At 38.7% G+C, this 67,614-nt stretch overlaps 2 protein-coding genes across 2 annotated transcripts in view; one reads left to right on the top strand and one right to left on the bottom strand.

The window, feature by feature from the left end:
* The first annotated feature begins 9,646 nt into the window (after window positions 1–9,646).
* CHMP4C (charged multivesicular body protein 4C) lies at window positions 9,647–34,836 on the top strand. The gene is made up of 5 exons (XM_054595224.1): window positions 9,647–9,926; window positions 26,562–26,739; window positions 28,811–28,925; window positions 31,395–31,560; window positions 32,437–34,836. Exons 1-5 carry the CDS (start codon window positions 9,737–9,739, stop codon window positions 32,499–32,501), a joined length of 714 nt encoding a protein of 237 aa, XP_054451199.1. The 5' UTR covers window positions 9,647–9,736; the 3' UTR covers window positions 32,502–34,836.
* Window positions 34,837–54,446: 19,610 nt separating this feature from the next.
* The window catches only part of SNX16 (sorting nexin 16), a 35,222-nt gene continuing 22,054 nt past the window's right edge, over window positions 54,447–67,614 (bottom strand). Inside the window, exons 6-8 of the mRNA XM_054595725.1 lie at window positions 57,644–57,780; window positions 56,999–57,118; window positions 54,447–56,331 (exon numbers count right to left, since the gene is read on the bottom strand). Of these exons, the coding sequence (XP_054451700.1) occupies window positions 56,235–56,331; window positions 56,999–57,118; window positions 57,644–57,780 (354 nt within the window). The 3' untranslated portion in view covers window positions 54,447–56,234. The remainder of the gene's footprint in view (window positions 56,332–56,998; window positions 57,119–57,643; window positions 57,781–67,614) is intronic.

The raw sequence follows: 67,614 nt of genomic DNA, 5'->3' as shown, positions 1-67,614 counted from the left end.
TCTTTAACCTCTTTTCTTCCCGCATAGTCCTGCATTGTTCCCCGTAGTCCTGCATGGCAGCCGCCCTTTCTTTTTCTTTTAATAAAGATTTATTGCCTCTTGCATGCCCCCTACTGGGGACCTGGTCTGCAACCTAGGCATGTGCCCTGATTGGGCAGCACTCAATCCACGGTGTCACATCAGCCAGGGTGGCCCACCTTTTTTTTAAAATCCCAACCTGGAACCTCCTCTGTAACCCTATTTCCAACTCATCCTTCAGTCGCCTACACCTGCTAGCACTCCTCTATTCTCTGCTTTTCTTGGCTGCCATAGTTGCTCTGGGCAGGCGTGGCCCGTGGCATGGAACGAACCAGCTCCAAGCTTCACTGACGCTGTAACCAGGCAGTGGCAGGGAGGGGGCGGGGCGCGGGGAAGGGAAGCTGCCTCCTGGCTACATCACAGATCAAAGTCTTGCCCATCTTCCTGGCTCCATGCACGCTATGAAGCTAGCCTGCTATTACTAATATGCAAAGTGACTCTCAATCTCCGAGCTGCTGCTTTTCCCAGCCCCCAGCTAGGCTTGAGGGGGGCCGTGGCCTCTCAGCTTGCACCCTGCTCTGAACCTCACTCCACACCCGTTACTTCATTACTTCAGAATTTGCACTTGAATAAATCTATTTAAGAAATCCATCTCAGACTTGCTTGGATCTCTGGAGACAATTTAGATATTAGACCTGGAAGACACCTAAAATACCTAGCTATTTCATCCTCCCTAGCATTCCCCGGTCCAACCATTGCTTTTAAAGAGAGAGGAAGGGAGAAAGAGAAACATCGATTGGTGGCCTTCTATGCAGTCCAATGGGGATTGAACTCACAACTTGGGTATGTGCCTGACTGTGAATCAAACCCGCAACCATTCAGTCTACAGGACATTGCTTCAATCAACTGAGCCACACCAGCCAAAGCAGCTTTGTTTATTTTAAGTTAAGGAAACAGGTTCATAAATATTAAATGATTTGCCCAAATTAGTGAAAGAGTCAGGACTAAAATCCAAGTAGCAAAGACTTCAGGCATTCTTGAATCTAAGAATTAGTGGCTTACTTAGATTCTGTATGTTTATTTTAGCTGATTGTGTCAATCACTTGCAGGTTATCTAGAATGTTACTGTTTTCTAGAACTTACTAAGTAAATTCTAATTTACTAGAATGTTCTAAGTAGGTGGCAAATACATATTTTATCAGTCTAATCATAATGAAATATTTTTATTTGTTCAGCTCACTTAACCTGGGGACACAAGTATCAAATAATTAGAGTAGCCAAGACTGCAGTTGCTAGCTCTTCCCTATTTATTTAGTCTCCTTTGTTTATTTCTCTCTAGGTGCTACTTGAATATGCCTATTTTCCCATAATTTTGTCTTTGGTCCCTTTATCAATTTACATCCTCATACAAGGGAAATTCCTATGGTTCTGTGGTAGGCAGTTAGACAGACATGAGCAAGGACGATATGCCAGGTATGTAACAGGGTGCAGCTAGGTGCTCCCCGCAAGGGAATTTGTAATGGCGTCCAGAAATTGGGGTGTCCAAGAAAAATATAGGATATTCTCACCCCGCTCCAAGGCAGGCTGCCAAGGGGGATGGGAGATAGGGAGCAGGGCCATTGAAAGTTATTTTGCACGTCACAGTAGGCTGAGGGCCATTGTGAGTTACTTTGAATATCTACAATAGGTCAGCTTCACACTGGACTTGGAGCAAGGCCACTGAGAGTTACTCTGAATATAAATACAGAAAGTGACCAGAGGGGAGGGGGAAAGAGGACAATGGTGGTAAGAAGGGGAAGGGACTAGACAAAGAACATGTATGGATGACCCATGGACATGGACAACAGAATGGGAATTGACTGTGGGAGTGGGGAGCGAGGGTGGGATGGGTGGAGGGGTAAAAATTGAGACAACAGTAATAGAATAAACATGATTTATAAACTAAATAAATAAATAAATAAATAAATAAAAATAAATACAGCCAGCTTCATATAGACAGGAAGCAGGGCCATTTGAGGATCATTTTGCATGTCAAGAACAGCAGGGTAGCTTTATACCTCATATGCAAAGATGGTTATTTTGCATAGCAACAAACCGAGGGGGCTGGTATAACTTTAACCCAGCATGTAACTGGGCAGGGAGCTCCACCGGTAGCAGAGTCTGCAGAGGGAGTTGGAGTAGGAGATGGGGTTGCTGGAGAGGATTCCCGCCAGGGTTGGGATGGAGGCATGGCACCCATGGCCATGCTAGAGGCTTTGAACCATGTGGGTTTAGGAGCAAAGTGGAGGCTCCCTTGACCACGCGTCTTAGGAAGCAGGAAAGCAAGATGTAGCAGCCATGCAGGCAGCCCACCCCCCTGCCCTTTTTACAGCAAGTGGTCAAGAGAGCTCAGAGATGGTTTGCTCCATGCCGTGAGGGAACAATGCAAAGACCATGCAGGAAGGAAAGGGGAGAAAGGGCTCTTGATAGTGGGCTATGAGGTCACATGGTTCTAAATTAAGAACTGGAGATCTCAGCAACACAGGATGGTGCTGGGAACAGTGAGAGGCCTGCCTAGCTGAGCTCTAGACTTCTGATCTTTTTCTTCTGAAAAACAGTACCCCTGACTGGGCAAAGAGGGGAAGGTAGGACTGTGTGTGTTGGTGAGTGTTTTAACTGGTGGGTGTTTTAAAGGGATTTTCAGATTTAAGGGAGACATTTAGCCATTAATCAAAGCTTGTATAACTTTTGAATAAATAGTTCCTTTCCTTTTCACAAAACTCTGCCATTAAGAGCCATAATTTCAAGGGTGGTAGGCAAACGAACCTAGAGCAGGGGGGCCCGAGTAAAGGGGGGTGTTGTCCCAATAATAGTATCTGGGGCTCCCCCTCAATGGGTATGCGTTCAGAAACAGGCACAGAGGGTCACCAGGGTAGAAAGCCCCAGGTGCCATCAATGGCAAACTGGGAAAACAAGGACCTCACCCACAGGGTAACATTTCCTCCCCTAGGATATCAGCTCGTCGTGCAGCTCAGACTTTCCCTGATATTTCCTTCCCTAGCATGTTGCTAGCATGTGGGTTAGAGCCCCTAGAGGGAGAATGAACAAGGCGGCCAGAGAACACCCCTGAAGCATTAAGACTCCAGGACAATGAGGTTCTGGCCCACATCAACTCAATCTAGGCTTCAGGTGTGTTTCAGTTTCAAGGTCCCAAAACCAGACAATGGTGCTGTGGCTGACATCAGGCCCAGCTCTATTGACTAATGACGCCTTGCCCTGGTGCTGACAGTCGGTGGAGACCACAACCCTGAAAACACACACCTGGAAAAGCCGAGGAATAGTCTGTTGAGATCATCCTGTGGGAACTTTCCTAAACTCTCCTCACTTAAAAGCTTTTAGGGTGGAGGACCCAGAGTATTTGCCCTCCTGGGAGTATGCCCTGTCTTTTCCTACCCCTTCTTCTTCCCACCAGGCACAATACCATTTTCTTCCTCTCTCCCAAGCTCCAAGGTCCTTCTTTTGTCCCTGCAACTTGTTTCCTGAGCCAATTTCTTCTACCACTCACTTCTTCTACATCTGTGACTTTCTAAATAAACTTTCTGTTATAGTTTGAGTCTAGACTCTGAATTCTTTCCTAGCCAGAACTCAAGTAGCAAGTTTGCTGAACCAAGGTCCAGTCTGACCCCACTGGTCTAACACCAGTGTTGTTCTTGCAGCCAACAAGAGTTTCAGTGACACCCATCCACATCCATATTCTCAGTCACAAGGACTTTCCCAAGCTGGAGGTCTCTATTTCCATCTGTAGATTAGACATACTCACTTGGTGTCATTTGTCATGTAAAACTCCAGTCTAAAATGGAATGCTTTCCTACCATATCATCCCCTCCCTAATGGAGGCAGTCTACCACCTCGCCTTTCTTACTTCTCCCAGGGAAGTAGCCAATAAACTGTCAGTTGTGCCACAGAAATGTCTCTCAAACCTGTACTCTTCAATTTTCCTATTTCCTCCCCCATAACTCACTTCCTTCTGCCATTGGTTCTCCATTATTCATAAGATTCCTTAGCTTAGTGAGGAATAGCTTTATTGGTAATGCTTTTCACAATTCCTATCATTGGACTTTCCACTCTCCAACCATTTCCTGAATATAACTTCTGGTTCTTTCATTTGTCCATACTTTTGCACATGCCTTTTCTTTTCTCTTAGTGTTCTCTTTACAGTTCCCTAAACTTTCTTGAAAATGAGAGTCAGGTGGAGTGTTAGTTAATAAATACATCTGCCTATACCCAACTCTGGGTCTGATTTAGAAGGTGTTGGATGGGTCCTGGCAAGCTATGTTTAAAAATTCAACTTTAAATACATTCTTTTAATCAGATCAGCTTTGAAAACAGGTTTCACTTTTTATCCCTTTATAATGTAATTTCTCTCTTATCCTTTCATAATCATAAAGTGATTTTGTTATCATTTCATCTGGAAAGTCCTGACTGCATTAGTAAAATTCAGTCCTCCAGGACATCATGCACCTACTCTGGCAGCACTTCCTATGTACTTTTCTTACCAGCACTAACCAGACAGTATAATATACCTGTCCAAAAAAATCTTCAGTGGCTTCTATTAGCTATATAATAACATCTGCACTCAAGTTAATTCAGAAAGTGCTTGGGGCATCTATTGAATATCAGATACTATTCTGTATTTGGTACAGATTGAATAAGACTTGATCCCTAACTTCAAGGAGCTTCTATAGTCTACAGAGCAATGCCTCTGCTTGGCTTTTAAAGCTTTTCAAATCTTGGCCCAACCTACTTGTCTCTCACTCATTATCTCTCACATGCCTCTTCAAACTCTGAGCTCCCTATGGCCACAGGACAATTATACCTGCTGTTTCTTCTACTTCGAATGCTCTTCTCCCCATTTGATCTAGTTTGTTTGTGCTTTCCTTTAACTGCCACTTCAAGTATCTTTTCCTTAGGAAATTCTTTGTTCTCTAGTAGTAAGACACATCCTGCTTGTATTACGTTCACTTCATGTCTCCCTCAAAGCATTTATCCCAGATTTGATTTGGTATTTGTTTGTATGATTACTTGATTAAGTTTGCTTCCCCCTCTAAGATGTAAGCTCCATGAAGACAAGAACCATGTCTGTTTTTCCCGTCCATTGTAGTTTAATTGTCCTGAGTCTACTTTTAAATATAAAATAAATTTTTATTGGATAAATGAATGATTTTTCTTAATTCGTCTATGTGTGAACCAAGTTGAATTATTACAAGTTTCTTGTACATGCCCTTGGCTTCCTCATCTCTGGGTCTTGCACTACTTTCTCTGTCATGGAATGTACTTTCCCCCATCTGTACAAATCATATTCTTACCCAAGCTTGAGGGCCAAATTCAAATTTCATCTCCTCTCTAAGGCTTTCCTTTATTCCTCCCACTACTGAGGAGTCACTCCTTCTTTTGGACTCTTATTATGTTCTAGCAATACTTCTCTATTAAACATAGTTATTTCTAAATGTTATTATAATTGTTTTTATGCATATCTTCTCCCTTACAGGCTGTAACCTTACAGGCTATAACCACTTTGATGGCTGGACTGATGTTTCATTCATTATCGTAATTTTTTCAACTTATTACAATGCCATTCGACCTGGTCCCAGAATGAAGATACATGGAATGGACCATAACCCAACCCACAACATGGAGCCAAGCTCAGTCAACCCACAGTGTGAAGAAGAGCTACCCAGACAAGCCTTTCCTGGCCCAGCCAAATTTCCATAGGCCTGCAGGTCTGTGAGCTTCAGTATAAATGCTTATGTTTATAAGTCCTGGAGTTTTGGGATGTTTTATAACACAGCATTCTCAAGGCAATATCTCACTAATATACAGGAAATAAATAAAACAAATAAAAGGTAAGATATTCCATAATTCACATAACAAATAAAACAATTTCTTCTCTCTGTTTTTCAGTTTATCTTGCATACCATGTTCTAAATCAAAACTTTAGCATGAGTGAACAAAATGGGTGTGTGAGTCAGCCATCCAAGCAGAAGAGCAGTAAGAATGTGCCTGGTGAATCTGAGCCAGTGTAGGCAGGCCAGGGTGGCTGAAGCAGAGTGAACTAGTAGGGAGGGGAGATTGGACAGGGAGGTACTGGTGATGTGAGGGTGGGGGTTGGTAGCACTTCATGGAGGGGTTTGAAGACACTTGTGAAGACCTTAGCTTTGAGTCTGGAATGACATGGGAAGTCAGTGGGGGGTCTGACCCTGGCTCACTCTGCAGGGAGACAGCAGGAAGGTCAAGGTCATCCTAGGGAGGTCAGTTGGAAGTCCACCGTGATATCTAGCAGAAGAGCCTAGAGTGAGTTGGAGCAGCATGTTAGTGGGTGTGGTGGTGGTGGAGGTGGTAAGGGGTCAGTTTTGTAGTATTGAGAGACCATGGGGCTTGTTGATGGGTTGGATGTGAGGTGTGAGAGGAAGAGATGGGGCAAGGATGACCCCAAGGTTTTTGGCCTGAACAAAAGGAAAGCTGTAATTATTAACTGAGAGGTAATCTGTGTGTTCCTTGACTAGCTCCAAAATCTCATGGGATCGTATGCAGGTATAACAAAATTCTAGAGGGAAAGGAAAGTGTAAGAATCAACTTTGGGTAGGTTATGCAATATGGATGATATTGAGGTAGAGAGCTATATCTCATTTTATAACCACTAAATGGTTGGTGTAGAAAACATTTTATAGCCAAATCTGATAATCCTTTGATTTTGTCACTTTTTTTCTGGTTAAGGATGGACAGAGAAAGAAACATGAATGAAAAGCTACACAGGCAAAACTCAGTCACAGGCACCATATATCTTCATTACAAATTAGGGCAATACAATTTTATTTTTAAAAAATTATTATTTTTTAAAATGGCTACTTTTGTACTAATTATTGTGATACAATGAATATTTGGTTCTATGAAACAGAACTGCTGATGAATATACATGCTTGTTGAGCTGCTTAATAAATAACTATTTGTTGATGACTCTGCTGTGTGTTTAAAGGGCAATTCTTCTTCTGTTGCTTTAGAGAGTTCATTTGACATTCTAAAAATGGATGTAATTCTAAGGGGTGGCCAAAATGTATCTATTAGCCTGACATCTAGGTCTTTTTAACAGATTTATAAATTTCCAATTTCTTTCGCCATCTTACCAGTGGTAAATCATCCTGAACAAGACTTTTCTTTCGAACAACAGCCGTCTTATTAGCTGAGATCAATTGAGATTAGAAAATGAAAAATATACAAGATACTGAGAACTCTTCATGAAATCATATCTGTAGGACGAGTATTGAATGAAGATTAATGTGTTTTTTTTCAGCTTCTACATCACTGATTTAAAATTTTATTCTCCATATGTTATTGCTGGATTAAGCACTAATATATATTTGGATGATTTGCTTGCTTGTTTGCAAGTATTATCTTTTCTCTACTAAGGTTATGTATTAATGGAAGGGAATGATTTTTAAATCAAATGTTTTTTGCTTTGCACATCACATGTGTTTCTGAAAGTACTACACATTAAATTGGGTAAAACGGATTCCTTTTTCCACTGAATCACAAATTAATGATTAATTTTTTTAAATTTCTGATTGATTCTCATTTGCTCTTCAGATAAAATACAAGATTCTTATTAGCACAGCCTATGGACCCTGGACTCTGCCTACTTTTACAGACAATCTCACTGTACTTTCCTCTTGTTTCCAAGCCCCTTCTATCCTGGTCTTCCTTTGAATCCTAAGATTTTAGACACAAGATTTTGGCACAAGTTGTCTAAAATTCCAATTCTCTAACACTTTTTACCACATAGCTCATATAGGACATTATTTTCTTAATTCATTGTCTGCCTTTCCCCAACTGGAAGGTAGACTCCAAAAAAAAAAAGAAAAAAAATGCATGGGTTTCAGGGTTCTTTTGCTGCTGAATCTCTAGTACCTAGAACCATGTTGGGGTTATAGTATTGTAGTACGCACTTAGGAAAAATGATGTTACTGTTACCACTGAAAGGTAAGGTTTTTTAGGGCAGACTACACTTGTATTCCCAACACCTTACAGATAGATACATTAGGTAAAGTTTGATTAAACTGACCAGCAATAGGAACCTTAGCAGAATACATGCTCTTACCCAATTCTCAAGGGGCTTACAATCTGACCCAGAAATATGTTCCAAAACAGGTTCATAAAATATTCAGACAATAATAAAATATAATACTTATTACAGTTTACAATACAGAGAAGGTTAGGGCAAAATATGTCTTACAGATCTTAAGTGTTTTGGATGACCAGGCAGGAGATGACAAGAAGTGGTTGGCTGTGGTTCTTGGGAAATGATAAGTTCCTATGTTTGTGTGTGTAAGAAATAAACCAATGAACCTCCTATGAAAATGTCCAATTACTTTGGCAAAATTTGATGCTGGCTATTCCAGTCTTGGATAAAATTCGCTGACCTGCTGCTCTGTTTTAGTATGATGACAGACAAACTGGGTTATTGATCTTGGGTATCGGGGTGTATTTATCATAGTAATTGATGATTTTTTTCTCCTTTAACCATCAGTGGTTTGCTAACAATCACAAGTAGGTTCTGATGATGTTGGGTAATGACTCAAATAGGGCTGTACTGTGTGGGGTACATATAGCCCTTGAAGATCAGAACACAGGCTCAAGTCCACATTCCACTTCTTGGTGACATGCTCAGTGTCAGCTGTAGTCATTACATATTGGTGTCCTTTAAGCTTACCAAACTCTGTTTGTGGGTCTCATAGGTAGGACTGAGATAGTGAGCCTGAACAAAAGAATGTTTCTTTACTCTGGGATGTTTGCTCCTTTTGTTATTTAGGTGTCTCAGTAAAAGCATCTGATGTAGAGCCAAACACGACGGCGCCCCATTAAAAGTGTTTGCTACACTAACCATCGTGCTGAATGCTTGTTTCCTAATTACAGAATTGAAAGCAACAACCAAATTCACTCGGAAGTCCAGACATTGGCGAAACATATAACCACCATCTTTCAGTCACTTCAAGCTATGTAAGGATGATGTAGAAATGACCCATGTGATAGCAACCAGGCACACCAGGACCTGCCCAGATTCCTCATCTGCAGACAAGTCCCAGAGACCAGCTGCTAATAGATGAGCCTCCTGCCACATACCTGCATCATAGTAGCAGACCCATGTCTTGGAAGCAGGTGCCTCCACACACTCATGCCCACAGGACATACACCTAGATTAACATATCCGCATCTTCTTATTCACAAGGACAGAGACTTGCGTACAGGAACACTGTGCACACACTCACAACCAAAAACACACAGGACATGCGTGGAATAAAACATTTTGTTTATTTGGGTGTCATTCTCGTGCGCTTTCAGGCGCCGCACAAGACCCCTGGAACGGATGTTTACTCTCCTTAGCTCCAGCGCGCCCCCAGCATGGACAAAGCTACAACTCTGCTGCGGTCCTGCCGGAGTTTTGCGTTTTTTCCCAGCTGTCCCGGAGCTCCCCAGGCCGGTCGCGCCGGCGGCCAAGTCCGACTGCAAGAGCCCTACCCACCCAGCCGAGCCGAGGGCGGGGCGCCGGCGCCAGGAAATGCCCAGGAGTGTGTGTCACCTGCCCAGACCACTTGTTGATTCCCAGGAGCGCTGCCTTTGAGGTCGGAACCCGAGACGGAGTACTGTCTCGTTCCCTAGGCCCCAGGCGGCCCCCAGTTACCCAAACATGAGCAAGTTGGGCAAGTTCTTTAAAGGGGGAGGCTCTTCTAAGAGCCGAGAGGCCCCCAGCCCTCAGGAAGCCTTGGCCCGACTTCGGGAGACTGAAGAGATGCTGGGCAAGAAACAGGAGTACCTGGAAAACCGCATCCAGAGAGAACTCACGCTGGCCAAGAAGCACGGCACGCACAATAAGCGAGGTAGGTTCGGGCTGCCCCAGGAGTGGGCTCCCACGCTCCTACTTCTACCCACAGCACCTGCCCCCCTGGCGGCCAGGTGTACTCCCTCCGCTTTCCTAGGAACTGGCACTAACCGCCCCAGGTCTGGGACTGCAGGGAGCTGAGCCAGGCACACTCCTGGAGGGCACGGTGATCGAGAGGAACAGAACTTGTAGGCAATATTTTAAAAGCTCAAAATGGATGCAAAAAATCCACGATGAATGAAATATCAAAATTTTTAATAAAGGCACTATCGGTATTACTAATTTTCTTTCCCCGTTTTGATTCTGGGTCTTATGTGCAGTGCATGGCACTTCTTTATTTAAAATTCTTTTTTTAAAAAATATGCTGTTTTGTTCAACATGGATTCCCCCCCCATTCATTTATGTTTTAAATATGACATGGAAATATTATTTATCTCAATTACTGAATTTTTTGGCTCCCCCTTAAATATTGTTCCTGCCCGCCCTCACGCCAGTCTAGCCTTGTCTAGCCCTGCCGACCTCAATGCTAAATGTTAGGTTTTCTACTGTGTGTTTGCATGCTGAATCACACGTTTCAATTTGCATGTAAATCTCCAGTGAAGTACATTCTATTATGTCCTGGTTTACCTGGTGCTTCAGTTGTTGAAGACTTTAGTTGGCTGAGTGCAGGTGAGTGAGATATTGTAACAACAGCAACAACAACAACAACAAGTCAGGGAATTAATTATTAAAGTTCTTATCACTGGTTTTTACCACCCTCAAGAGACTTTGAGTCAGTAATGAAACTTACTGTTCTGATTGTACATTGAACTCTTTTTACTTTGCCAGAGTTAATTGTTTCTTCAGTGTATAGCTCTCTGTATAGAGAATAAAACAGCACTGGTGGAACATATAAAACCCAGTGAGAAGTTGAAGGAATTTGCTCTTGTAACTCAAGGTCAATGGTATGCTTAGAAATAAAAGTGGCCATACAGGACTCTTCACTACCAAACCTTGAACTTGCCTCCTTAAGTCATAATGAACCTTGGGATATTGAGCTCCCCTCAAGTGATACCATCATCGTTAAACACAGGAAAGGAATAATGTTTCTTGGAGTTGACCTTGAAACCCTCCTTGAAACCCTGTTTCTTCTATAAAATGCAACAACCAAATTCACTCAGAATTGGTTGTTGATACATTTGTGCCAGCTTTTTACCAGCAATAAGGTTTAGTTTTATTTTTTTCTGCTCCTGTGTATAACTTTTGACCATATTACAGTCAGCTTTTGAGTTAAATGCTGGTTTCTATTTTTACTTTATGTCTGAAAATATTTTGGCAGTTTCTACAGAGAAACTATGCTGTTGTAGCTTGCCAAAAACTCATCAGTCATTCTGTGCCTCCATCTTCTACTCCAGTTTGATGTGCACTCTGACATTTGCTTAGTGTCTATGAAGGGTTTTCTTTTCTTTTTTGTTTTGTTATCCATTTGGATCTGTATAAAGCTTTATTTATCATGGTTGCTCAGTAAATAGTGCTTTAAAAATCTGAAAAATTGAACATCTGCTTCTAGGAAGTGGTAAAAATATAGATTTACTTTGAGAAGACAAAAATGTAAAATGAATATAGAAATGTTTTCCAATTGGCAATGCCCTAAAGTATATATCAATAGCCTTTATAAAGACATCAAAAAATATTAAGGACAAAACGAACTAAGAACATCAGCCTACCTTCCTTAAATCAGAGAAGTTGCATATAAATGTTAGTATCAAGAGTAATTTATCAGTTGGTGTCAGAAAGCCATTTACTTTTTGTCATTCATCCTTGGGAACTTCATTGATGTTAGCCCAGCCCTGGTTCTACAGTGGCTTTGGGATTAGAAAGAGGCTGGTTAGCAACGGGTCATCTGTAATCTGAATTATGAAAAGAAGTCAGTGAGACCATGCTTTGGAAACATTGTTCATAATCATCACCAAATAAACCAGATAACTTCATAAACACATAGTTTTACTGATTCCCGTTAGCCACCGGGAAATATTTTCACACACAGCATAAGGACCAACACACTTGGTACTAAATGGACCTTGTGTTACTCAGTGTTGGTACAAAAATAGCAGTAATTTACATGATAACCAAAGTTGCTTCTAGAGGTGGTTGGCCAGCTAACATGTTGTCAAGAATACTAGTTGAGTGGCCAGCTAGTTTTGTTTAGAAAGGACCACACTCCTGCCCTATACAAATTCTTCAGCGATCTATTTCTCTACAACAACAGAAGTCTTTTTTTAAAAAAAATTATTTATTTTTAGAGAGAGAGAGAGAGAGAGAAAACATCGATGGGTTGCTTCTTGCTTCTTGCATATCCTCAACAAGGGACCTGGCCCGAAACCCAGGCATGTGCCTTGACTGGTAATCAAACCAGTGGCCGTTAGGTTTGTGGGGTAACCCCCAACCCACTGAGCCTCCCCAGCCAGAGGGCAACAACAACAGAAGTCTTGACAGCATTCTGTATGTAAAAAATGGGTTTTACTGGTAAAATGAGTAACTCAAAATTCGCATAATAAATGTGAAGTGGAGTCTCACTGGTGAAGTTGTGGGTATTCTAAACATGTAGGCTGGCTAGAATAGTTTAAAAACCCTTCCCTGCTCCCCATGTAAGAATTGGTTGGTAGAAATGTGCAGGGTGTGTAACTAACTCAACACTATGGTGGTACCTGAGGCTTGGCTTCAGCTCAGTGCCCTATCGAGTCCTTGGTTTAGGTGAGTCTCTGACTGAGCGCACCTCCCATAGGGCACAGCACCCTGCCAGGGAACGTTGCTGTGTTTGCAGTGAACCTTTCATTCATGGTGTATTGAACCTAAGGAGACATAGAGTTGGACTTCACTGAGCTCATCGGACCGGTTGACAAACTGCTTTTTGCCTGCTTGGTTAATGTGTGTTTGTTTAATAAGTATATCTGCAAAACTTAGGGTAAGACATGCCTTCAACCATAACTTGAAGCAAGGTTGTGCAGTGGCAGCTAATTATTCCTGCTTCAAACTTCTTTGGCAGTTACCATAGTCTACCAGACAGGCCCTCACTGTGCACCACCAAACTGGTTCTGCAACAGTCATGATGTTCAAGGCCCTGCTGATCTAAAAGAGTAACATTTGGAGCAAGACATAATTTGGTCAAAAACTTTGGGAGGTCGGACATTCTTCAATGTGGTTTATTTAGAGACCATTTAGATTTCCTGTGTTATAGCTAATAATCTGCCTGTGGAAAAGCATACTTTTTATATATCACTTAAATTTTTTTCTACTCCTGCTGAGCACTGTCATCTACAACAGTTTTCAATCCTTTCTGTATATTAAAGTCCCCTTGATTTTGGGTCCCAGCCCTGCATATTTTGGTATTATTGGCTCAGGTATGGCTTGGGCACAAGGTGATTCTTCCCTGTGTCCTGGGTTAAGGATTAGGACCCTAAGTCCATAGTAACATTAATGAGGCAGAAGTACAAGTCCTCTTAGTCTTACACTGCTTCCTCACCTTTTTCATATCATGGTTCCATGGGCACTGATTATATTTGTGTGCTTCATTGGCTGGTGCCTCAGGGGCTAAAGGCACACTGTTGTCCCTTCTTGCTACAATGGATTGATGGAACACCTTAAGGTTTACTGTTCTAAACATATATACATGATAAAACCAAGAAATGGTCATAGGGATTTTGCTTAAATATAATATCCTGCTCCTATTTTTTCATTTTTGATAGAAAGTGACTTAGTATTGTAGTTAAGAGCCTGAGCATCAAAGCAGACAGTCCTGGGGCCCAGCCATGCCCTGCCATTTAGAAACTGGGTGACTTTAGACCACTTTCTTGGCCTAATTCTCAGTTTTCTCATCTGCATAATGGTGATGATAAGGTTGAGTCCCAGAGTTGTGAGGATTAATGACATTATTGTGTGAAGCCCTTAATTCAGTATTCTATAAATATCAGCTAATGTTGTAGTGATAGCTCTTTTTTTTTTTAAGCTGAAACTGGCTTCCTATTAAGTTCCACTTGACGCAAATTGTGTCTTCTGGAGTAACAGGGAATAAATCTTTTCCATCTGTGTGACATAAAGATTTTTTACATATTTAAGGACGGCAGTCACTTCTCTGAGTCTTGAGCTCACAACCCACCTTAGTGGCTTTCTCAATTTCCCCTTCCTAGACTGAACTTGCCTCACCAGGGTTTAGTCTAGGGCAAGGCCAGGGAGACCCCCTAGGACACACTTGTGTGACCTGAGGGTTAAAGGCACTTAAATTCCCACTTTATAAGCCCTCTTAATCCCTCACCCTAAACAGCCTGGCCCTGTTGCTTACCTTGTCCCAGGCTGAGCAACAAATCCAAATGTTATTTTGTGAAAAAGGTGTGTCCAATCTGGGGGATTGTGACCCTCAGGCTTTGGTCTGTTAGAGAAGAAAGGTTGAGACAGAGAGGAGGCAAATTTGGCCCAAATCCCTGTCATTACAGGTGATTCCAGTGAAAACCTGGTTTTATGGCTACTTCCACCTCTTCATCAGGTGTCTGTTTGGTGAATGAGACCCAAAGGCAGTCTTGAGTAAGAGGCTAAATTTGCAGCCTGAGCATTTTTGGATGAGGGAAAATTTGCTTTCAGAGTCCTGGTTCCAATGTGGTTGTCCTGATAGCTGGTGTGTGCAACAGTTCTGCTGGCTTAGCTCAGTGTTGGAACCTTTATGGGCTCTTGAATTTGCTTTTTATTATCATTGTCACAGAGCTGAATTCTGCAGTTTCAGACACTGGGGACCAGAAGACTTCTGTGTCAAGAGAACCATGTCTGTGTCAGCTAGTTCAGTGCCAGTGTTGTGAGGCCAGAAGCACGGCAGAGGTGTGACAAGACAGACAGACTGCAGGTCCTGGAGGACAGAGTGCCCCTGGGAGAGATCCCTTACTTGGTGACCTCCTTTCTTCAGAGTTTCTCAAAATGTGCTTCTCAGGTAACCTGCATCAGATATCTCAGAGGGTGTGTGTTAAACTGTATAGTCACAAGTACCCCCTTAAAATTCTGATTTAATAGGTTGAGTATAGGTTCCAGAAATCTGAATTTTGAACAAAGACCCCATGGTTCTGAAGTGTGCACACTATAGTATAAGAACCTGATGTGTTTTCTGCCTTTTTCTGCCCTCATCACTCCTATTCCTCCCTCCTCCATCCTTGCTGGGATACCTGGATGAAGAATTTCTATGCTGCCCCTCTGTTTATCAACGAGGGACCATTTCGAGTTTGTGATGGGTCTTCCTTAGTCAGCTGAATTAGTTTTCTTTAGGGAGGTTCACATGTACTGTAATCCCTAGCCCTTATGAAGGGCCTCAGTTTTCTCCAGGGTTCAAATGACAACCAAGCATCATAATCAAGTGTTCTGTGTGCCTTTGGTTATCTGATCATTTTGTACCGTACTCTGTGCTCTGTACCTGGGAGAAGAGCGAGTCGTATTCCCGGGTCAATAATAACAACCAATGTCTGAGTGTTATCTCTTCTGGAAAATACAAATCAGTGGAAATAAGACCCTCCTTCAGTCCCCTTCCCCATTTTCTCCCCGACCGCAGGAGCTCCCCAGGCTCCCACCCCATGGTGAGGGGCTGCAGTACACCTGAACCAGCCCTCGGAGCCCTATCGCTTTCACTGCAGTTTAAAACTTCTCACTTTTCTCCTACCTCCCTCTCCCCTAGGAGCCCTGGAGAGAATCCTAGCACTTACTGTCACTCACATACTTAGGTACCCACCAGTCTGAGGGCCCTGTTATCTCTTTGTTCTGTTAAACAGCCTTGGTTGTTTTTTCAGATGCGATATCACTTGCTTTCCCCATTGGATTTGGAAAGGGTTAAAAATCCCAGCCAGACCAACCCTCTTCCCTTTATTAAATCAATATGTTAAGCTGAAATTAGGGATTTTACATATATTTCTATTAAATATCGTCTTATTTTCAGTTGTCTTAAAATTAAGATTTCTAAAATTTTAATTTTATTATCTTATATATGAACTTTTTTTTTTGGTTGAATCAGACAAAAATTTAATCAGCAGCCTTTTATGTGGCTGTCAAAGTCTTCGTTAATATATATTTAATAAGACAGAACTGAGGGTAGAGCTTCACAGTATGCCACTAGAAACCTCAGTCCAGGACAAGCTCTGCATGATAGCAGTGGTGTTTCATCTAAGATTCGGCAAATGCATGATGACCAGTTTGACAGATCAACATTGAATGAGTTCAGTTATTTATCTAATGATGAATACAACTGACTTGCATTTGTAACTCCAGATCATCTTACTTTTCCTACTTTTTCTCTTTTTTGTAACATTGCCTCAATATACCTTGTGAATTATTTTCCTAAAACCAGATTACACTCACATACCTCTGGTTCACAAATGCTGGTTTATGACCTGATAGTGTGTTCTCATCAGATCACCTGGAGAGCTTCTTAAAATTGTGTTTCAGGAGATCTGGAATAAGGTTCAGAATTGTGGTATTCACAGCTTTCTGAACAATTTTGATGTGAGTAGGTTAAAAGGGCAGTGGTGGGTTATGGTTTTTCCTTAAGTCAGCTTCCAGGAACCTAAAGTGAAGATGGCTATGAGATGAGTTTGGTATTTTTTTTATCTTTGTGATTTCATATTGTCTTCTTTTTTTTCCCCCATTGGAAACTAGAAGATAGAGTATTTGTATTCTAGAAGCATTTTTTCAAGTCTCTGTGGCACCGATTTTGACAGTTTGCTGATGTGTTCTAGCTATTTCTAGAATGGTAATTGGTACTGTTTTTTGGGTTATGTAACCTTCTTGTTTGCTTTTATCCTTCATGAATTTGAAGCATTTATTATAAATATTGGAACATTCATTTATTCTTATTCTTCACGTAAATGCCACAAAGCTGGATAATAGAGCACCACATTTTTGGGAAATAGTTACATTAAGCAAAGAATATAATTTTCCTTGTTTGATGCTACTTTGCTTATGGAAATATTTGGGACTTAGTCCAGAGTTTATATCTCCCTGCTTTAAAGCAGTCCCAGCTCCTAAATCTGGCCAATGGCTGTTTCAGCTCACAGCTGAGCCCTTTACCAAGGTATTTCTAACTTGGGGGTATTTTCAGGGAGCAGATAAGGGGTCGCTAAAAGCCCCCACACCCATCCACCATGGACCATCTCCGTCAACCTTTCCTCAGTCTAGCAATCTAGTGATTCCAATATTAACATGGTCATCGCTATCATCAAAACAAAACAAACTCCCAAAAAGCAAGCGAACAAGAATGGTGTTTTTAAAATTATAGGAAAGGAAAAGTTTATTATTTTCTATTAAAAGTTAGAAAACATTGCATTAGAAGTTAAATTCTTTATTTAAAAATTAAAGTTTAATGTCAACCATCTAATTTAAATAAAGATTACAGTTTTCTATTTGGCTTTCATACAATTTAGAGGAATAAAATGGTGCAACCAAATATTCAACAGGCACTTAGGATATTTTATTTTCTATTTTAACATGAATTTCTAGTGACTCTTGTTTTTTTCACATAGGCCTATATGTGCTCTGGTCATAATGGATGTATCTTACTTGCTGCAGCAGTAACATTGTTCAACAGGCCCTTTTCAGTGGGCAGTGCTTTTTACTTGAGCAATTCCTTCCATATATTTTATGCCTACAAAGTGGAAGTAAATATAGCCTTGGAGCCTGAGCAGAGATAGTATTCTAACTCAAAATTTCTAAAAAACTGCAGCAAGAAAAAAATTATCATTATGTTAAATCAATGTATGCATATTTTAAAGGTCAGTATACAAGAGCCTATGATTTTGTGAGGAGTTTGAAAAATTTTATTTATGTAAACTCTCTTGATTTACTAGGTATTATTCTCCCGGTTATGTTTGAGAAATTCGAGGATATTATAGTTCATCACCAGTTTCAAGGTAAATCTCTTTTTACAGAATTTCAGATAGTAATAGCCATTGTGAGGATAGAGGCTATGTATTTCTTGAGATTTGATACTAATAGGATCGCAAAGGAATAATCATACAATTACAGACAGTGAGAGCCAAAAGGGGCCATAGGGTTGTAGTTTGTTGGTTCTCAGGAATCCTTGCAAGCCACAGGCACAGTGGTAGTGAATATTACTGCATTATCTGAACAGGAAATACTTGTTTACAAGTAGAATATAAAACAGTATTCTAGAACATACACACATATACAAATATACACACATATATACACATATGTATATATATGCACACATGTACATAAGAGACACACAATATAAAATTAAATCAATAGGTACATGTGTTTCTATCCTATAGAATTAAGTAAAATCAACTATGTCTGAATTTTTCTGTTTAATATTGCTAGGTTTATATTCATACTACTTTTTTCCCTATATTCTAGGCATTAGCAGGCCTACAGAGTTACCAATTTGTGAGCTTATAAAAATGTTAGTAGTGAATAAAAAACTCATTCAGATAGTTATTTATTTTGCCTGGTGTCCAACATTAATTGGTTTCTACAAAGAATATCAAGTAGACTTTAATTAATACATCAGTATATTGTTCCAATAACAGGTTAATTCTATTTGCTTGGCAATTGACTGAGGAAGCAAGTGTTTATAAGAAATAAGAATTTCAGTGGTTATTTCAAACATCTTCTATGTGAGCATTTCTTCCTTTTGTGACAACTCACTGCTGACAGCACTTTGAGGCTGTGACCTTCCCCTTTGTGTTCCACCGGTTGGAATCCGCCTGTGTGTGATGTCCCGGCCACAATAACTGCCTCCTCTCCCATGGGAACAAGAGCATTGTTTCTGTTGGAAAATAACCTTAGTTTCCTTTGTCCATTTGTGTCTTTCTGGAGATGGGAGAGGGCATTGACCACTCTCCTTCTAATCTTTTATACTTTATAATATTAATAATCACCATTTTCTTTCTTTTTTTTTCCTTCACAGAATTCAGCCCCATGTTACTGGCTTGCTTACATCAATAGTTGTATTCCAAATGCCCTTTCCTAATAATGCCCCTCATTCACTCTCTGCAATCTCATTCTGTCACCATTCTCCTAGGTACTTGCTCTATCTCTGTCTAATCATACATCATTGCTGTGTCTTCCTTTAGCTTGCAATTTTCCTTTCTGTGACATTTAATATTTGTGAGACGTCTGACAATACAGAGCTGGCAAGCTACAGGGATCAGCTCAATTGTGGTGCTTACAGCCTCTGATTCCTAGTAGATCTCAGCCAGGAACTTGGCATGGTATGGTAGGTAGGGTGCAGAGAGGGTTGAAGTTGGAAAAAATCATCTGTGCAATGCCTTTTGTCACACATGTTCTCTAGTGAGCAGTGTTTGACTAAATGTGTGGACAGGCACTTGCTTCACCATGACCTCTCTGTGGAGTCTCTCCTGCCCCTCTAGAGGGAGCTTACACATTCCTCTGTGTATCCACTGAGACCGTCATGCCTGTCTGCCTCCTCTACTACCTGAGGTGAAGGATGTGACTTAAGCATGTTAGGGTTCCTGGACACAGTTCCTGAAACATACTAGGTGCTTAGTAAATGCTCATTGAATGATGAATGAGGCTGAAAGCCCATTTCCTCCAAGATTGTAGCCTCTGTCCTTGTCCCTGCAGGGGCCCACATGGTGCAGGGCACATTGAGATCCTCAGCGCATCCTCGTCCCGTGACTGAAATGAATGGATAAGGAATAGTTTATAAAAATGATGAAGGCCAGGGGAGTAGCACTGGCCAAATAATGTCAGAATTTTCTAGTATCCTCCCCCACCCCACCTAGCTGTTTCATGACTTTGAACTGAAACCTTTTTTTTTTCCATTCAATTTGTGGAATGCTTATGATGATGCTTATCAGATTGTGTTTTTCATGAACTAAAACAACCTGCCATAAATGGAAAGTATTGTTTAATTAAGTTATTTGTATGTAAGAACAGGGCTTACATTAAAGTTTCTTACATGAAACAACATGATTGTGAGACTTCCCAGTAAGAGCAAAAGACAATATATCCAATTATGTGTGACGTACGTATCTTAAACACTTTCTAGGATTGCTCTTCTAAGCATTACTTCTTAGTCCTCCTGTAGAGAGCATCCCTTTCCAGGAGAAGGGAGAGCTGTCATAACATTTCACAACCATGGTTGTCTGTAGTCATGGGTATGATGTTTCCTAAAAGGTTCTTCCTTTGTGCCAACTAATGGATTAACAATGCACACATGTATACACCTTGAATGTGTGAAGAACAACAGGTTGACCTTCAAAACCAAGGTGCCCTACCCATTATATGAGTAATGAAACTGCCATTCTTTTCTGCTATTTTGTTATTTTTTCATAGGTGAGCCTTCCTTTGGTAAGAAGCCTTCCTCTGGTAAGATAGTAGAGTTGCATAGGGCTGGTTGGATTTTGTCAAAGGGATAATTTGTAGATTTCAGTCCCAGTCCTCAGGGGGCTGGAGTAAGGATTCTTCATGCTCCACACATCCGCTGCCCCGCCCCACCCGCCACAACAGCAGCACACAAGGGACATTGTTCTGTGACTCCATTGCTGAGGGGCGTGTCACTGTTAAGAGAGGAGACAAAATCCCTACCCCTGGCTGTTTCTCCACCACAGAGAAATACAGTAAATTTCTTTGTTTTAGCAAAAATATCATCAAGGTTACAGCAGGTGTTTTAACACACATGCAGGAGTTTGGAAGATTAAATTGTGGCTTCTCCATGAATTAAAAGTGGCACAGCTCTAAACATGTCCTTTTTTGCCAAATCACAAGCAATGCTTGATTTGCAGAATTTTTGCATGTCTTTGAAGAAGTACAGCTGTTATTTTCCCCAATTATATATTAAAAAACAAAGTCAGAGCCTGTCGAACTCATGGTTGGCCCACGGCATCATCATTTCATGTGAGAAGCAGCTCACAGGGAGACCGCTCCCAGACATGTCTTGGCTCTTTGGAACAAAAACCTCTTGTCTCAGTGTTTGTGAGAAATTTACTGTGCCTGGCAGATGTCAAAAGATGGGTCAGGTATCCTGGGGCCAGATTCAGTCATGCAGGAATCTTTGGTTTTGCTCACACAGGTTTTTTTGAAAATTGTAAGTCAGCTTTTAAGTGTGGTGATTTGGTGTGCAAATCCAGATTTTTTGCTTCTTTGACCAGTGGAAGCCACGGTCTGGAGCTGACTGTGTTGCCTCCACAAGCTCAGGCTTATGTTCTCCAGTCTCATTCTTCCTGTGGACTCCCTGGTACAGGGCCTCTGTCACTGCCATTTATCATCACATTGGCAGCATCTTATATTGTTGTAGCAGAGAAATGTTCCTCTATCTCTTCTCTCTCACAGGTGAGCAGACACAGATGGCCATTTCCCTAACCTCTCTCTGCTTCCCTGGCCCTCTGAGTTGAGGACATCGGGGTAGGCCAGTCTATAGTTTGTGGTGTGGTAATTGTACTGTAAGTTGATATCTCAACTCTGGTTGAATGATCTGTAAAACTATATTTCTATTAGGGTGAGTTATGGTGAAATAAATGGGTAAGTTGTTGCTCAGTGGTCTCAGAAATAAGATGCATACTTTCATTAATGAGTATTATATAAATCGCTATTATTAACAGTAATATCTAGTTTCTAAGACCCTACCATGCACAGGGACTATATAAAGTATTTTCCATAAATTATCATTAATTCTTAAAAATCACCCAGCCTAATGGGGATTACATCCCTGTTTCCAGAACAGCAAACTGAAGCTTAAAGAAAGGAAATGGTTTAGCCAAGTACATACACCTACCAAGTTAGGGGAGAAGGATCAACACTCTGTCCCTCAAGGTCATACTTTTTCTATTGAACCATGTTATCATTATAATATGTGTACAAAGTTACCAAATTTATCCATTTAATGTTCATTCATTTCATATTTGAGATGGACTCTTCAGGTCCCTTTTCAGGTGCCAGCTGAGGGAGGGAGCGTGAACTCTGGTCCCGCAGAGTCTGCATCCCGGGGTCATCACAGATGGGGGAAATACAATAAGTCATTCTAGACATTTCTTTGTCTGCCAGGGAAAGGGGTGACTCTTCCTTCTAGTGGAGAAGGCCCCGAGCCCCTGTGTCCAGTGCCCTTTATTGAAAGGGTTATCAATGGGGCCAGGTAGTAGGAATGTACAGGTGATCTCATTACAGCAGTATGTTAATGTTTACAGACAATAGATGATATTTTGAAGACAAAAAATGGCAGAAACACATTGCTTTACATGGGTCCAAGAGGAGACGAGTAAACATGAGAGCGTAAATATAAGAGCACCAAAGGGTTTAGGGTCAGGGTCTGCGAATAATGTAAATTTCCTTCCCAGCATGAGCTCGTTATCATAGCTTTTGAGGGAAAAACAAAACATACTTCAAAGAATTTACTTCTAGGCCTGATTTCCCCTGGGAACCACCTGATCCAGTTTAGGGCCATCTCCAGTATTGTTTCAAACCTGAGCCAGGTGGGCGATCAGAGCTACCAAGAGATAAGGAGACTTCTTTCAGACAGAATGAGGACCCCTGTCATATCAAAGCCAAGGGATGAGGGTCTTTTTGCCTTTTCTCCGTGTCCCCCAAGTTCTTCCCTGATGCCCATTGTTGCTGTGCCTGTCTTAGGTTGCCCCTTCCATAGAGAGGTCTTACCTGTCATTTACTAACCAGCCATGCTCCAGGGTCAAGCAGGGTGAGGTGAGGGAGGCAGGGGCTACTCCCCTGCCAGGGGGACAGGTTTTGTCTCCTCAGTGGCCTATTTTCCCAAGGCCTCCCTGCTCATCTCCAGCCTTGGGGTCCTCTTGCCTGTCGGGGGGCTACATTTCCTGAAACCAGATGGGATATTTCCCAACACATCTTCTGTAAAACAGGCCAGTAATAATTTCTGTTCCTGGAGTTTGTGAGCACTGATGACATAAGTCACATAATGCACATGAAGCACATCAGCTTGGCATACAGCCAAAACTCAATCAGTGCTGGTTTTTTTTATGTATCTTCTTAGCCATGTGCTAGGGACTGGGAAAATGGGGGAATAGAATCTTGCCTCCAAGGATTTATAATTAGGGTAGGAGAGGAGGAGTGGAACAGATTTTACAAGTAATTATAATACAGTTTGATAAATGCAACAGTAGCCACAGGACCACAGGCAGGGTGTTATCACAGGGGGATGGGGCATCCATTGGCCATTCTCCCTACCTAAGCAGAAAACCCTCACAGAACTCTGGTCATTAATGTAATGGGCCTCTCTGCAGAGTGAGCGTGTAGGAAGGCCTTTATGCCAGGTAACTTTAAAAAGATTGTTCTTTCCTAAAGGAAAGGTTACTAAACAAATATTACTGTCCTATAAATAAAGTATAAGTGCTGTTCGGCAAGAACTTAAACTGTCGTGTTATATCTGGAGAGAGAAGCAGAGCAGAGCCTCCACAGTCCACAGGGCAGGGACGGATAGGGAAGGAAAGTACCACTTAGAGAAGTGTCCACAACCCAAATTAAAGAGTTCCTTTGGCTCTGTAGGAACCCCCACCCTGTCTACTTATTCCCTGCCCAAAACAGGCAGCCTGTTTTCTGGTGCACCCCGTTCACTTCTCCAGAGCTGTAGGTAGCCTTCACTTTCAAGAGAGAGGCCACATGGGGAACACACTTAAGTAATTACAAGAGGCACATCTACTCGTAATAACTATTCTACTCTTTTATTTATACATATGAATCTATAATACAAGATCAGAAGAATTTTGAGGAAAGTTAATTGCATGAAAGAGAAGCATCAAGATAAGCAAGCAAAAGAGATAATGTAAGAAATAAAAAAATGTTGAGGACATAACTTTTATCAGCATTTTCAGAGGAGGTTCCAGAGGCTATTGCATTATAAGACAAGAATGGTTGTCATATAAGTGAACAGCTAGAAGAAAAAAGTTCTTAGAAATTAAAAGTATAATTAAAAATAAATAGGGTAAAAAAAGAACAAATGGAGATGAAGACTAGTTAGTGATCTGGAATATAAAGTTAAGGAGTTCTCCAAGAACATAGAATAAAAAGAGAGATATGTTAATAGACTCAGGGATAGACCTAAGGAATCCAACATCCATTGTATAGGAATTTCAAAATAGAAAAAAAGAATGGTTTGGGCAGGGTCATGGTATGGATAATAATATAAAAATGAGCAGGGATTTCAGAAGAAAGTGGACAAAAATAATGGAGGGGAAAGAAGTAATAACAAATTAAAGAATATAGTTTCCATAAGGTGAAGATTTGACTTTATTTATTTATTTATTTATTTAATTTATTTAATTTATTAGAGAGGGGAAGAGAGTGAGAAACATCAGTGTGTGGTTGCCTCTCGCATGCCCCCAACTGGAGACCTGGTCCACAACCCAGGAATGTGCCCTGATTGGGAATCAAACCAGTGACCCTTTGGTTCACAGGCTAGCACTCAATCCACTTAGCCACACTAGCCAGGGTGAAGATTTGACTCTTCAGAATAAAAATACACAGTGAATGTTTACTTGAGGAAAGAAAAAGAATGCATATACCTAAACCTATACTCATAACATTTCCTAATTCCAAGGTGAAAAAGAAGATCTTAAACATTTCCAGAGATGAAACAAGCAAACAGATAATTTACAAGGGGATGAGAAGAATATTATTATCAAACTTTTGACATATTGGCTCTCCAATGAAAATAGAATACTGTCTTCATATTTTAAAAATATTTTGAACCCCAAATTCCATAAAAATTCAAACTATCATTCAAATTTGAAGCAATATAAAGACATTTGAAGAGTTTATAGGAGTTTATAAACTATAGAAGTTTAGAGACTTTACCTTTTCTGAAAAAAAATTCAAGATTTATTTTGGTAAAAATAAAAAAAACCCAGAAAAAATGATGTAGGATACCGAAGCAATAGTAAGGAACTAAGTCAGCAAACACTATAGTTGAGTGCAAATAACTGTTGAAATTATGTCCATCAAGTTTAATGTAATTGCTAAGAAAAGTTTCCTTAAAAATTAAAAATATAAAAAACAACTAGTAATGATCTGGAACTAATAAAATTGCAGATTATTTTAATGAAACATTAGAAGGTTTGGGGAGGGAAAGGAATTTTTTGGGGAACAATAAATTACAGATACTAATGGATTTTAAACATGGATAGAAACTTAAGTTTAATTATGTGTGTATATTTAAATACAAGGATATTCATTAGGAGAATAAATTTAGTATAGGCAACTGTCCAACAAATTAAAGGGGGAAAATGTACAAGGACTATTTGATCAATCTACATAAAAGCAAGAAAACACAAAAGGATGACAGTAAAAAGACCATATTACATAACATAGTTATTACAATAAAGAAGAATGTTAAAATGTTACATTTAAAGATAGAGACTATCTCACTGGGTTAAAAACAGTGACATAAATATCCAGCTGTATGCTATCTGTAATAAGTATACCAAAAAAGAGCAAATATAAAATATTCTTGAAATAGAGGTCCCTATAAAATGATTACAAGCAAATTATAACAAAAAGAAAGTGAAAATGTTAATTTAAATATAAAACAAAATGGAATTTAAGGCAAAAAGGATTAACAGGACAGAGTAATATTTCATATTGATCCCCAGTAAAACTGAACAAGAAAGTATAATGACTATGAGTTTCTGTGCATCAAAACAAAAAGCATTGGAATAAAAAAAAAAAACCAAACCTATTGTAATTGCAAGAAAAAATTGACCACAACTGAGTTAGAAAAGAACCTTCTCTTAGAAATCTTTTGCAATAACTATGTTTCACTTTGAAACCATTAACCTATTCAAGTTCTTTTGCCAATTCCATTTAATTATCTTAATAGTAACTTTCTTCTGCTGCTCTTTCCCTGCATTCTCTCTAAATGCCTTATCACAACTCACATTTTAGGGCCTGTTTTTGGGTGCCTTCCAAGGTGCCATAGTTAGAAGAACTGTTTAGTTTTGTGATTTCTGAGTGAAGCTGATAAGGTTATTTTGTTAAAGTGCTAATGGCTGGGTATTTAGATATCATTTCTCTGAAGGCAACACTCTTTTCTCTCACCAGCTAATCCTTGCCTGTGACTCTAGCAGCAGTGGTTTCATATGTGCTCATGGAAAGATGTCACCTTACTGGCCATCTCATAATCATTTCAGACCAAGACATGCGGCCTGGTATCCTGGGTTTTGGACAGCCACTCACTATTTACCTTTGAGCAAGTCATGTAACTTCTCCAGGTCTTGATTAACTTGTCTTTGAAATGAGGAAGCAGGGGTAGAATAAACAGTCATTAAATTTCTTTTTTCCTCTCAAGATTTATTTTCCTATTGCATTTTTATTCACATTTTTATACTTACTATTTTTTAAAATCCAATTTCTGTGGTATATTTTATAGAACGTGGAAGTGGACTTTTCATTTGACACTTGTCAGATCTTTGGAAGAAAAGAATACCATTGGAAATGTTTGAGGGCATGGTACTCCGTGGAGGCACTTGAGGGCAGGCTCTCACCCTGGAGTTTCTCTGCTCCATCTGGTCTCCTCTTTGTCTGTAGGTGCCAACAACGTCAAGAGTCCCCAGTCGGTGCTGAATGAATGTCTCTCAAGTAAGTGATTGAGATTTCTCCTTATAAATGAGGCTTCTCCCTTATTTAGCTGCATTGCAGGCACTGAAGAGAAAGAAGAGGTTTGAGAAGCAGCTCACTCAGATTGATGGCACACTGTCCACACTTGAGTTCCAGAGAGAGGCCCTGGAGAACTCATACACCAATGCTGAGGTGCTGAGGAACATGAGCTTGGCGGCCAAGGCGATGAGAGCAATTCATGAAAACATGTGAGTGACCTTCCTTCCCTCTGAGTCATAAATGCCCTCAAAGAGTGATTTCAGCAGGAATGGGCTTGTCCTTTTGAGGCTCTTTGATATGTCAGAACAGAATGGTCCCTCAGAGAAAGATTAGAAGTTACAGTGGCATAAAATAAAACAAAAAACATGCAAACATGAAGAACGTTCATTTTGCCCTTGAGGTTTCCCAAGTGCCTCACAATTACCTGACACTCCCTCTGTAAATTTTCATTATATAATTTTTAAAAGGTTTAAATGTCAGCATCATTGAGTGTGTTAAACTATAGGGTAGTGGTTGCCAAACTTCAGGGGGATTCAAAAACACCTGGCAAGCTACTAAGGAGAACACATGCTGAAGAAGGGCAAGGACTGGGCCTTTCTGTTTTTAACCAAGTTCCCCAGATGATTCTGATCCTAACCAATGCATGAGAACATCAATGTAGAATAATAATAGTGATGGACATGCATTTCGGGGTCAGATTTTCTTGGTTATCATCTCAGTTCCACTGCCAGCTGTCCTTGGGCAAACTACTTCGTTTCCGCTGTATTCAGGGTCTTTGTCTGTAAATTGGAGGTAATAATAGCATTTGTGGTTATTGTGAGATTTAAGGAGATCCAGATAGAATGCATTTAGTTCCTGGTACAAAGTAAGCAATCAATAATCACTATTCATAGTGGTAGTGGTGCTGGTGACAATTTGCTTTACGTTCACACTAGGAAGTCAGTGCCTGGGACCTGAAGTTGGAACCACCATGCGTACGAGCAGTGAACACCTGAGCAATGAAGAGACATTTCCGTGGTTGGGGAATGCTGGGCCTGGGAGAGGCTGGTCTCACTGAAGACCTCTTTGCTGATATTTCCTTGCCTTGATAATTCATTGACAATCCACCATCATTTTGACAGCTTTGGGAATATCATTACATTCACCATCAGAGTCAAAATCCTCTGTCACTGCTATAAACTGGTGCGAACATCTATCACAAAATCACAAGTAGTTTAGCAACATCATCTCATTGTGCTCCTTTTGAGAAAAATTCACCCCTAGGCCCAAACTTTAACTGCACCTTTCCCATATTCCCTTTAAAAAATAAATTCCTTATATATTTGTTTTAAGTATAAGAACTGGAGTGGTAAGAGAATGCTAAAATATGTTCTTGTTCATTGCTACATGAAAATATGTCAAAGTACTCAGCTTTTTCCACATACAGACTCTGGGAAACTTTCAAAAGATTTATTCCACTGGGAATCAAAATTTCAGTGTTTAAATTGCCTAATAATGAGGAAACTTGTGACTCTTCTGGTATCCAATCAGTGTGGCCTAGTTTCAGAGCTGGAGGGACAATTCACAGACAGGGCCCTAGAGATGCAGTCCAGATCCTGCCATCCAGACCCTGGCAGCTTAGGATGGTGGTTAGGGGCCAGTGGGGCTCAGGTGCTAGGAACCTCCTTTGAAGCAGCTGCCCAGATTCCTTTGCTGACATTGCTGATTCTTCTGAGAGCTTCCTAGACCTAATCCTGCCCTTACCTGTCATCTTCAAGGACAGCAGCAGGCGTGGGATGGACTTCAGGGAGTGAGGATCTCAGAGCAACTAGGCATTCTGGAAAATAGTGCTCTTGTTCCAGACAGCTTCTATGAAAGACTGCTGACAGGTGGCACCTGCTGAAAGCTGCCTTGGCTAATCTTAGCCATGGTGGTCCTCAGGGGTCCACAGTGCCACTCCCTGCAGAGTTGATACACAGCAGCATATATTTAGATTTTACATATGCCCTAACAGACAAAATTTCAAAATAGGTCTACAAATATTGTAAATTATAAGATAATTTGCTCTTTAGTGATTCCCAAATGTAGCAGTTATTTAATATGTCGGTGCCTGTACAGGATTATTCTTTTTTAAATGCAAATTATTTTTAAAGTTGAGGAATATTATCATCATGAAGTTTTTTTATCCTATGGAAGTAGCTAAGAGTTCATATGAAATTAACTCATTCTTTTATATGAGAGATAGTCAAATTCGTAATTTTAAAGTAAAATTCTAAAATATTTTAACAAAATATTTCCCAGGGATCTGAACAAAATAGATGATTTGATGCAAGAGATCACAGAGCAACAGGATGTTGCCCAAGAAATCTCAGAAGCATTTTCTCAGCGGGTTGGATTTGGTGATGACTTTGATGAGGTGGGTAACATGGTATGAAGAATGAAGTGTTATAGCTGCTTAAAAGGACAACTTCCTGGCAAGCTACTAAGAACACAGCTAAGAAGGCTCCTCAGTATTTCCTTAAGTACCATCAAAGAATAAATGATACTTACTAGAAACATACTTAAGAGGGAAATGAAGTGTTGGTAGCTCTGATTTAAAGGAAAGATTAATACAGTTTGGCAAACAGCCTCCTAATTAAGTTTCTAGCTATTAAGAAAAAGCAGCCTGTGATTATGTAAAGTTAGTGACTTTTAATGGTGGAAGCCTAAATAGCCCATTACAAGGAGGAATAGCATGCTTGCACATCTGTGCAAAACAAAACAGACTGTTACTCTGTAAGGAACAGACGTCTTGTGCTCTGTGGTTGTTAAATTAGAGGTTAGGCTGCCTCTGTTTATTACTCAGGCTGTGAAACAAAATAAATGTGGATGGGCATTATTAACACACACATTCCATTTGCATTCATCAGTCCAATAAGACAGACTTTCTTTAGAATGGTGGTGTCTGTGCTGTGAATTTCAGTTGTTCTGTTCAAAGCACACATACTCATACAGACTTAGAAATGTTTCCAGTTCTCAGGGTAGCATGGTGAAGGCTCTGACTTTCTACACCTACCTGGTATTAAAAACAAAACATCTAATGAGGAAGGCGTGGTTCCATGGAACCCTAGAAAATGAGAATTGGTGTCAAGAAATTTTAAAAATGGTGTAGCGCAGCATTCAGGCCAGATTCTTCCCATGACCTGTTTTTGTATGACCTGTGAGCCAAGGATGGTTTTTATATGCTTAAAGGATTGTAGAAAACACCACCACCAATATCAATAGCAATAGAGAAGACTGTGACAGAGACAACAGCTCTGGGCTTATGATATTTGGGCTGTGACTTTTATTATTAAACTTTGTATAAGTCCCTTTTCTCACCCTTTGTTTTCTCATCTATAAAATGAAAATTACTGGCTCATTAGGTTATCTCTAAAATTTCTTAAATTCTAAAATCCTTTTATGAATGAATAAGTGGTTGGTACCTGGAGTTTGAAAATGAGGGAGGAGATGATTATTCTGTCATTCTATTTGTTAAAGAAAATATCTTTTTGGTACTGTTGATAATTACCAAACACTAGGTAATTCTGGGCGCACACCCAGTGTAGCATAGTGGGTTCTGCTCTTCCTGCATTTGCTGCATTTTTTCTTGATTGTTTTGTGAGCAGAAATAGAACATCAGAGTATTCATTCTGAAGACACTCCATTTAGATAGACTGTGGACACCATAGAGCACACAATTACACTGACCACACTATTTCACATGCACTTCCATGTTTTTTTTTCCTTTTTCACAAGGTAGATAGAACAGTTGTCAGAAAATCATTGTTTGCTGCCTAATACACACTGGCTTGATGAAATATTGTGGTTGGCTTAACTATCTCCTTTCTTGGTCTTTAGTATTAGTACTGTCATTTTAATATGGTATAAATATTTGTTTGTGTGCCTTTCTCCCACATTCAGTAATAAGCTACTTTGAGGTAGGGACTGTTGGTTGAACTTTTAGTCCCTGGTTTGAGTTTAGTACCTGGCCAGGAGTGAGCTCTTAATCAGTTTGTTCAATTATGAATGAATAGATGAAGACTTTCCTTGATCAAATATGAGTGTCTTAGGTCATTCGTAGTGGGGACAACTTCAGAATTCTAATGATGCCAAATTTAGTTTAGACTCCGAGCCTCCCTCAGGGGTTGAACTCTACCTGAGAACACATGGAACCAGGTAGATCCGGACTATCACAAGTCATGTCCTATCTGTCATAAGGTGACTTATACTCTTAAAGTCTCCAACTAGTTTTGCATCTCTAAGGTTCTTGGGACAGAGTAGTTTAGGATTAAACCAGACCTTCTGAGACTGTTGCTAAAAGAAAAGAATACAGTGTACCTACCTTGGGTTGAAGTTTACTTAACCCAAACACACATTGGCTTGGGTAACTTAACAAAAGAATCATAGTATCTTTGTTTCTTTTTAATTTCTGTACATTACAATTTTTGCTATAATGGTTGCTTAATTTTAAGAACATTAACCCAAATGAAAATATTTCCTCCAGTTAAGGTTTCACAGGTTCTTAATTTTTAACAGTAGAAAAGAAAAAAATGCATTGGAAAAGAGACAGGCAAGGTGTAAATTTCCTGGAAACTGGAAGTTTTCTATTCAGCTAGCACAAATTACTTGAATAACTGTTTACTGAAGTATTTATAAGATTAGCTATGACAAATTTGCACAACCCCAAATATTCATTTTTTAATCATTGCTCAGTGTTGCAAAAAAGACTTAGTCTTAACATAAATATTCCATTTGACTGGGTTCTCACATATCAATTGGGTAGCAGATGTTCTTGTTATTGTGTTTGAGGAAACCTACTGCTTGAAACACTAACTCTATAATTCTTTCTTTCTCCTGTGATCAGGATGAGTTGATGGCAGAACTGGAAGAACTGGAGCAGGAAGAATTAAATAAGAAGATGACAAATATCCGGCTTCCAGCTGTGCCTTCTTCCTCCCTCCCAGCACAGACAGACAGAATGCCAGGGAGAATGGGGGGCACATCGTCCACTGCACAGAGGCCCCGGGCAGGTGGGTCCCTACCTCCACTACCTGTAGTCACTTAGTTGCCTGCAATAATAGCCTGATCTAGTTCTCAGTTAGCAGTTATTTTTTATTCCATAAATATACAAGGGTGAGTCCTCCCAAAAATGGAATTTATGTATAAAAATTGTGTATTTACTCTTACATGTTTAAACTTCAGTCACCTTCAAAGTACTCTCCATTTGAGGCAATATACCTTTCAAGACTTTTTTCCACTGCTCAAAGCAGTTTTTGAATTCATTAATTTTGGTACCTTTTAGTGCTTCTACCATACATCTACGAAATGTCAGTATCAAGCAGCAGCTTTGAATCCAAAATGGTGGTTTGAGGTGAAGTGGAATTGTAGTTATTGTAGAAGGCATATGATAAGGAAAGTTGAGCTAATAAACTTTTTATTTCACCTCTTTCACATAGGCAAAACATTTACCTTTGAGGGCTTTTTTCACCTGGGGAAACAAAATAAAGTTGCTTGGGGCGAGATTGAATGATTAGGGATCATGGGGCCTGGGGGTCATGTTGTTTTTGGTCAAAAACTGCTGAACACTCAGCGTGGTGTGGACAGGTGCATTTGTAAATCACCCATCATGAAATGGGCAAACACATTGAAAGAGTCTTAAAAAAAATTCACTGAAGCTGAACGCAGCCTCTCACGACAATGCCAGCTGGTGCACTGATACAGAGGGGTTCCTAGAACACTCACCTAGTCAGGGAAGCCTGTACTACAAGGGGCCCACTCTCCAGAGGATAATTCCAGTTTTGGGGGGGACTCCCCTTGTATGCCTTTGTAGACATAACTCATACCTGTTTTTTATGCTAAAGTGTAAATGTCACCAATTACTAATTTTTATACCTTTTATGTTCCAGCCTCTTCTAGGAGGGCAGATGGAGAAGATGATGACATCAAACATTTGGCAGCTTGGGCTACTTAAATGAAAATGGAATTTTTTGACATCTAAATTAATGACCTCTACATAGGACATAAAAAAGTGTTTTTGCCAAGTTCAGAAGTTAACAGACACCCTGTTTCACATTTACACTGGATGAGTAAATTGCCTTTTAAGCCTTATAAGTAAAAGTTAAAGAAAGGAGTCATGCCAGACAGAAGCAGGGATGCAAAGGGACTCCTGGTGGCATCTTGGAGGACCTCTCTGCAAGTATGGGAAGGGCCTCTGCCTTGCTCACTACTGCATTCCAGTCCTGGAACACAGTTGGTGCTCTCTCTCTATTTGTTGACAAGAAATGGACATCTGTTAACATATAAAACATATAAGGTTTATAAGCCATTAAAGAACAATGAGTCTAGGATAGCTAGAAAAATGACTTTCTGTTTTATGCAAGTGCAAGTGTGCCGTGTGTCCATGTCACTGGATATGGTACCCACAAGTAGATGGAAATACACTGTGTCTCTAGTAGGAGAGACGTCATGTGGGGTTGTCCTGTGCAAATCTGTAAATAGTTTCACTTGAGTTTTGTCATTTGAAGTCTTAAAGGATTTTTAATTGACATTTATTATGCCAGTTAAGCTTGGAATGGGGCAGTGGGTGCATTTCCCAGAATGTCTGAAAGCACTAGGAACTCACACTGCTGAGTATGGATCACCTGAGTGTGATTCAGCTGCTTGGGAAGCTGTGTGACAGCCTGGGGCTGTTACGCTGTTGCTTTGGTGGCTGAATGTGTGAATGTTCACACTTTTCTGTCCTGTGCTCACTTGTTCATTAATTTATGCTTTGCAGAGTATTTCTTGTAAATACATTAACATATAGGTAGTTAGAAGTATATCCTGGGTGATATTTTGGCCATAATTATTTTTAAATGAAAGTATATTACAAAATTATGTATTGCCCAAAATATGTCATGGAGCATAAAATGACAGTTTCACTATATAAAATGTTCTAGTGTCCCCTGCATTTGCTTAGCAACATAGTGAAATAGAGGGAACACTGCACATGGAGATCAGGTCCTGGATTCCAGCCCTGCCCTGCCACTAGCAAAGTAAGGAGGAGTCATGAAATCTAAACCTTTTTGTCTTCATTGGGAAAACTAAGGGCTGGACTTGATCTCTAACGGTCCAATCTTGCCACAGGCCTTTTACTTATGCTGTTCTTTTAGTGGTCTTCTCACCTTCCACAACACAGGTACCAAATCTTATTTCCTAAGTCTTAGTTAAAATGTTTGTTATCTTGGGAAACTTTTCTTGATGCACAGACTATTTTGGGTTTCCCTGTTATATGAGTCCATCGCTCTCTGCTTTCTATCCTGTCACCTGTTGTGGTTCACACTGCATATTTACTTGAATTATTACTCAATTATTGCTGCTCTTCCTGGCCAGTCTGTGGTGATCATGAGGGCATGAGCTGTATCTCTTTCAGTTCAGTAGGGTATCCCTAGCACCCTGTACAGTTCCTTGTACACAGTAGGCATTCAGGAAATACTTGATACATGAATGGAGATTAAGTTTTTACATTTTTTTGGGCCAGCACAGGAACTTTATTGACCTTCTATGTTCAAAACTGTACAAAATACAAGAAACAACAGTTTCCAGACATTGGACAACAGATAGCACCAGACTGATTCCTGAGAGAGAAACCAATTAAAATGAGTCCTCACTGCCCCAGCTCACTGCCTTCACAGGGGAGGGAAATTCAAAGAGACCCTGGTGGTCTTGGAGGTGGAGAGAGAGCACGTGCGAGCATTCTGGAGATCAGATCGGCAGAGGGGTCTCTGCAAGTCTTTGGCTAAGGACTGATCTACATACGTGTATTTCAAATTTACTGAGGCCCAGAAGAACCAGCTTCAGGGAGAAGTAGGCAGATCAATCCCAAAGCTCACACAGGGCCAGGAACAGTTTCTGTTCCCACTGGCCATTGTGGAAAGGCCTTGTGATACAGGGGGCATCCATTGCTTCAATAGTGCGGTGAAATTATGCCTTGACTAAAGGCTGCCTGGGTCCACCCAGACTTCAAAACTTACTTCGAAAGAATGAAATGATTCCAAGCCACCTAACTGCATCCTGGGACAAAAACCTCTAATACTTAAAGGAATATAAAAGCTAACAAGTAACAACAACCAAACAACTAAAAAAAACCGCGGCTCTGACTGGTGTGGCTCATTTTGTTAGGTATTGCTCTGCGAAGCTGTAAATCACAGGTTCATTTCCTGGTCAGGGCACATGCCTGGGTTGTGGGTTCAGTCCCCAGTCAGAGTGTAGGAGAGGCAACAGATCAATATTTCTTTCTCTAAAAATAAATAAGATCTTTAAAATAAAACCTTGATACCCAAATTTTTTACTTTCAAAGATTTAGAATAAAAAGAAAGTACAATATCTCATTAACGCTTTTATATTGAGTTCATGTTGAAATATTATTTTAGATGTATTGGATTAAATAAAATGTATCATTAAAATTTATTTCACCTGTTTTTACCTTTTTGGAGTTTGGCTGCTTGTAAATTTAAAATTGCATATATGGCTCACATTATATTTCTATTGTTGGTCTTAGGCAAGAAGATCAATTATCAAATGAATGCTTAGATGATTTAAAGTACTAAAATGATAAATTGTTAAAAAGAAATTTTTCAAAAGGTCACATCTTATTTTGGAAAGAAAAATGCTTTGAAATGAAATCACAATATTGCATCTCTGTTGACAGTAAAGAGAATGAAACACGAGACAGAAAAGGTATAAAAAGGAAGTTATCCTTAGATTGAAGACGGTATTAAAAGGAATAAGGGTATTAATCAGACATCTAAAGGTGTTTCCAGCAAGGCATCCTTAGAATGGGAAAGCTTTTGTTGGAAGTTGTAAATTCAGGAATGTTTGCTAAAGATTGGTCTCAGTACACTACATGGTACCTGAGGGTTGGACATTACTTTGGGTAATACCTTATTTACTCCGTTGTGTTTTGTATTTTTAAATAAAATGTTTTCTAATATATCGGTTAGGCTTTTCCCTTCATTTTTGCTGTCAGATACACATTCAGTGTAACTTAAGAGACAAACTTGGATTTCTAAAAAATGATTTGGAAATGTGTAAAATGCAAAAATGAGGAAAATTGGAGACCAGAGAGGCTCTGGAGCTCACAGCAGCCAGATCTGAGGCACTCTGCCTTCTGAGTAGTCGGCCAGGTGTCGGGGGAGGGGGGGGTGCGGGGTGGAGTGAGTCAGCTATTATTCTACTCAAGAGTCAATTCCAGAGCCAGAATATTTGATTGGCCAAGCTTGGCTCAAGGAACTACCTCTGGATCCAGCCACTAGGACCCTCCTGAATTGAGACAGGCCGGGGGAGAGGTGTGCTTTTAATCCAGGTGTTCCTACTCAAAGAAGGGGGGGATGGATGTTGGCCACCTCACGCCTGAAAACACTACCTCAAACAATAGCTGTCCACTCCTCAACTGAGAATAATTAAATCTGAACTGCAGCATTTTCTCATTCTTCGCAAACATGGAGTCTGAGCACTGATTTACTTAGTGGAGATTGGAGTAGCAAATAGCTTGTACAATACAATGGTAAGTGTCTTGCGAAAACAAATAGGATAATGTGTCAAAGTTAGCAATCCAAACTAGAAGAAAAAAAAAAAGGAAAAAACCCAGAGAGGCTAAGACTAATAAGGATATCTTGGTACCACTACATTACTGCCCTAGGGAAAAAATTGATGAAATATCAGTCAATTCAAATTTCATCTCACTTCCTTTCTTCTGTCCTCTTAGTTTAAGACAGATATTAATGTTTCTTCTGGAGAAAGCATTTCTTAAAAGAGCTAAAAATCCTCTTCCGACTTCCAATTCACTTTGCATCATTTGTTTCTTGGCTTACTGGAAGTTTTATTGCACTATATACAAGGCATTTGGGCAATTTTTCAGAAGAAAGTGAATTAGTATACATTAAGGAAGTACAGCTTGGGCAAAGCTGTGAAGTTGTTATTTAGAAGAGCGATGTCCAAATACTGAGCAAGTAGGCAATACCTCTGATTATGAATGATTCTCCTGAAAATTTCTAGTATTCACAAACCATTGAAGGTTACATATACACTATTATTTAGGATATCAGGAGGATTACACATTCTCTTTCAGCAGCCAAAAACCACTCCAATTCAGTCTTCTCTGAAAGGATGACATGCATGTGGTTACTTGTTTTTACATATGTAATATCTCTATATATATATAAAATGTATGCATGTAGCCCTGACCAGTGTGGCTCGGTTAGAGCACTGTGCCATACACCAAAAATTTGTGGGTTTGATTCCTTGTCAGGGCACATTCCTCGGTTGTGGGTTTGATCCCTGGTGGGAAGCGTATGTGGGGGCGGAGGGGATGGGCAGGAGCAGCTGACTGATGTTTCTCACAATAATGTTTCTCTCTCCCTTCCTTTCTCTAAAAGCAATGAAAAAATGTCCTCAGGTGAGGATAAAAAGTAAAGATAAAAATGTGTGTATGTAGCTTACATATGCTTTTGTACAAATTACATATAGTCTCTATATTAATACAATATGTCATGTTCTCTTTGAAAGTCTACTACTCATTGTCCTCCATAACAGTCCTGTATTTCCATTTTCCATAATCCTAACTCTTGCTTTTCTTTCTTTTTGGATGACTCAGTCTCCTTCTTGCCTCACAAACTGACCCTTTTTCACATTTTCCATAATTTAGGTATTGTCTCTTCCTTCTATATTCCTCATTTTAAATTATAGCTTCAACTATCACTTTATTGGGAATGACTTAGAATTCATATATGGGTTTATTCATTTAGTTAATCAATATGTACTAAATATTTTACCCTGAGCGAGGGTAGGGATTGAAGTTTAATAAAAAATGTTATATTTCTATTCATGACCTCTATCCCAAGCTCCAGACAACTGGAAATTAGAGGGCATCAGAGAGCCAGATCGTGAAATGCATGAGCACTTCAAAGTGGGGAATTAGACTTCCTTTCTCTACTGGTATTTCTCCTAGGTTATTTTAATTTGGACAATTTAAAATTGCATAGGCCTAAAGCTGTGGAATGAACACCTTGGAAACTGGGCCAGATTGATAGGGCTTTACAATTTTATTATTTATTTATTTATTAATTATCTATCTTTGACAGTTTTTTCTTTTTTCTTTTTTTAAAAAGAACATTCCTCCTCCTTGCAGAGAAAGAAAGCAAACCTGAGCCAAAAAATTAAGCCAATAACAGTTCACCTGTGGTTGAGAATGGTCTCCCCTGCAATCCCTATTTGAAAAGTTAGCCGTTTTGTATTTAGTTCTTAGTCAAGATAGAAGAGTTAAAGACCATAATTTAGAGCTAAGATTTAAAGAAAATTGAGTTGTTTTCATTATTTCTCTCCTGGGTACATGTTTGTTGGCGGGACCAGAGCACCCTGCCACAGCCCAAGGCTCTCCAAGGTGGCTTGGAGGGCTTGGTCAGTCAGTGCGGATTTTAAAGGGTGGGGAAGCTGACCTTGTGACATGTACACTGCCTGTAGCCCCAGGATCATCATGCTCCTGTGAGCTCATTGATTCTTCTCCTAAAACATTTTGCTTTTTAATGATGCTTTTTATATTATTTAGTAAAATAATATTAAGACTTGGGTCAAGCTTGTGTTTTAGGAGTAAAAATATAATTGCTAAAATTTTAAGTTTCTAAAAGTATTGATAAATGAAACAAAGCCCAAAGTCAGGGTATGTCTATGTACTGAAAGTTTAAAGTACCATTTATTGACTTGATCCCAAAATCATGAATTTTAGAATATAATTCGTCTGACCCTTCAGGCAACAGACTAGGTTGTAAAGTTCTTCAGGGTGAAAATAGTAAATGAATGGCCATGACCACCAAATCAAAAAAACATGTTAAAAGGTGAAATGACAAATACTGAGTAACATTGTTTAGTACCAGGGATACAAAGATAAGCAAGGTGGTTCATCGTAGAAGGTGTTACAGTCTAGTGGGTTAAGGCCACAGCTGCTCATACTCTCTGGTCCAAGTGTCACTTGTTATTTTCTAGCTGTGTGACTGCCACTGGCTGGGTTCCCTGGGAAGTTGACTCTGATGAAGAATCACATGCAAGAGGTTCATTAAGGAGTGCTTTGGGAATCAATCCCCAACAAAAGAAAGGAAAGAAATACAATGGGGGAAGTTGAGCTTACTGACCCCATGAGACACTCAGGTTACTTCTGAGAGAAGGCATGTTCCTGGAAACCAGTCATGAAATGTGGCTGTCTTGAAAAGAGAGTGTAGTCTTGGGAGAGGACTGCCACAGGCCATGCTCCAAGCAGATGAGGGAGTAAGTCCTTTCCTGAGGGTAACATTGGATTGGCAAAACCCAATATTTCTACCATGAAGATCTTAGATAATTGTTTAACTGTTGACCTTCATTTCCTTCATTTGTAAAATAAGTATTTAAAAATATCTTTATAGGGTCAACAGGAGGATTAAATTTAACAATATTTGGAGTCATCAAGTTGCAGCTGTAGAGAGAAGAGAGTGGCTGATGTCTACTTAGTGTAAATTGCAATTGAGGAAGAGGAGTAGGATAAATAGTAGAAAATGCAAGAGGTTTTCTAGCTTCTGTGACATGTTTTGACAATATGGACAAATGTCCCATTTCCATCCAGTCAAGTAGCAGCTTTCCTAAATCATTTGACAAAGCCACTTCCCTCAGAATATCAAAGTTCCCCCTGAAAGGAAGATATGGAGTACAGCAGAAGCATTTTTTTTTTCAAAATAAGGCAACACAAAATTATTAAAACTACCACTTTTAGGAAACTAGCTGAAACAAAAAAAAATGCAGTTAAAGAATAAGAAAACTTTTTGTAGAGGGACACAGAGGAAGTGAGAATTTGAAAAGGGTAAAATAGGGAGCAGTTCCAGTAGAATTGCTCACACCTTTTAGAGACAGTCACCTTTCAATGCTGTGTACTTGGCTTCCTAGTGAAACATGTAAAAATAATAGAAATGAATAAATTGAAAAGTTTATTACAATACAAAAATAATTGATAATGGCATTTAGCATTTCAGATATAAATGTGGGTCAGGATGGGTCAGTTTCATGTTCCTACCTTATGAAGGTCAAGGGAAAAATTTACCAAAATACAGTAAATGAAACACACACCTGTTTAGGCTATTTGGGAGCTACCCTGATTCAGCTAGGTCTCTTTCGTAGTTGAGATAGTAGCTCAAGATAAATTTCTTTGGAATATATATATATATTCTTTATGTCTGACAAGCCTCTAAAACAGCAACCCGTTTTCTGAGACTTGGGGATTTTCAATTTGTGGCGGTCCTGACATCTGCCTGGTGGTTTTACCCAGCAGTGTCATCAGGTGCTAACACCCATAGATGCCACTAGGGAGAGCTCGAAGCTCACTGTAAATGTAAGTCCATGTGCCCCTAAAATTTGCCGAAGCAGTTTGGAGAATACTAATTGAAATTTTAAAATAGAAAATTATTCTTTATAAGCTAGGCCATATGGCTTAATGAAGTCTGAAATTCATGTCTGGAATCCTTGCATTTGATTTATTTCACTCTCTGGTGAACCTTGTGGACCAGTAAAGTGAGGCTGCCTAAGAAATATCAGGGTTGCAGTGACATCTGGTTGGCCCTGCCTTCCCTGACTACAGGTGGCCATCCTGGGACTGTGGTAGAGGCCTTGGTCTACTGGGGAGCCTACAACCTCTTATCAAGGGATGTATAGGACCCAACAATATCAATATTGCTCGGCCTCTTGTATGCAACAAATAGCTATTGAGCCCATGGCGTGTATGGCCAATGCTATGACCTAAGCACTTCAGGGCTGTTGAGAGTCCATGTTGTGGATGTATTTACAGCAAATGAGTACAACCCCAAGTTGTAAGAACCCCACTAGAGCAGTGATTTTTTAACCTTTTTTTTTTCTTAAAAGAAGCCCTTATTAATTTATTTTTAAATTTATTTTTATTTTTAGAGAGGGGAAGAGAGGAAGAAAGAGAGGGAGAGAAACATCAACATGTGGTTGCCTCTTGGGCACCCCGCACCGGGGACCTGGCTGGCAACATAGGTCCTGACAGGGAATTGAACTGGCTTGGTTCACAGTCTGGCGCTCAATCCACTGAGCCACACCAGCCAGGGCTCAACCTTTCTCATCTCATGGCACACAAAGTAATTACTAACATTTTGAGATACACCAAAAAATATATTTTTTGCCAATATGACAAAAGTATAATTTTGATTCATTTATACCAGATGGCTATTGTGTTGACTGTTGTCTTTTTTTTCAAATTTGACAGTCTAAGAGAAAAGAGGTCAGTGCCCCTAACCAAACTCAGGTATTGCATGTTTTAAAAATTCTTGTGGCACACCACTGAAAATCACTGGTCTAGAAGAGTGTACATGGTGATATGGGTCTAACTTTCTAGGCACTCCAATGGGAATACCACACCTAGAGCTGGGAAACAGTATGTCTGGAGTTTAGGGATTTTTCTTGAACGGCCTTGTTTATTGCAGCAGCTGTCAAACATGTGCCCTACCACTGAGGGGATGGTCAATGCTTGCAGAATGAATGCCTGATGGACACAGATGACAAAGTATTGTGTCATTGAAAGTGATGCCTCAGACTTCCGAACTCTTTCTATAGATAGAATCCAAGGCCAGTGTAGACTGTCTTTATGTTGCCTTAATTTTTTCCAGAAACTTCATGGACATGGGCAGGAATTTCAGTATATATATATATATATATATATATATATATATATATATATATATATCAAATTTAAAGAAATTCTTATTTCCATAACTCAAAATGCAACTTTCTTAGAGTGTATCTCCTTCTACTTCAGCAGAAGCTTGTGAAAAAATAGTGGAATAGCCCTGGCTGGTGTGGCTCAGTGGGTTGAGCACTGGCCTGGGAAACAAAGGGTCACCAGTTCGATACCCAGTCAGGCAACATGCCTAGGTTGCCCTAGAGGTCCCCAGTAGGGAGCATGCAAGAGGCAAGCACACATTGATGTTCCTTTCCCTCTCATTCTCCCTTCCTTCCTTTTTCTAAAACTAAATAAATAAAATCTTTTTAAGAACTCTATTAAAAAATAATGGAATAAAGTTACTCAATATTTACTTTCAAACATTTCTAAGTTTAAAATTCCCAGTGTAATTGAATAAGGAACCAACCAAGGAATGAGGCACACTGTATGTTTAGTCACAATGAAAATAAGTTTAGGCAGTGACTTCCCTATCACTTTTTTATGCCTTGCAGCACAATAAATCAATATTATTCCTTTGGCATACTTAAAAGGTGAGATTGAGTTAAAAGAAAAATACTTCCAAGAATAAGTTTAAAGAAATTTTTTATCTGACCACATGTAGATCAATTTCCTTAATTCTTTGTGCCTTTAAATAACATGACTATTTGAAGCACAGAGAGTTGCAATCTAGATGAACCCAAAAAGACCTACACCAAGACACATCACAATTACAATGGCAAAGATTAAAGACAAAGAGAGAATCTTAAACACAGCAAGAGAGAAACAATTAATTACCTACAAGGGAGCTCCAATTAGGCTGTCAGCTGATTTCTCCACAGAAACACTGCAGGCCAGAAGGGACTGGCATGAAATATTCAAGGTGATGAAAAGGAAGGACCTGCAACTAAGACTACTCTGATCCAGCAGTGCTCTTGTTTAAAATGACGGAAGGTGAAATAAAGAGCTTCCCAGGCAGGGGGGGAAAAAAGGCTGACGGAGTACATTTCAACTAAACCAGCACTGTGAGAGATTCTAAAGGGACTGCTTTAAGAAGAAGAAGCAACAGAGAGAGAATGGAACACAGGAACAAAGGGAAAAACGGCAATGAATAAGTACCTATCAATAATAACATTAAATTGAAATAGATTAAGTGTTCCAATCAAAAGATAGAGGGTAGCTGAATGGACAAGAAAACATGACCTGCATATATGCTGTCTACATGAGAACTGACCTCAGAACAAAATATTTATTTACATAGGCGGAAAATGAAAGGATGGAAAGAAAAATACTCCATGCAAATGGAGGTGAAAGGAAAGCCAGGTAGCAATACTTCTATCAGACAAAATAGACTTGAAAACAAAGACTGTAATAACAGACAGAAAACATCACAACATAATAGTTAAGGGACCCATCCAAAAAGAGGATATAACCATATATGCATTCAATATAGGTATATAAAGAAAATCTTGAAGGACTTTAAAAGAGATCAACAGCAATAGTAATTGTAGGGAATTTTAACATCTTACTGTCAACAATGGACAGATCTTCCAGACAAAAAATCAACAAGAATAGAGCAGCATTAAACAATAATCCCAAAGAAGCAGAATATACATTCTTCTCAAATGTACATAAAACATTCTCAAAGACAGACTACATAGTAGGACACAAAATAAGCCTTAACAAATTCAGAAAAATTAAAGTCATATCAAGCATTTTCTCAGATCACAATGGCTTGAATCTAGAAATCAACTTCAAGAAAAAAACTCAAAAACATTCAAATGCATGTAGGCTACATAACATATTGTTAAATAATGAATGGGTTAACAATGAGATCAAGGAAGAAATCAAAAAGTACTTGGAAAAAATGAAAATAAATACCCAACAGCCTAAAACCTATGAGACACAACAAAGGCAGTCCTGAAAGTTCCATGCTTTTCTAAAGAAGATAGAAAAATCTGAAATAAACAACCTAACATTACAACCAAAAGAAATAGAAAAAAGACAACAAAGCCCAGAATGAGTAGAAAAAAGGAAATAATCAAGGTCAGAGCAGAAATAAATGACATAGAGACTAAAAAAAAAATTTCAAAAGGTCAATGAATGCAGGAGCTGGTTCTTTGAAACATAAACAAAATTGACAAGCCTTAACCAGACACATCAAGAAAAAAAGAGAGGCCCTGGCTGGTATGCATCAGTGGATTGAGTGCTGGTCAGTGAACCAAAGGGTCACCAGTTCAATTCCTAGTCAGAGCACATGCCTGCGTTGTGGGCCAGGTTCCCTGGTGGGGGGTGCACCAGAGGCAACCACACATTGATGTTTCCCTCCCTCTCTTTCTCCCTCCCTTCCCCTCTGTCTAAAAATAAATAAATGAAATCTTTAAGAGAAAAAAAAGAGGGGGCCCAAAGAAATGAAATCATAAATAAAAGAGGAGAAGTAAAAACATATCACAGAAATACGAAGGATTATAAGAAATTACAACACTCAAAATGGATAAATTTCTAGAAACATACAATCTTTCAAAACTGAATCAGAAAGAAGCAGAAAACCTGAATAGACCAATAACAACTAGCAAAATTGAGGCAGTAATAAAAAATCTCCTGGTACACAAAAACCCTGGGCAAGATAGCTTCACAGAATTTTAACAAACATTCAAAGGAGAAATAGCACCTATCCTTTTTAAACTATTCCAAAAAATTCAAGAGAGGGAAGACTTACAAACTCTTTTTATGAGGCCAGTATTATCATAATTGTAAAACCAGATAAAGACACAACAAAGAAAATTATAAAAAAATCAAGATGGTGGAGGAGTCAATGGAAGTCACACTGACCTCCTACAGGACCAATATGGAATTACAATTAAATTGTGGAGCAATCACCTGGAACAAACTACTGATCAATAGCAAGAGAGGAGTCTTATAACCTTGGACAGGCAGAAATATCAGCTTTAGCACAACCTAACTGGTAAGGAGTGCATTAGAGACTCAAGAAGGCTGGTGGGATGCCCAAGGGCAGCAAAGAGCATTTTAGAGGGCCAATGCATAAATTTTTATTTGCAGCCACTCACCCTGGTCTCTGACAAAGGTGGGGGCAGACTGGGCTAGAGATGCCTGAAGAGAGACTGAGGAAGGAGGCTTTGGGGAGAGAACTGAGAGAGTAGCCAGCTGGATCCCAGTGCTGATTCATCCGCCATGCGGCAACAGCCATCTTGTTCAGGTAGATCACTTCCCTGAGTGGCAGCAGCTTCAGAGGACCCCATAGCCCCACCACAAGGTGGGATTTGGCCCCACCCTGTGCTGTCTAATCTGCCTGCTGAATGCAGAGTGGCAGCAAGACATAGTAGATCCCTAGCTAAAGAGGGCACAGAGTGGTCTGGAGACGCTTGAGGAGAGACTGGGGATGGAGGCTTTGGGGAGAGTGGAGAGAGTAGCTGGCAGGATCCTGGTGCTGACTCCTCCCTCATTGAGCGGCAGTCATCTGGCTTAGGCAGACCACTCCCCTGAGCAGCAGCATCATGAGAGGACTCAATTACCCCACCCCCAGGAGGGACTCTGCCTTACTCTGTGATGTATTTCTAAGCCTGACTGCTGAGTGCAGAGTGACTAGATTAACAACTGAAGGAGACAGCCACAGACAGTAGATTCCTGGAAATGTCAAACAGATTGCCATAGGTCAGACAGGGTCAACATCTGACATCATCAGACACAGATCCAGAGAGAAAAAACAGCAGTCTCCTACCATAGCAGTTCACACCACAAAATCAGGAGATCAAGAGAGATAAATTAAATAAGCAGAAGCAAAAGGAATATTCTCAGAAATAATGGGATGAGAAAGAAACACCCCTTAATCAAAGGGAAAGGAGGAATCTCCACAAAGAGAACCAAATGAAATAGAGGCAAGTAAACTATCAGATATTGAGTTCAAAACAATGGTTCTAAGGAAGTTCATTGAGCTCAGTGAGCTCAGATAGAATTACAGAAAATTGTAGGGAAACTATGAGGAACTTACTGCAAACTATATCAGCATGAAAAAGGACATAGAAACTATCAATAAGAGGCAAGAGGAAATGAGGAATACAATTTCCGAATTGAAGAATACAGTAGAAGGAATCAAAAGCAGGCTAGATGAAGCAAAGGATCGAATCAGTGAGCTGGATGATAAAGTAGAAAAAAAGCTCCCAGAAAGAGCAAGAAAATGATAAAGGCCTCAAAAGAATGAAGAGGCATTGAGGGAAATGCAGGACAACCTGAAATGTAATAATATCCATATAATAGGGATATCAGAAGGAGAAGAGGAGGAGCAAGGGATAGAGAACCTGTTTGAAAAAGTAATGATGGAAACTTCCCTAATAGGAGGAGAGAAAAAGCTTTACAAGTCCAGGAAGCACAAAGGGTCCCATTCAAGAGGAATCCAATGAGGCCCACTCCAAGACACCTCATCATTAAAATGACAAATATCAAAGTCAAAAAGAAAGGCAGCAGGGAAGAAAGAGGTAGTAATGTTTAAGGGAGCCCCGGTAGGGCTAGCAGCTGACTTTTCAACAGAAACACAAGTCAGAAGGGAATGGCAAGAAATATTCCAAGTCATCAAAAGCAAAGGCCCACTACCAAGACTGCTGTACCCAGTAAGGGTCTCAATTAAAATGGACGGCAAAATGGAGGGAGTTTCCCAGACAAAAGACGGCTAAAAAAACCACACCTCCACCAAACCAGCATTGCAAGATATGCTAAAGGGACTGCCATGAGAAGATGAAGAAAAATAGTTTATGAATACCTAGTTCCTTTCACAGTCACCAATAATTGATATTACCAATGTTTTTAATACTTATTAATCTGATTGTGACAATGATGTATTTTTATTACTTTATTATTTGTTGAAACTAAACCTGTTTTTGTATATTTCTTGTCTGTTTCTATTATTTTTAAAAAGCTTTAAATGACTTTTTGGTATTCTTTAGCCATTTTTTGATTAAATTTTTGTAGATTTTTTCCCTAAAAAACTAAAACTATTAACCCTTTTTTAGATGTGTTGCAAATTTTTTCCTATTCTAATTCTTGTCCTTTAACTTTTTTTATATGTATATTACTATATAGTCTTAAATGTTTAATATAGTTATGTTGTCAATATTTTACTTTATAGCTTCTGGGTTTGAATATTTTACTTCAGGGTAAGAAAAATATTATTTTGTATTTTCTCCTGATACTCCTTAGATTTTACATATTGATTTTTAACTTACCTGAATATTTTTTGTATAATGTGTGAAATAGAGCTCTCTGTTTTATTTCAAGTAATAGTGGTTCATGCACCTTGTTGAATAAGCCTTATTTTCCCCACTAATTTGAAATATCAATTGAATCACATATTCCATTGTTAGACAGATATATATGTTTGTTTCCAGAATGTGCATTTTATTTCATTGATCTGCTTGATTATTTCTGTGCTGGCATCATGTTGTTTTAATTGCTGAGACTTTATAATGGATTTTGACATTTAAAAAAATAAATAAATAAAATCAATCTGCATTTAAAGAAAAGGAAAGAAAATTACAGGCCAATATCTCTGATGAATATAGATGCTAAAATCCTCAACAAAATATTAGCAAACTGGGCCCAGCAATACATTAAAAAGATCAGACACCATGATCTAGTGGGATTTATTCCAGGGATACAGGGATGGTACAATATTTGCAAATCAATAAATGTGATACATCACATAAACAAAATGAAAGACAAAAATTACATGATCATATCAATAGATACAGAAAAGCATTTGATAAAATATGGCACTCATTTAAAATAAAAACACCAAAGTGGGAATAGAGGGAGCATACCTCAATGCAATAAGGGCTATATGCAAAAAAACATACGGCTAACATCTATACAATGGGCAGAAAGTAAACGCGTTTCCCTTAAGATCAGGAACAAGATAGGGGTGTCCACTTTCACCTCTTATTCAACATAATATTGGAAGTCCTAGCTGCAGTAATCCAAAGGAAGAAATAAAAGGCATCCAAATTGGAAAACAGGAAGCAAAGCTGTCATTATTCACAGATGACATGATATTTTACATAGTAAACCCTATAGGCTCCACCAAAAAACTACTTTAGCTAATGAATGAAATTGGCAAAGTAGCAGGATACAAAATCAATGTTCAGAAATCAATAGAATTTTTATACACTAATTATGAACTATCAAAAAGAGAAACTAAGAAAAAAGTCCCACTTACTACTGTAACAACAACAGCAAAAAGTACCTAGGAATAAATTTAACCAAGGAGGTAAAAGACCTGTACTCAGATAACTATGGGATACTGAAGAAGGAAACTGAGGAAGATACAAATAATTGGAAGCATAAACCATGTTCATGGATTGGAATAATTAACATAATTAAAATGTTCATATTACCCAAGCAATCTATAGATTCAACACGATTCCTATTAAGACACCAATGGCATATATGACACACCTAGAACAAATATTTCAAAATTTTATATGGAACCAATAAAGACCCTGAATAGCCTTGTCAATCTTGAGAAAGAAGAACAAAGTAGGTGGGATCACAATACTGGATATCAAACTATACTACAAGTCCACTGTAATCAAAACAGTCTGGTACTGGCATAAGAACAGACATATAATTCAATGGAACAAAATAGAGCCCAGGAATAAACCCATGTCTTTACTGTCAATTAATGTTTGACAAAGGAGGCAAGACTAAAATGGAGCAAAAATAGCCTCTTTAATAATGGTGTTGGGAGGACTGGTCTGGTACATGCAAAAGAAAAAAATGAAACTAGACCACCCTCTTATACCATACACCAGAATAAAGTTAAAATGAGTAAAAGACTTAAATATAAGTTATAGTACCATAAAAATCCTAGAGGAAATCATAAGCAGTAATATTTGAGATATCTCACATAGCAATATTTTTGCTGATATATCTCATAGGGCAAGGCAAATAAAGGAAAATATAAACAAATGGGACTACATAAAATTAAAAGCTCCTGCAGAGCTAAAGAAACCATTATATATATAAAGGAACCAACTGTATGGGAAAACAGATTTGCCAATGATACACTAGACAGGGGTTTAATCTTGTCTGATTATATATTTTGTTTAATCAAAATATATAAAGAACTCATATGACTGAACACCATGAAGAGAAACAATCCAATTAAAAAAAGGGCAAAGAACCTGAACAGACACTTCTCTAAGTAGGACATACAGATAGTTTATAGACATTTGAAAAAATGCTCAACATCCTTAGCAATCAGAGATGAAAATTAAAACCACAATGAGATAGCACCTCACACCTGCCAAAATAACCATCATTAACAAATCAACAAACAAGTGCTGGTGAGGATTCAGAGAAAAGGGAACCCTAGTGCACTGTTGATGGGAATACAACTGGTGCAGCCGCTGTGGAAAACAATATGGAATTTCCTCAAAAAACTAAAGAGGGAACTGCTTTGATCCAGTGATTCCACTGCTGGGAGTATACCCAAAGAATCCCAAACACCAATACAAAAGAATTTATGCAACCCCCAGGTTCATAGCAGGAGTATTTACAAGAGCCAATTGTTGGAAACAGTCTGTGAGCCTATCAGTAAATGAATAGATAAAAAAAGCTGTGGTGTATCTACATAATACGACTACACAGCAGAAAGAAGAAGAAATTCCTACCTTTTTGTAGCAGCATGGATGCAACTGGAGACTATTAGGCTAAGTGAAATAAGCCAGTTGGTAAAAGACAAATAGTACATGATCTAACCTATAAGAGCAATCTAATGAACGAAATTAACTAATAAGCAAAACAGAATCAGAGACATAGAAACAAGGAACAGACTGACAGCTGTTAAGTGGGGACTGATTGAAAGAAGGTAAAAGGATTAGTCAAAGAACATATATGAAGGACCCATGGACATGGACAACAGCATGGGGATTGCCTTTGGGAGTGAGGGGGTGGTTGCTGCATGGAGGAGGGTGAAGGGGAAAGAAGTGGGACAACTGTAATAGCATAAACAATGAAACAGCATAAAAATAAATAACATGTCTATTCATTTTATGCATTTACACTGGAAGTTTCATTTTAACTTTCAGTGTTTTTAAAAAAACTTGCAAGCATCACTAATGAAACAAGAGTTATTGGAAATATTGCAGAAGCAGGATGTTGAGGTTTCCTTAAGTATGTTTGGCTTTGTTCTTCTGTTGACAGAAAATTCAGGGAAAATGTCGATTTGAGGTGGGAAAGTATCGAGAACAGTCAATGAACTGAAAAAGGCTAGTGAATAACAAGTGTATTGGATGTGGTTGAAGAACTGAGCTCCAATTTATGGTCACCTTGGGTGCACTAAGAGTGTATTTCCATGAAAATATTCAAACAGATTACACCATCACTGAGTAAGACTACAAAAGATAAGAATATGAATAGTTCAGTATTGCAGGTAACTCTTTTTTCTTGAGTCTCCTGTTATCTTTTCAGAACAGAGTGTGGTGGGCACTGACTGGCACACACATCTTTGCATGTGCACAGAGTTGCAGATGGCCTCACTATGCACCCACACACCCATGCTCACCCGTGGCTGTGGTGCTATTTCCAGGTCACAGGAGACACCAAGTCCTCTGCTGAGCACCTCTCTTGTCCTTTCTCATGCACTCCTGTCAATGAACCGCATTTGTGAGCACTATTACTAACTCTATTTGAAATAAGCACCAAGGCCCAGAGAGGATACATGACCTTCCCCACTAGGTAAGATGCGGAGCCCAAACTCAGACTTAGGTTTGCTCAATTTAAAAGTATATTCTCAAATAGAATTGGATTAAGAGGCAAGTGAGATTGGAAGAGTCTGAGGTTCTGAGAATTGGAGAAAATTAGGAAATAGACAGGGGCTATGGCAGGAATAGGAGGCAGAAAACCTTAAAGGACTCAGAACTGAAATGGGGCCGTGTGGGCTGGCACCATCGAGGGCTGCTGGCAGCGTGAAATCATGGTGGGGGGCCATGGAATGAAGTCTGAATTTTGTAGTGCTTAACACTATGGAAAACCATTGAAAGTTTTTAAGTAGAGAACATGATACGATTTTGATTTTTTCAAAAAGAACACCATAGCTATCATGGGAGATGGAGCGTAATGGAGCAAGGTGGGAACTGGGATATCAGTCAATAAACTATTACAGTATTTCACTGGAGAGATTTGGTGATTTAGACCAGGATGGTGGCAGTGGCAGTGATTAGAACTGGATAGATTCAGTATATAAGGAAAAGTCATCCTCTAGCCTCCCAACCTCACAATACACACCTAATTGACCTGCCACGGTTTTCTATCTGTAAAATGCACTCACTGACCCCCATGACACCTGAATGATCCTGTCTGGTCAGTCCTGCTTAGAACACCTGCACACTTCTGCCTCTCCAGTCCCCACCAATAGAGTGGTATGGTTACCCAGAACCTGTCTTATTTCTGAACTTGTATATGCCAGCTGTACTGAAATTAATTCTTAAAAAATTTAGTGGTAGCATATGAAACAATGAAATATGAGAACAAGTGATCATTTCTAGGGAAAACTAGGTCAGATGATTTGGAAACACCTGGTAAGAGGCAAGACAGCAGTGCAGAATTGAAAAGAACAAGTAAAAGCTGCTTTCTGTCACAGATTCCTTCATACATGTCTCCTGTCTTCACCCTACTGAAACCAAAAATAGGGATCAGAAAATGTATTAGGGGTTCAGCTTAGTAAACGACACAAAGGACCTCTCAGTGAAACGGCATTGAAGAAAGGCCTTGAACCTCCATTGGAATATTGGCAAATGAATCTACGCATGTGAGCATTAAATTACCGAAAGCATTTGAGGTGAATGTCATGGTTGTGTGGCATCCACTGTAGTCTGGAGCTGGAGTTGATGCACTGGGTGAGGGGAAAAGAACCAGGGGCAATAACACTTGTCACTTGCAGAGGTGGGAGCTCACTCTCCTATTCAGCATGCCCGTCTACTCCACTTTTAAGAAGCAGCTAAAGCACCAGCCTTCCACTTCTTGCCAATTTTTGCGTCCTTTGCAGTCCTTTTCTCTCCATAATCCATCATGAATGCATGTTACATTTCCCACAATGCTGTACACTGTGCACTGACCAGCCTGTAAAAAAGCCACATCACTCTGAACTTGAACAGATCTCGTACTTCTCAATAGCTTTTGTAGCCCAGAGCAACACACAATGGATGTTCAATGTTTGTTGAATGAACGAATGAATGAATAGGCTATTTAATTTTCAAACTGAGAAATATCTTTGAAAACATTTAATGGTTACATCCATCCTTTACTGTTGTACACTGAATGTTCATGTTCCCCCAAACTCATATGTAGAATCCCTAAACCACTAATGTATATGGAAATGGGGCCTCTAAGGAACTAATTAAGGGTAAATGAGGTCATAAGGGTGGAGCCCTGATCCAAGAGGACTGATGTTCTTTTGAGCTTGCTCTGCCCACATACACCGGGGAAAGGCCGTGTGACAAACAAAAGGTCAGTGTCTGTACCTAAAGGGAAAGCCTTCCTGGCACCTTAATCTTGGACTTCCAGCCTCCACAGCTGTGAGTTAATGTTCATTATTTGAGCCACCAAGTCTATGGTATTTTGTTATAGCAGCCCAAGCAAACTAACACATATATGTAGAATAAATTGTTTTCTCTTTCATATCTGGTTTGGCAATAGAAGGCTCAGAAGTAAGTGGCCTCCGGTATGTCTAAGAGACGTTTATCTGCCCTTTTAGTTTCAAGAAAAAGAAATTTCTCCTTTAAGTTTTCCTTTGCTAACAAAGTATACATCATTGCCACAGGAAGAAAAGCCTTTTTTTCTGAAAGCTTCTCCCACCCAGCTTACAATCTACAAACCAAACTGAAGATAGCTTTTGTGTTGGCACAGCTAATAAAACACTACATATAAAGGGCTTAACAAGAGGCTGGCCATCTCTGTTTCTTGCTCTTCCCCTACATGTTACACCTGTTTGCCACCTCACTTCCACAGCACAACTGGGCAACACCTGAAATCAAAACAAGAGGGGGAAGGCTCATACCAGTGTGTCTACCTTCTTACCAGAAAAGCAAACCATTCCAGAAGCGTCTAGCAGACTTCATTTGTCTCACTGGCCAAAGTCATGTCACAGGCTCAACTCCAGCTGCAAGGGTCTGAGAAATGCAGTTAACCTTGAACAACATGGGTTTGAACTGCACAGATACACTTACATGTGGGATTTTGTGGATAGTGGGCCCTTCCCAGTCATGTGTTCCACATGTGCAGATTTAACCACCATGGATTGAAAACAATTACTTTGTTTGACCTTGCGAATCTGCATGTGGGAAGGCAAAAGAATACTTTCGATTCTTGGTTGTTTGAATCCACAGATGTGAAGGGCTGCTACAGGCTCAAGTTATTTACGGATTTTTGACTGATTTGGTTTGTCACTCCTAACCCCCACATTATTCAAGGGTCAACTGTACTTATAGTTTATCCAATTCTGATTTGGGGAGCAATGCAAACATCTGTTGGGTTAGTCCTCATGTGGTGTTTGCTGAGCAGGGTCCGGGAGTCCTGAAGAGCAGATGAGCTAATTCTAGAGGGCCTTCCGGTTTGCCCTTGGTTGCCCCAAGGTGGGTTTGCATTTTACACCTTAGCGAAGGACTTGAGTCACCATCTAACATGTACCTCTTTGATTGCAGTTAACTAGGCTGCAAACATTACATGAGGGTATTGAAAATCAGACCTATCTTCACCTGTATCTCTAACAATAAAGCCGTACCTTTCATCTACTGAAAATACATTGGCTGTACTGTTTTTCATTGTTTGTTCTGTGTGGGAACAATAACACTGTTCCACTTTAGTCAGGAAGCAAGTGGCAACTGGGATCTGTTCTAAGCTGAGGCTATGGTTAAAACCATCATCTGAGTTTCTCAATACTGTGCTCTGGGCCAATGTCTAACACTGTGATGCCTAACTGGTGATCTCACTTAAAGGTATCTTTTAAGGAAAAGAATAATTTGGCTCTGTGTGATTATTGGCATCACTTAATGGTGCAATTAGGTGTGTTAGTACAGGCTATAACAAGTTCTTACCACATGTAGTCTAGAATATTCAAATCTGGGCTTTATCAGAACAAAAATACATGTCATAATAGAACTTAAACAGGGAGGAAAATTGGAGGTAAGAGAAAAGAAGGTAGAAAAATAGTCATGTTTATAATGAAAAGCTGTAACTCACAAGGTTCCATATAGCTGGCTACAGGTGACTACAGTTGGACTCAGAACTGCCCAAAACCACAAGGAGAAAAGACAGTAACAGAGTTTTTCAGGTTTCAAAGAAAAAGAGTCAATTATTCAGGAGAAGCCCAGGTTTACTGGAGTTGAGACCTGAGAGATCTTTTTCCCACATGATAACAGCTATCAGCTTTAGAAACACACATATTGAAAATACAAGCTTTGATGATTGTTTTTGCTTACAGAAGCAGACAACATAGAAAACAGTGCAATGCAAAAAATGGTAATTCTATGAAGAGTCAAAATATGGATCAGATGTGAAGCTCTGTGAAAATATCCCAGAGGGTAAGATTTAGACTTCTTCTATTTCCTAGTTGGGAATACAAACTTGATTTAACACAATCCAAGAGCTAAGTTACAAAATCCACTTCAAAACCAAATTATTCTTAGACCTAAGGCCATATTGTTCCCTATATTATCAGAGACAGCTGAAGGAGACTACACAGATGATTTATCATAGGAACATGGTTTTCTAAATAAATGTGCTTTCAATAGGTAATATCAATATAGCAGATAGATAATACAGTTTAAAAGGCTAAAATGCTACCTTTTATGCTTGTACTACCCATTTATTAACTTGATTTTTCAAAGGTTAAAAGATTACCCACAAAAGAGTTTTCTGTTTCAGTTGTGTTCAATTTTTTAATTCATGTCGGTTACATTTGAAGTGCGTTGCCCCTTTTCACAAAGACTTAATATAAAGTATAAACTTAAAAACTCATTCCACCACATCTGCGAAACGCAGCAGTTAATGACAATTGAATTTACAATTATCATACAGATGGGGAAAAGAACATAGAAACTGGAGGGGGATGGTATTCAATATCTGAACAAAACAGCTAGTGTTGAACTGAGAAAAATAATTTATTAAATATAACAATGGGAATAAAATGCATTATAAAAGTAAAAAAGTAAATTCTAAATACAAAATAATAGTGGCTTACCTAATTAACAAAAGTTTTTCTTTACTCATCCCAAACATTAATACAATCTTATGAAAGACCAGATTTTGAGAGTATGGTTTACTTTAAAACAGACATATAGTGTTATAATATCTGGAATTTAGCATAGATCATCATGTTTTATTAGATTAAAAATTATATTAACTTAAATGATTGTTCTTTTTAAACCTAAAATAATATTTTGAAAGATACAAGTAGACCAGTGTGTTATGTTCTTTCTGTCTCCCAGGCTAGTAAACACATTTCTGGTACTCTTTGTGGAAAATATTCTGAGACAGCACATACCTGGGGCATTTTGATATAGCCTTTCAAAATTTTTGGTATTTTAATAAAAAGCAGTCTCCTTTTTAGATCAAAGGTGAAAAGCAGCCATTGGATCTGATAACCTATGTGAGTAGAATTTTAAATAATGACATCTTAATACATTCATCAAGATACTAACACACTTTTAGATAGTGAAGAAAAAAAAATGGAGCTTATTATTTTATTTCCCCAGCAAGTTCCCCTCAGTTTTTAGAGAGTATATGGAGTTCAATACACCAACTAGGACCTCAAAATGCTAGCATGATTACAATGCTTACTAAGAGCAATACGCAAAACAGTAGAAATAGAAAATGAATAACTTCATACTATAAAAATGAAACAAGGCACTTTTGACAACTGTACACAGAACAGAAATGAACACTTTTTCATAAAGCTGACACAGACCCCAGGAGACTTTTGGAAAAGGTGAAGTACTGAAGGCCCTAACTCTACTCACTAAAGAAATTCACCAATTCAACTTGGCACAAAAGAGTTTAATTACCATAAAGTGCATCACTTGGCTAAATATATTAAACAGAAAATCGCCAAGAATAGAATATAGTAACATATTTACACATGTAGACATGCAATGCCAGGAGTCAACATAGTTAGGAACTTTGTAGTATATATATGGCTTTTTATTTGTATTTTTTTGAATAACTCCTTATTTGCTTAGAATCCATAACATATTTTCAAAAGAGTATGCCTTGATTAGCAAAAAGAGGTAGTGTTCTCAAAGAGGCAAACTCAATGATTCTATAGATAGAGATTTAAGATAAAAATTATGTGAAAAATAAACAAGAATAACAATAAACCGGGACACTTAGAGTAGTTTGATATTAATTAATTAACTTTCAAAATCAAGGCTATTTTAGCACTTTAGCTATATTATTACAGCTCTTTCAAATAGTTTTCCTTTGGTACTAGAAAGTTTTCTATTTTTAAATAGTAACATTCTAAATAAGCAGTTTTTAGAGATGGTAAACATTTCAATATTTAAAACTTAGTTCTTTACCAACTAAATCTTGTCAGAGATACAAAGAAGTATATCTCAACCAGACAGCAAGCAACATGCAATAAATGTCAATTTGACTAATGCAACTGGTAATATAAACACACATTGGTGGTTTGGAGCAATATACAGACAAAAAACCAAAATAATTTATGCACAGTGTTGAAGAATGTAGGTCTTGATAACAGAATTCTAACTAGATTTTTTTTTAGTGTATTAAATCCAAAGGTGGAATAAAAGACAATTTAAAGCATTGGTGAATATATTTTTTATCCCCATAATTTAAAAAACTTTTGTTTATGTAAACCTTATACATTTGTGTTCTTGCTATTTTCAATAAACGTTCTGTCTAACGCTGCTGAGACGTAGAAAGAGAGGGAACGGCTATGACTGATTAGTCTTCTTCAGCATTATAAGCCACTTCTGCTACTTCTACCTCTGACACAGAATTTTCAGGTTCACTAAAACTTAAGCATGACTTGTCATCAGCTCTGCAAAGAAAGAGAAACACGTCACTGTCAAGGCCGGATGCATGCTATTACCTTTAAAAATCTTTTATGTAAAGAATATTTAAATATTTAATGAAAAAATTATAATTTTTTTTTACTTGTCACTGCCTTTTGGAGATATATGTTTAATTCTATCAGCTCTCCCAACAACCACTATATCAATAAAAATCTAGTTTGTCCTTATAAACATGAAATATGTTGTCATAATTATAGCTTAACAATCACTGCTAAAGTATTAATAATTAGCTTGGATTTATATACAATAAAAATTCTATGGGCTTTTAAAAATACTATTTGCCTCATTCCTATCCCATAGGCAGGGTAGTGGCCATTATAGTGTCCCACATTTTGAAAGGAAAGAGTGACATTGTGGGAGACTGATCTATCAAGATTTACAAAATTAATTAACTGATTTACAGCCCAGTTAATTCAAACATAGCTTCAAATTAAGTATTTTTATTAAAAAACTTAGAGCCTGCCTGCCAAAGACTGTTAGGACAGCCTAGAATACCTACAGTCTTTCTCTGTGCGCTCAGCAGATTCATGATACTACAATAAATGAGTGAGTAAAAGATACCCTATGAGTATTATAACAATTTCCCTCCAATTATTCAGATGATTAGGCTATAATAAACTAAACTTGATATACCTGGATTCTTCATCCAAGACTTCTTGATCAACTTGAAGTACAGGGGAGTCCACCTTTGGAATCTGTTCACGTTCTATACTCGACAAATGCAGTGACTTCTCAGGTTCTAAACACAATACTCTGCAAGTAAATTACAACAAGTTATTTTCCTATCAAATATCTTCTTGGTAAAATTATGTATATTTGTTGTGAATATATGTAGCTTTTGTTGTCTTCAGCTGTTAAGTCTTAATGTAGTCATATGGCTAATTACTGACTGTGAGTAAACAGATATATTATTATTTATGATTAATTTAAAATGATTTCAGCATCAGTTCAGTGCATGCTGATGAGAAAGCAAACTAAAACGTTTGTGTGTGAAAATTTGGCATAGATGCCTAGGAACAAAGATGTCCTTTAAATAGGTTAAAATGAATAATGTTTATCTTGTTGAACAGCTAGAGGCTTATTATCCTGAAGTTTCCCATCCTTCAAATGTTCAGTCTCCTAAATAAAAATTGAAAAACAATTTTCTCTATCTACAAGGAACGACATGAAAAGTCCATGACTTTTAAAATTAGAAATTTCTCTTTAATCAGATTTATAAAGGGTATTTATCCCAGAGTATTGAGAATTGAGACTAGAAATGCAGGTATCAAAACACACCTGATCCTGTTCTCTAGCATCTCTATATGCAGTTGCTTCTCACTGAGCAGTTTCTTCAGTGATTCCACCTCTTTTTGTTTTTCAAGTAATTCTTTCTGAAAACGGTAGTTTGTCTCCTCTAAAGTTTCACAGAAAGCCTTAAAAACAGACAGACAAAAATTTTATGCAGAAAAAGAATAAAATTAATTATGTATACAGAATCTTTTATTACGAAGGAGTCAAGGAGCACAGACAATCAAGATAATACCTTTGCAACCTAGACAATTTGTTCTGTACCTTTTTTGGTTTCTAATGTCTTACAAGTTGTCTTCACCTACCATCAGTGTGTCTGAGGTAAATGTGGTGTATCCCTCCAGGGTAGAATGAAAAATTACTAAAAGCCACTATGTGAAGTTATATTCTCCTTAGTCTATTTCTACTCAGTCCAAAATAATTACATTTAAAAAAAACTGAGGTAATTGATCCCATTTGTATTAGCTCAGTGATAGTAAACAGAAATAGAAAATAGTAAATCCAAAAGAACATACAAATGAATAAAAGATTTCACCTAGGATGTGACATATAAATATATAAAAATCAATAATAAAAGCGTAATAAATTAGAATGTAATAAAAATATCAATTATGATGATAAATCCCATAGCTTTCCTTAAAAGGTTAAGGAGAAAATTTAAAACTTTACTGAAGGACCTTAAGTAAAGAGCTAAGTAAGCAAAGATTTCATAAAGATTCATTACTGTAAAGAAGTGCTCTTCAAAATTAATGAAGGAGGAAATTATAATTCCTCCAAAAATGTCAATAGGATTTTCCATAAAACTCACAAGTTAATTAAATAATCCATATGGAAAAGTATAGGAACAACTTAAAAAAGAAGAGAGCAAGGAACACGTACATTGCCAGACACAAATATTATAATACCAAGTATAATAATTAACAAAGTATAAAATCAACAAATAGAGAGAGAATCTCACGTCATAATCAATGGTCAAACCTGAAAGCTTTTCCCTTAAGATCAGTAACAATATAGGTGTGTCTGCTTTCACCATTCTTATTTAACATAGTTCTCAAAGTTCTAGTGATCAGCAAGAAAAAGAATAGAAGGCATTCTGTTGGAAAGGAAGAAGTAAAATTGTCCTTATTTGCAGACGACATAATAGTCTACACAGGAAACTCTAGCAGGGGTGTCTAACCTGTGGCCCCACGCAGGCTGCATACAGCCTAGGATGGCTGTGAATGCAGACCAACACAAAACTATAAATTTTTAAATAGGTTAAAACATTATGAGATATTTTTGTGATTATGTGTTGCAATGTATTTAATGTGTGGCCTAAGAACCCTTCTCTTCCAGTGTGGTGCACAGATGCCGAAAGGTTGGACACCCCTGCTATAGTCTCCACCAAAAAACTACTTGACCTAGTAAGTGAATCTGGCACAATAGTGGGATACAAAGTCCATATCCAGAAATAATGGAATTTCTGTACAACAACAATGAACTATCAGAAAGAGAAACTAGGGAAAAAATTCCATTTACTACAGTACCAAGAAAAATAAAGTACCTAGAAATAAATTTAACAAAGGAGATTAAAGACCTGTACTTGGAAAACTATAGAACACTGAAGAAAGAAATTGGGAAGATACAAATAAATGGAAGCATAAACTGTGTTCATGGATAGGAAGAATTAACTTCATAAAAATGTCCATAACACTCAAAGCAATCCACAGATTCAATGCAATTCTTATTAAAATACCAATGGCATACTTCACAGGTTTATAACAAATATTTCAAAAATTTATATGGAACAAAAAAGATCCCAAATAGTCTCAGTAATCTTGAGAAAGAAGAACATAGCTGGAGAGATTAAAATAACTGATGTCAAACTATACTATAAGGCCACTGTAATTAGAACAGTCTGGTACTAGCCTAAGAACAGACACATAAATCAATGGACTGAATAGAGAGCCCAGAAATAAACCCATGTCCTTATGGTCAACTAATATTTGACAAAGGGGGCAGAAACATAAAATGGAGTAAAAATAGCCTCTTCAACAAATGGTATTGGGAGAACTGGACTAGGACATGAGAAAAATGAAACTAGACCATCAGCTTACACCGCACACCGTACAACACTCAAAATAGATAAAAGACTTAAATATAAGTTGTGATACCATAAAAGTCCTAGAGGAAAACACAGGCAGTAAAATTTCAGGTATCTTGCATAGCAGTACTTTTGCAGATATTTCCTAGGGCAAGGCAAATAAAGGAAAAAATAAACAAATGGGACTACATCTAATTTAAAAGCTTCTGGAGAGCTAAAGAAAACATTATCAAAATAAAAAGGGAACCGACTGTATGGGAGAACATATTAACCAAAGGTACACTGGGCAAAGGTTTAATCTCCAAAATATATAAAGAGGTCATATGACTCAACACCACAAAGACATTTAATCCAATTAAAATATGGGCAAAGGACCTGAAAAGATACTTCTCCAAGGAGGACATACGGATGGCCTAGAGACATATGAAAGGATGCTCAGCATCACTAGCCATCAGAGTTGCAAATTAAAACCACAATGATATACCATCTCACACATGCTAAAATGGCTATCATTAATAAATCAACAAACACCTTGAGATAGAGAAATAATAAAAACATTTTAGCTTTGATATAAATCATACATTACCATTTTTTGAAGTACTCTGACTTCAAAAAATCCCAATAAACTTGCCAAAGTATTCTTCAGCAGGAAAAAAAACCCCCAACAAACAAGTGCTGGTGAGGATGTGGAGAACAGGGAGCTCTAGTGCACTATTGATGGGAATGCAGACTGGTGCAGCCACTGTGGAAAACAGTATGGAATATACTTAAAAAACTAAAAATGGAACTGCCTTTTGATCCAGCAATTCCACTGCTGGGAATATATCCCAACAATCCTGATATATCTCTCCACTGAATGTTTGTGCCTCCTTTGTCAAATATTAGTTGACCCTAGAGACACGGGTTTATTTCTGGGCTCTATTCTGTTCCATTGATCTGTGTGTCTGTTTTTAAAAGAACTTATGCACCCCTATGTTCATAGCAGTTCTATTTACAATAGCCAATTTTTGGAAACAGCCTAAGTGCCCATCAATAGATGACTGGATTAAAAAATTGTAGTACATTTACATAATTAAATACTACACAGCAGAAAGAAGGAACTGCTACCTTTTAAGACAGCATGTTTGGAACTGGAAACTATTATGCTAAGTGCAATAAGCTAGTCAGTGAAAGACAAATACCATATGATCTCACTTATAAAAGGAATCTAATGAACAAAATAAACTAAAGAGCAAAACACAACAAGAGATATGGAATCATGAACAGACTGACAGTGGCCAGAGGAGAAAAGGGAGAGGTAGATGGTGTACATAAGGGGAATGGATTAGTCAAAGAACATATACGAATGACCCATGGACATGGACAACAGTGTGGGGAATGACTGTTGGAGCGAGGATTGGGAGGGGTGGAGGAGGGCAAAGGGTGGAAAATTGGGCCAATTGTAATAGAAAAAGCAGTAATGAAAAAAATAGAGAATCTTAATAAGAAAACAATGAATGACAAAAAAAGAAAAATGAAATTCTGTATTTGAAAAGTACAATTAAAATGAAAAATTAACAAGAGGGGTTCAACAGCAGACTGCGATGTCAGAAAAATGATTTGGTGAGCTTGAAGACAGGTCCATACAGACTCTCTCCAACTTGGAAAAAAGAGGAAAAAAAAAAAGACTGAAGAAAAATGAATAGCACTGAAGAAACACATCATACAATGTAAAGTATATGAACATATAGGTAATAGAAATCCTACAAAAAGAAGTATGAAACAAAAAAAAAACTGAAAAAGTATTTTAATAGATAATGGTCAACACATTCCCGGATGTGCCAAATCTAAGCTCAATGATCTAAAGTTTGATAAACACAAAGAGATCTATAAAGTCCGTTCAAAAAGTATCTAGACATGTACTATGAAAAAGACATTTATTGAAGAAGATACAAGATACAATAAATATTGTACACAAGACAATGATGCCTCCATCCCCTTCAAGGTAGGCAACTTAGGGCCTCACACAGTTCTCCCAATTGCTATCAGCTACCCTGTCATATTTTTCTGAATCCATCCACAGTCTGAAATCTCTCCCCTTTCCAAGGTAATTTTCATTTTGGGAAAAGCCAGAAGTCGCAGGGTGCCAAATCTGGGCTGCAGGGGGGCTGAGTCACCTGAGTGATTTGACGTTTCACCAAAAAACTGTGCAAGAGACGTGATGCGTGAGTGGGCACATTGTTGTGATGAAGCTGCCAATCACCAGTTGTCCATAGCTGCTGCGGCCTTCTGAATCATCTGTCTAGTTTCCACGGAGGAGTGTTGAAACTTAATGCAAAATTTGATGGAGATTCATTGCTTTACCTGCTCAGTGATTTTGAATGTGATGGACAATCAGTACACATGCTCACTCAGCGGCGTCTAATACCCTCTGATTAGTACAGTGAAGTCATCACTGTTCACGCATGTGCATTCCCGTTCACTTGCCTTGACTGCCAGGTTATATAATGTCATGCAAACCATTCTTGTTATTTTAACAATGGCTGGATTTTTTTCTGGACAGACCTCATATGTATTTATTTCCTTTAAAAACAGTCTAACTGTGAATGACACATGACACTATTTAGTATGTGCACTACTACTACTTTTTTTGATTTTTATAACTTTTTTCTTTTAAAAAATCATCCATGAAAATCTCAGGTTTCTACACTTCTCCTTTCTTTAGGGGGAATAATGCAAGTATATGACCTCAAACACAGATAAAGTTAATATGCCTCTCCAGTATGTCCTCATTATCAGTTGAAGGCTTTGTGCTTCCAATTTCACAACTCAAACTTCTGGTTTCCTTTTCTGAGCTCACTGCATGAATTAAACTTAAGCTCTTCCTCCATGAAGATGCGGAAAGTACATTCAATGGCAGCTGTTGGCTATGGGCAAGCTTTTGGGTACTTGCCTTCCAATATCCCTTTAGCCCGATCCCAAAGTCACTGCAGGGACCCAGAGATAGCATGGGATTATTCTGAGAAGCATAACACAGGACTTCTATGCATGTAGTTTAACTACCATGAAGGATCCAAAACTGGAGGCTGTAGATCCCCTGCAAGGAGCCCATGCCTCATCACACAGCCCAGACTCTGTGCACTGACCTTTCTGGTGCTGAGTTTCCACTTTTGCAAAAAAGGATAATAAAGTAACCAGTACATGAGGTCACTGATTATTAATGTGTACCTCCATCTTTAAAGTACCAAGGGCATAATGACTCACCATGTACGTGGGAACAATAATATAATTAAAGGCAGACTTCTCACCAGAAACAATGGAATCCAGAAGACAATCAAATGACACAAAATAATGTAAGAAAAAATCTGTTAACTAAGCTATGCTTTAAAAATGAACATGCTAAGCCCTGGCCACTAAGGCTTGGTTGGAGCATCATCCTGTGCACCGAATGGTTATGGGTTTGATTCCTGGTCAGGGCACATACCCAGGTTGTGGATTTGAACCAAAGTCAGGGAGTCTATGAGGGTTAACTAATTGATGTTTCTCTCTCACATCAATATATATTTCCCCTCTCTCCCTCCTCCCTTCCTCTCTCCCTAAAAGCAATGAAAAAATGTCCTCAGGTGAGGCTAAAAAAACAACAACTTCTCAGAAAACCAAAGACTGAGAATTTGCTGCCTGAGAAACCTGCCTTACAAAAGATACTACATAAAGGCTTTGAAGCTGAAAGGATGTGATATTAGATGGTAACACCAATCCACAGAAGAAAATAGTAAATATATGAATAAATATAGAAGAGTATATGAAATATTTTTTCTCATTCCTCTAAAGTTGTTTAAAAGACAAAGGATTGTAGGAAGAAATAATTACTACACTGTATTGTTATATTTATAACATATATAGATATAAAATATATAATAACAACAACATGGAGAGGGGGGAGAGGATATATTGGAGCCAAGTGTGTGATTCACTGGAATGAAGTTTGATTCTGAAGTAGTGTTAAGATGCACGCTATAATACTTTGAGCAACCACTAAAAAATAACTAAGAAAAAATTTCTACAGAAGAATCAAAATATTATACTTATTTAGTTCACACAACGTTATTAGGCAGTTGAGCAGAAAGAAGACCCCAAAAGATGAGAGAGATGGAAAACAAATAGCAAAGTGGCAGATGTAAAAAACAGATATGTCAGACTTAATAAAAGATCAGCAACCAACTATATGCTATGTACAATATACAGACTCTAGATTGAAAAACACAAATAGATTGAAGGCAAAGGATGAAAAAGATATACTACTTAAACAGCAGCCACAACAGAGCAATAGTAAATAGGACTGTGTGGTGTTGCTATGAGGATAGGTCACTAGATCAGTGACAAAATAAAAGTCCAGAAGCAAACCCTTCTATTGATAAAAGTGTCAACACAAATCAATAAAAGGGTAGTGAAACAATTATATAACTATAGGAACTTGAGACTCTTACCTCACACCTTACAAAGCAATTAGCTTGGGATGGGTCAAGAAACCTAAATGCAGCAGCTTACACTATAAAAAACTTCTAGGAAAAAAGTAGGAAAAAATCTTTGTGACCTTGTATTAGGCAAAGAGTTCTCATGATACAGTACCAAAAGCGTAAACCATAAAGTAATATAATGAACTTCACTGAAATTACAAATAGTAGCACTTCAAAAGACCATTAACAAGATGTAAAGATATATACAGACTAGGAGGAAATATTTTTAAACCATGCATCTGACAAAGGACTTGTATCCAAAATAAAGAACTCTTTCAACTCAGTAAGACAAATAACACAAATCAAAAAAACAAAAAAGGTTAATGGCTTAACTAGACAGTTCATCAAAGAAAATCTGAATGGCCAAAAAAGCCCATGAGAATTGATCAACATAAAAATCATCAGGAAAATTAAAATTAAAAATATAATGAAAATACCACAACACACCCATTGGAATGGATATAATTCACAAGATAGATAATATATCATTATATCAAGGCTCTGGTTGGTGCTCTAGGTCATCCAGAGCATGACCTACCCTCACCCCTCACTCTGCAGCCTTATCTTCCACTACTCCATGCATAGACTTGGTATAGGCCAAGTGTAGCACAATAGGGAGTGGTGGGAATTGGAGAAAAGTGCAGACTGAGTTCATCTTGAGACACTTGTCATGTATAGGACGGGAGATTCAGTGACGTCAGCTCTGACGATCTTTAAAGAGGACTAGGGTGTAAATTTTAAATTTTAAATGTAAAACCCCCAATTTTAAAGCCTAGAAGAAAAGAAAAAATATTTGTGAGGAAATGAACTTTTATACACTACTGATGGGAATGTAAAATGGTACAGGCATTTTAGAAAACAGTCTGTAGGTTTCTTTAAAAAGTTAAACATGATTTGCGATATAACCAAATATTCCACATCTAGGGATCAATTCAAGAGAATTGAAAACAAGTCCACACAAAGCCTTCTATAACTGTTCATAAAAGCATTATTTATACTAGCACAAAACTGGAAACAGCCCCCGAAAATGTAGTATATGTATAAAACGAAAGACCATTCAGTAACAAAAAGTACTAACATACTGATAGAGGCTATACCATGGATGACCCTCAAAAGCATTATGCTAAGATCCAAGATGGCAGAAGAGTGCATGGAAGCTACACTAACCTCTTCCCAGGACGAATCTGGAATTACAACTAAATTGTAAAGAAATCATCTGGAATAACCAACTGAACAATAGCTGGAGAGAAGCCTTATAACCATGGATAGACAGAAGAAACAACTTCACTACAACGTGACTGGTATGGAGTGCAGAGGAGATCCAAGAGGGCTGGCTGGACTCCCACAGGTGGCAGCTGAAGTGCCTGAGGGAATTTCAGTGGCCAGGGGTTCCCACCGAGAAATGTGGGGCCTAAACCCCAAGCTGAGCTTCCCAGTCTACAGGACCAGAGTTGGAATGGAATCCAGATAACAACCAGCTGTGAAAAGCAGTGGGGTTTCTGTCTGCCAGGGAGAGATGGCTGGAGACACAGAGTGTCTCTTAAAGGGCCAACATGCAAAGAGACTTTGTTGTAGCCACTTACCCTGAGCTCCAGCAAAGTGGGGACAGAGTGGACTAGAGAAGCTTGAGGAGAGTCTGGGGATGATGACTTTGGGGAGAGAACCGAGAGAGCAGCCACCAGGACCCCTGTGCTGAGTCATTCCCTATACTGCAAGAGCCACCTTGCTCAGGCAGATCAGTCCCCTGCAAGTGGCATCAGCCTGAGGGGAAGCAACAGCCCTGCCTGCAAGTAATTACTCTGCCCCACATTGGTGTGCTTAAGTCTGACTACTGATTATAGGTTGACTAGATTAATGATGGAAGGAGATAGCCACAGACTGTGGATCGCTGGTAGCCTTGAACAGGACACCTATGGCCAGACTAGGACACCACCTAACATTACCAGTGGTGAATCCAGAAAGAGAAGACAGTGGTAAACACTAGAGTCTACTGAGATGAATTCCACTGTGGTCTTCTTCATATTTTTGTGTTATTTTCTCTCCTGCATAGCTTTTAAACATTCATTTCTTGTCCCTCAAGTTTGGGCCTACTAGGTCACTAGTTTTTACATTATAATTTATTTCGAATCTCATATTTTGCTCCTACTTTTTCTTACTCCATTTTACCCTCTTTCCTCTTCTTTTCATTTTAAATTTTATTTTCTCTCTTGCTACGACTTGTTTCCTTTTGACATTCTTACTAATTTTCCCCTCTCCAGCCAGTCGAATCCTTTTTTTTTGTTATTAGTCATCTCACATTCTTTTTTCCATTCTTAAATACCTTTATTTTCTCTCCACCTGTATCAGTTTTTGTTCATTGCTTCTGGATAGGTGGTTGTTACTTCATTTCTTTTTATTTCTAGATCTTCACTATTATTGTATTTCAAATCTCAAATTTTACTGTTCCCCACTCCTACTCCATTTTGCCTTCCTCCGGCCTTTCTTTTTTTTTTTCATTTTAAATTTTAGTAGTCCCCTGTCTTAGCCTAGTTTTCATTCCTCACTCTTAGTATTCTTTCTCCCTCTATTCTCTCAAAATTGCTACTCTTTCCTCTAGACATCTCTTAAGCTTTTTTTCCCCCTATTTTATTCCCATTCCACCTATATTAATCTTTGCTCATTTGTTATAGATAGCACTGTGCTGGATCTTTTTCTCTGATTTGGTTCCTGTTTGTTTTCTCTTTCACTGTTTTAAATTTTTTAAAAAATTTCTGTTAAAACCTAATACTATATGGTTCCCTTCCCTTATTCCGTTCAGCCTTCTTCCTTCCTTTTATTTACAATGTAAGCTTTACTTACTTTCTCTCTTCACCTTGTCTCTATTCCCTACTCTTATTATTGCTCCTCCCTCAACCCTCTCCAAATCATTTTTCTTTTAGTCATCTCATATTAATTTTTCCTATCTTATAATAGTCTTAATCTCTTTATAACTATATCAATATTGGCTCATTTGCTGTTGATAGTGTGTTGTTGTGGGTGTAGGTTATTTTTTGCTGGTATGGGTTTGTTTCCTGGGCTGTTTGGTTTTGTTCTGGCAGCAATTATACAGCAGCATACAAGGCATGGTGGACAGAGTGACTCTCAGTCAGCCAGCCAGAAAAAAGGGCACACTACAGAATGACTCGGCAACAACCAAAACCTAATTACAACCAGAGAACCCACATAAATAGCATAAAGGGCATCCTAAGAGCATCATGTTCAGGAGATCAAGGAGACTGCACCACTGAATCTCACAGGTCTCCTACCATAGAACTTCACACCAAAAAGACAGGGTGTCAAAGCAGATCAATCTAACATGCAGAAACAAACAGCATAGTCACCTAAAATGGGGAGACAAAGAA

The sequence above is a fragment of the Pteronotus mesoamericanus genome, unplaced genomic scaffold (genome assembly GCF_021234165.1).
Source record: "Pteronotus mesoamericanus isolate MK-2021 breed Mesoamerican mustached bat unplaced genomic scaffold, CSHL_Meso_final scaffold_54, whole genome shotgun sequence".
Lineage (NCBI taxonomy): Eukaryota > Metazoa > Chordata > Mammalia > Chiroptera > Mormoopidae > Pteronotus > Pteronotus mesoamericanus.
This window is presented reverse-complemented; position numbering and strand designations above follow the sequence as displayed.

Excerpts from the sequence above, each read along its gene's own strand:
- CHMP4C (XM_054595224.1), top strand. The coding sequence starts at position 9,737 with ATGAGCAAGTTGGGCAAGTTCTTTAAAGGGGGAGGCTCTTCTAAGAGC. Across the intron at positions 26,740-28,810 it reads AGAGCAATTCATGAAAACAT|GGATCTGAACAAAATAGATG; the intron begins GTGAGTGACCTT and ends AATATTTCCCAG. Across the intron at positions 28,926-31,394 it reads TTGGTGATGACTTTGATGAG|GATGAGTTGATGGCAGAACT; the intron begins GTGGGTAACATG and ends TCCTGTGATCAG.